Genomic DNA, 68,991 nt, shown 5'->3' with positions numbered 1-68,991 from the left:
CATTTGGGAGGCTGGCCGGCTGGGCGGTCAGGACTGGTCCCCCGCGCCGCCCCCCGGGCTCACTCAGACTCACAGAGACCATGATGTCCCAGGTCACAGAGCGGCCCTGGACGAAGTGGGGGGAAGCAGGCCTTGCTGCCGGCACCCCGGGGAGCGGCCCGGAGCAGGGCAGGAATCCTGAGAAGCCCGTCCGCCCTGCCTGCGGCCGCCTCTTCTCCCCACCTGCAGGCCTCTCTCTGGGAACCTGGGGCCTCGGGGCCGGGCCCCTCCCAGCCCCGCTCTCTGGGAAAGGATGGTCCCTCGGCCCTGAATGGTGCCTCTGTCTCGCCAGACGGCAGACTCATCTCATTGGCACAGATGCGTAGCCAGCCGCAGCCTCGGGCCTAGCAAGCCAGCCTCACCAGAGGGTTTCCTCCAGGGGCGCCCGGGGGATGCTTCTCCCCCAGAGAAAGTGTGCGGGGGTGGCCGCCTGGGCCGGGGTGGGGAGGGCTCAGGGGCTGGAGCCCTCCTGCCTGTGGGTGGCGGCAGAGCCCGGAGGAGCCTAAGAGAGGGACGGGAGTCAGGCAGGACGTCGGGCAGGGGCCAGAGAGCCATGGGCGCATCGCCCGGAAGAACAGGGCCGCCTGAAAGGGCTTCTGTCCCCAGCCATCGCCCCATCTGTGGGCCCCATGCCCGCCACCCTCCCCATTAGTCCTGTCGAGCAAGGCCTCAAAGGCTGCCGGTGAAAATGGCAACGTGTTCCCAGAACCAAGGTGAGTGCCCAGGGCCCAGTCGGTTACCTGGGGTGCCTGTGGCCAGGAGGGCGTCGCCTGGGTGCCCCAGGGAAAGTTCGGGAGAAAGGCCAGGCCTCCTGGCCTCCGAGCCTCCCAGTGAGGGAGGGGCCCCTGCAGCACGTCCGCCCTGGGATGCAGATGCTGAGGGGAGCGGTGGGTGTAACTGCAAAGCCCTCAGAGCAGCTGAGCGACAGATAAGAGTCACTCGTTGTTTCATCATCCCTTGCAGTGAGCCTCACCCCTGTGTGGGGCCCAGGAATGGGAATTCTGAGTTGAATTCTGCAGTGTCTGGGAGGGGGGCCTCTGACCCAGCACCAGGTGGGCGTACAGGGGGTAAAGGAGAAGGGGAGCCAGCAGGCCCCCACCTTGGGTCGCGAGAGCCACGTGGGAAAGAGTCTGAACAATAATTCCCAAGTTATTCAGCCTCAGCAAGGGAGGAAATCCTGACACCTGCTGCAACGTAGATGAATGATAAGGACGAGAAGCTCACGGAGAGAAGCCAGATGCAGAAGGGAAAATATTGTTTGGCTCCACTTACATGCGGCCCTAGAGTCGTCAGAAAGCAGATGGTGGGGGCACAAGGGCTGGGGAGGAGGACGGACAGTCGTGTTTAATGGGGACAGAGTTTCGATTTGGGAAGATGAGAAAATTCTGGAAATTCTGGAGATGATGACGGTTGCACAACAATGTGAATATGCTTAATGCTCCTGAGCTGTGCACTTAAACCTGGTTACAGTGGTAAATTTGTAATGAGTATCTTACTGCAATTAGAAAAAGAAGAAAAGAAAAAATCCAAAAGTAAAGATAAAAAACATATCTGCAGGGGCTTCCCTGGTGGTGCAGTGGTTGAGAGTCCGCCTGCCGATGCAGGGGACACGGGTTCGTGCCCCGGTCCGGGAAGATCCCATATGCCCCGGAGTGGCTGGGCCCGTGAGCCATGGCCGCTGAGCCTGCGCATCCGGAGCCTGTGCTCCGCAACGGGAGAGGCCACACAGTGAGAGGCCCGTGTACCGCAAACAAACAAACAAACAAACAAAACAACAACAACAACAAAAAACATATCTGCAGGCAAGGGCAGATGAGAACAAACATGGGGGTCGGAAGTAGGGGGTCAGGAAATGGCACTTTGAGAGCCTGCTGTGAGCAGGTCTGGGCCCCGTGCCAGCCTGCCTTCCAGGAGGGGCAGTGGTTCTCCCATGGCAGGTGCTGGCTGGGCTGCCTGAGGTCAGTGGCCCTGATAGATAAGGGAAAGGACAGTGATTGCCTTTGGGGTGGAGGACTCATTCGTGCTGTTTGAGTATTTACTTTGGGCTTATGTTAATGTCACAATTTAAAGCATTATTTTTAAATGTGACATTTAAAAAAATTTAATATTAGTTATTAAATAATATTTATATTATTAACTAATATTAAAGGTTAAGATGCTGGGACTTCCCTGGTGGTCCATTGGTTGAAACTTCGCCTTTCAATTCCGGGGGCACAGGTTTGATCACTGGTCAGGGAGCTAAGATACCACGTGCCATGCAGCCAAACAAAAGCAAAAATATAAAACAGAAGCAATATTGTAACAAATTCAATAGAGACTTTAAAAATGGTCCAGGGGCTGCCCTGGTGGCGCAGTGGTTAAGAATCCGCCTGCCAATGCAGGGGACACGGGTTCAGTCCCTGGTCCAGGAAGATCCCACATGCTGAGGAACAACTAAGCCCGTGTGCCACAACTACTGAGCCTGTGTGCCACAACTACTGAAGCCCGAGTGCTCTAGGGTCCGTGAACCACAACTACCGAGACTGCCTGCTGCAACTACTGAAGCCCGCGTGCCTAGAGCCCATGCTCTACAGCAAGAGAAGCCACTGCAGGAGAAGCCTGCACACTGCAACAAAGAGTAGCCCCTGCTCGCTGCAACTAGAGAAAGCCCACGTGCAGCAACGAAGACCCAACACAGCCAAAAAAAAAAAAAGGGTCCACATGAAAAAAAAAAAAAGGGTCAAGATGCGCCATTGCCGCAGGTCAAACATCTTCTTTGTCCCCAAACCTTCAATGAAGGGCGATGTGATTCACTGTGAGCAAGCATGCGTGTGGAGTGAGTGTGTGTGTGTAGGAATGGGAGTGTGTACATGTGTGTGCAAGTGTGCATGTGTGTACCTGTGGTCCTGCAGCACCACTGGCCCAGGCCTGGCCTGGAGGAAAATCGTCCACGGGGCACGGGGGGGTCTCACGCCTGTGAGAGGGGCTCGCTTCCCCTTGCCCGTGGCACTTGGGCCCAGAGCCCCGACCTTCCACGTCCGCACTGCAGAGAGATGGGCCTCGGCCAGGCCCACAGGAGGACTGGCAGGAAGGGCTGCAAGGCCTTGGGTCAAGGCAGCGGAGCACCGCCTGCAGCCCCGGCACAGGTGAGTGCTGAGTAAGGCTGGCTGGGACCTGCGGGCTCAACCCTGGGTGGGGGACGGCAGGGCGGGGCTGCCAGGCGGCTAACTCCAGGTCAAGCCCTAGAAAGCTCCGGGCCTGCGCTGGACTGTGGCCCAGGTCCCCGTGGGTGAGGGGGCAGCCTGTCCACGGGGTGTGGCTGGGCCTGCCATCAGCAGGTGAAACCCAAGGTGTGCAGTCTCCTGGAGGCCCACAGAGGCCCACAGGGTCTTATCAGGACCCTGCCCTGCACCTGCTTCAAGCTGTGTGCCCCCCCGCCCCCCCCCCCCCCCCCCCCCCCCCGCCCCACCGGCCCCCCCCCCCCCCCCCCCCCGCCCAGGAGCCCTGACCCGGGCACAGTGGGCCCTGACCTCCACCTGAGCACAGGAACCTTCTGGAAATGTTCTGATCCATGGTGGAGCTGGGGCCCAGATGAGCGCACTGTTACCTGGGCTCTGAGGGCAGGAAAGCCCTTCCCACAAGAGGGACGTTCGTCCCCACTGCCCCGGGGGCACCGTATATCCAGGGTCACAGAAATAACACGAGTCCCTTTCACGAGGGGTGTTTTGTCCTGCTCCAGGGGCCCTTCTGTTAGGACTCACCTCTCCAGGTCTGAAGACATTTAGGCCAAAAGGCAAAAATGTCCAAGTTGCAAAGACGAGTCATTGATCACAACGTGAGCATCCCATTCAGTCATCAGCCTAAAAGTTGTCTCCCTGGTTTGTAGCCCAGTCGCTGCGTGGTGACAGCCTCCCGCCATCTCCCGGCCACACATTCAAGTGTTTGTTCATCATTTATCCATGCAATGGCCTCCTCTTGGGCACCTGCTGTGTGCTGCCCTGTACCGGCTGCACCACACGGGTCACGCAAAGCCCCTGACCTCACGCAAGGACAGCGCAGTGGGAAAGGCAGACCCCGCGCTCGTGGTTCCACCAACAGGCTTTTAATTAGAGCTCTGGAAGGTGCCACGAAGGAAACCGATGGTCTCAGCTTGTAAGGATGGACCTAACTGTACTGGACCGAACTTGAGTCTGCTCGCCTGACACAGCAAAGCCAGTCTTCTGACACCGGGTTGTGGTGAAGGGAAGCGCAGCGTTTATTGTAGGTGCCAAGCACAGAGCACAGGCCGCTCGCGCTCAAGAGACCCAAACTCCCCAGTGGCTTCCGGGAAGGGGCTTTAGAGGCGACGCTTTTGGGGAGGGCTGCAGGCCGTGCACTTTCTTCTGATTGGTTGGTGGTGAGGTGACAGGGTGGCGGTTCAGGAATCTCAGTCATCAGCCTCTGGGGGCTATAGTGCTTGTGGTCAGCAGTGGCCAGCACCACCCTTCACCTGTTTCTGCAGATCAGCTCAAGGACATGCCTCAGGTTGTTATGCGTATTCCTTGAGGAGGAGCGAGGACTGTGTTGTCACTGAATTATTACCATTACTTCCTTGCTTCACTGCTTCACCTGTGAATCTGCATTCCCTCACTTCTGTAACTAGTGACTGCTTGAATCTGCTCTTTGGAACTCAGGGAAGGCCTAGGAGACTGAAGCCTTTTTCTACAAGCAAGAAACGGGGCATCACGGAGGGGCTTTTGTACCCGGGAGAGCCTCACGGGATCCTGCTCAGTTTCAATCCCCCTTTTCTTTTTTAAATTTATTTATTTTTATGTTTTGGCTGCATTGGGTCTCTGTTGCTGTGCGTGGGCTTTTCTCTAGTTGCGGCGAGCAGGGGCTACTCTTCGTTGCGGTGCTCGGGCTTCTCATTGGGTGGCTTCTCTTGTTGCAGAGCACAGGCTCTAGGCACACGGGCTTCAGTAGTTGTGGCATGTGGGCTTCAGTAGTTGTGGCTCGTGGGCTCTAGAGTGCAGGCTCAGTAGTTGTGGCGCACGGGCTTAGTTGCTCCGCGGCATGTGGGATCTTCCTGGACCAGGGCTCAAACCCGTGTCCCCTGCATTGGCAGGTGGATTCTTAACCACTGCGCCGCCAGGGAAGCCCCACTTTTCTTTTTTTGTTTGTTTGTTTTTTTGGCTGTGCCACGCAGCATGTGAGATCTTACTTCCCTGACCAGGGACTGAACCCATGCCCCCACCTTAGAAGCAAGGAGTCTTAACCACTGGCCTGTCAGGAAAGCCCAATCCCCCTTTTCTTTGATATTCCTCAATCCTGAGGGGAACAGGGACAGGAATGAGGTTTTGGAGAGGATGATTATAAATCCAGCAGAGGAACTCGGTTTGAGGGGGACCTGGCTTCATAGCCTGTAGAAGTGCTAATAATTTGGACTGAACTGTGAGAAATGAGGACCTGGCCAGGCAGCGGAGGAGGGCTCCAGGCAGAGGGAGCAGCCTCGCAGAGGAGGGAGCGAAGGCAGGAAGACGGAGCTCCAGACCTCAGGAGAGCGCAGGTGGGGGCCAGCCGGCAGGGCAGAGTCCGGGGCATCCCGTCCCCGACTGGGGGGCCCCTCCCTCCCAGGGCCCCGTCTCTGTGCTGGGGGGAGCCGCTCCTGTGCGTCACACAGGGAGGCCCCTGACCTGCCCCAGCAAGCCATCCGTGGGGCCTGCAGCGGCCTCTCACTTACCTCATCTCTCTCGATCCCCAAAGGCTCCCTCTAGGCTGCCACGTCTCACGGTTGCACACACAGCCCCTGTCACAGCCAGCAGGTCCCAAGTCCTTGGCGAAAACGTCTGTGGACTGAACGGAGGCGAGGTGGGCTCCGGTTTCACAGACGAGCGCGAGATGTGGGGAGTCAAGGGGGCATCAAGGGGGTTGAGGGGCGCGCGTCTCCAATGGGGCCGGCCCAGGGCCGTGACCTCACGGCCCCCCTCCTCTAGCCCCTTTCACCTGAGCCTCCTGACTCGGGTGCACAAGAGGGGCTGCAATTCCCTTTCGGTTCTCATTGATCAAGGTGGCCATCAATGACCCAATCTGAGGGCATTATTTCTCCGTCTCCCCATTGGCAAGCTTGGAATTCCCCAGAGGTGCCAGATGATGTTTCTGTGAGGCCAAAAAGCAAAAACATCTTCCAGCAGCAGAAACCCCCAAGGCTCTGACTGGTGAGAATAGCTCTCCCACAGTAATTGTCCCTGGGCCGGATGTCCTTCTCCCAGGTCAGGCACCCACTTAGGAGAGGAACTCCTTTCTTATGTAATGTGTGGGTTGTCCTAAAGTGTCACGGTTTCCTGTTGACACCCTTGCGTCACCTCTTGACAAACAAAGGCCACGTGGGTCTGCCCTATGTCAAGTCTGGGGCCCCTGGCCCCATAGCAAAGTGTTCAGTCATCCTGCTAAGGCATTGACGGGGTAACATATTGTTAAAGAGAAAACCAGGCCCCAGAGAGCGTCACCTGTGCTCAAGCCCAGGGCACCTGACCTAACAGCAGGCTCGACCTCCCCAGGAATGTGATCTTAATCCACCAGTCTGGAATTTCTTTAGCACCAATGAGGTCATCTGTCCCAGGGGCCTCTCCATCCCCCGAGGAAGAAGTGTGATAGAGCCTCCACCTTCCTCCAAAGATGACGCCTGGCCTGAAACTAACCTGCTCTTCTTTCACTCACAACTCCTTGCCCCACCCTCCTGCCTAAGAAAACCTTTCGTTTTGTATGCGCCCCCCTCGGAGGCCCTGCTGTTTATCGGCGGCGGTGCTGCCCATCTGTGAATCGCTTCACGAAGCCAGTTAGGAATCTTCAAATTTACTGGGCTGAATTTGGTTTTGTTAACAATATTTACCTTTGAAATTGAACACAACGGTCATGGCTCGTCCATATTCTGAGTATGGGAAGCGCGTTTGACATCAAAACCTGACTGGGACCCCTCAAGTGGCAGCAATTATAATTTGGTTATTTACTGTAGGAGAGAAGTTCAGGAGCACTCACAATGAGTCTTATTTCACTAATCAGAGCCGCATACACGTTTCGTCTCGAACGATTCTAGGAGCCGTACTTTTCACCTACGTCCGAGTTTGCTGTGTGCACGATGTCCCGGGGCTGCGGTCCCCCAGGAGGAGCCCCTGACCTGGGAGGTGCAGCTTCAGGAAGGAAAACCGGCCACCTTTACCAGATATCGGTTGTTGGGGGTTGAATTGTGTCCCCGCAGAAAGAGATGTTGAAGCCCCAGGACTTGTGAATGGGGCCTTATTTGGAAATAAGGTCTTTGCAGAAGCAGGAGAAACTCTGAGAACAGAGAAGAAATTTACCCTTTTGTGGGGAAATTTACATTTATAAGGGAAATCTCCATTTCTAACACATCTCCCCCTCTGTACCCGGAAAAGGAGGACGATTCTAAATCACAGAACTGCTTAACCTTGGAGAAGGCAGCAGACTGAAATCTGCATAACAACCTTACCCTTGTTTACTGTGCTTTTCCTTGTAACCTCCCTTAACTGGCTCCCCTCCCCCCTTCCCCCTCCCCCAACATCTTTGTCTTTATGTAAAGATGGTGTTTAAAATGATGGCTTGGATACCTCCTGGAGTTTACTAAATTTTCCTGGTGTCTCCCATGTATACCTGCGGTATACATGTTAATAAACTTGCATTTGTTTTTCTCCTGTATCTGTCTTTTATTATAGGGAGTCTTAGCTAAGAACTCAAAAGCAAAGAGGGAAAAAGATGTACATGTTCACACACACACACACACACACGAATACGATTTTACAAAAATGGGATCACTATATCAATAATGCATCTTGGATACATTTGATGTTAATAAGTATAATTACATTATTATTTTTATGGCCTGCAGAGTATTCCTGATAAGGAGGAACTGATTACCTGCAAAGTTGTGATCAATAACCTTGCATGTACTTTTTTCTTTCATTCTCTGTTCTTGCATTTATTGCCTCAGGGCAAATTTTTACAAATGTTATTCTTTGATCACAGATAAATTTCGCAGTAGAGCAATAATTGCTAAACTGTCTCAGTTTAGCAATTATTCGGGACCTTCACCTTCGGTTCCTGGACTCACAGGTGGGCTTGGCAGGATGTGTGTGCGTGCACGCCTGTGTCTACAAATTTTCTATCACTTGCACGTTTTGCTGGGGAGAAGTCCATGCCTTTTGTCAGTTTCTCTGAGAGGCCATAACACAGAAGAGCTGTGATTTACTGAGTATCTCTATGTGCCAAGCATGGAGCCAAGCACATACAATTAACCTTCACATGAAGCCTTTATCTCCATTTTACACACGAGGAAACAAAGTCACAGAGCCTCCCTCCTCTTCCAGACATCCTGCAAAACACAGATTCGTCACCACCTGGCTTCCCTTGCCTGCCAGGTAACAGCCCAAGGCCTTTCCAACTGTCTTCCGAGGCCAACCAGCCTCCCCACGTCTCTCCAAAGGCCTTGCACTCCAGATCAGATCCTTGCGGTTCCATGTTGAAGCGACTTCCACTGGAGTAGCGTTTCCAGCAGCACCGCTATCTGGGCTAACGCTAACTTTGGAATAAGTCTTTAATCTTTGACGATCTTCTCTGTTGTCCGCAAAGAGCTCCTTAAATATGGAGCATTACCTGATTTTCAGGGTGTTTGTTCCCCCAGAACGCCGAGAGACGCCTTGTTGGTACTGGTTGGTTTCTCTCCTGACACAGTTAACTCACTGCACTGGCAGACGTTTTAATAAATAAATATTTATTTATTTTTTGGAGGAAGACCAAGCTATTTGTGGCTAGTCTACTATTTAGACTCCAAGTCTCTGTGCTGTCTGCATACCGAGGTTAGCTCCCAATTGCGTTAAGTAGGGACTCATTTAAATGTGAGCTGTCACACGACAGCACTGTCAACGCCGGGAGGGAAAGAAAACCCCGGGGACCGGCTGGCAGGTAGGGTTGCGTGCGGCGGAGCCAGGTGCTTAGGCGCTGCAGGAAATTCCAGCCCCGCCGAGGTCATCTCAGCTTCACCAGGAGTTGCTAACACCCAACACCGCTGTGCCTCCCCTGACCAGGGATTTCTATAACCTACCAAAGGAGGGAACGAAGAATTGACTCCGAATAAAACAGTTTTCTTTTGCTAACTGGTCACGTGCTGGTCACCTGCTAAGAAGTAGGTGCGTAACACAGGGAGGGTTTACACAAGAAACGGCTCCTGAAAATACGGTCTCTGATCTCAAGTGGGAAGAACAAGACCCACGGCCCCCCCCCCGACTCTCCAGGGTCCCAGGCGAAGGGCGGGTCAGCGGCCCACCCCTTGGGCCCCGGGGACACCCGCCAGCCGCGCAGACCCACCGACAGGACCCCACGCGCACCGCCGTTAAGCGCCGGCGACGGGGCCTCGACTGCGCACGCGCGCTGCCCGCTGCGTCCCGGGCCACGCAGAACCTTCGGGAAGGCGGGGGCGGAGGGTGCGGCCGGGGCGGGGCGCATGCGCGGCGTCAGAGCCGGGCGGAAGTGTCGTAGCCGCGCCGCCGCCGCGTGACGCACTTCCTGTTTGTTGTTGGAGAAAGGAGAGAAAGGAAAGCGCGAGGACCGTTGCAGCGCAGCCGCCACCGTCAGCCGCGCCGCAGTGTCGGAGTCGAGGAGCCTCGGTCACCGCTCCGCCGCGCCTTACGCCGCCGGCTCCCGTGTCCTCGGTGAGGGCTGCCAGCGGCCGGGGGGGCGGGCCCGGCGGCCCACCTGACCCGGGCCCTGGCCGCGGCGGGCCGGGGGCCGGGCTTGGTGTGAGACCGGGGTTGGGGGCGCGGGGGCGCGGGGGGCAGGCCGGGGGCCGCGGGGGGCAGGCCGGGGTCCAGCTCGTTCCTCGCGGCCCCCTCCCCCGGGCCCCTCCCCCTGTCCTGGGGGGTCCTCTCCTCCCCGCGTCCTGGAGGCCGCGCGCCGGTTGTTGCGGGCGGGGGCGGCGCTGCCGCGTGGGAGGCTGGGTTTTCACTCGGTTTTAAGGCCCCACATAGACGGCCCTGAAGCCAGGAGGAGGTAAGTGTGCAGGAAGAGTAGAGGTTCGTGGGAGGCCGCGCTGCCTAGCGCGGAGACCGGGAAGCGGGCGGGGGACGCGAGGCCGCGTGTCGGGAACTCCCCGCTGGCTTCTCCGAAGTGTGTCGGAGATGGAAATGAAACGCCTGGCTTTCGGCTTACTTAAAAAGCCAGTTTGCTGGGTTTCGCTTCGGGGTGCACCGCAGTTTATATAGCTGAAGTTTCTGTCAACTTTTGCCCAAGTAAGGAAAGAACTGACGCAAGAAGTGGAAATTGGAAACTTGTGTTGTCTCGCGAAACGTTTTCAGAGCGTGTGGGTCGCTTGTCGGACGCGTACCTCTCCCGGCTACGCGGAAAGGCCACGGCGGTGGTGAAAAGATCTCACCACCACCCGGGGGGCTGCCTGGGAAGGGTGGACTGAGCGGCGCCCTTTGTATTCTCAGCGTTTTTAGTTCCGTTGTGGATTCGCAATAAGACTTTATGGCTAGAATCTTGTAAGGCAGGTAATTGACTTAGTGGAAGAGTTCGGCCGAATGACCGAAAAAGGAAAGAGAAACAAACTCTTAGCATTTGAACTTGTGTGACGCTCGTTCAGGTTTTACTCTTTTTCTTATGGTTAGGCACATAGGAATGTTTTCACGATATCTGAAAGGCATTTTGTACTTCTTTCCTCCGCCCTCTTCCTAGACCACACCCTCCCCGGATTCCATCTGGGAAGTTTAATCCAGACTGTTCCTGATTCCAGAGACCTTAGCTCCTGTGAGTTTAGGAGTTGAGTATTTGTACGGGCTGTAGTGGAAATATGAGTGCCCTTTGTGCATACTATCCAGGGAGCTGTGGAATTTTGGGGGTTATGCAGAGTCATGAGTTTGGGGAGTGAATTGGCTCGGTCTAGGTGTGGATGACTTGACAGGAAGTGGGAGGAGAACAAAAGGGGGATGAGAAGTTGGTTTTTGAGATTTACCTAAGCAGGCTTTGTGTGGTGCTGTGCAAGACTAGGAAGTTGGGAATTTAAGGGCTTTCAAAGACTTTGACATGTGTTCAGCATCCTCTTCAAAGTATCAGTGTTTTACATTTTTCATGACCTCTAAGTGGTAGATTTGGAAAGTATTTCTGGCTGCAGGACAGAGACTCACCTGGAGGGCTGGGGTGGCATGCAATCGCTTTCCTCTTCAAGCAAACCCATTATTTTTTTAGGTGTTAAAACCCAGGGTAGAACCATTTTCCCTGGTGTCAGCTCTGTTTTGGACAATTCCAAACAAATATAATTGTACTCCTCACCAGCAACGACAGTTTTCAGGCTAGCAAACTCAAATACCGAGTTTGGGATGGAATGGTCTGTGCATTTTGTAGTTTTAAAGTGGGCACGGTTATTTTCAGTCCGGCTTTTCAGCATCACAGTGTAATCCTGAGCGTGTCATCTTAGTGACGTTGGTGTTACCTCTTGCTTTCCACTGGGGTGCAGTCTGTATGACTGCGTGTTCAAGGTCAGCTGCTACCTTGGTTAGCGCTTAAAGGATGATTAGATGTCACTTCTGGTGTCTGTTGATAAGGATTGAATGAATGCAGTCAGCCTTTTGATATTTTAAAGAATTTTTAGAAAACTTTTTTTTTTTTTGGCCTTTTCACTTCGTTGGAAATGATCTAGAATTTAGGATGGTGTTCTGTGTTAAAATCTTTTTTGCTTAGAATTTGTCCAGGACACCACCCAGTGGCGAGAGCAGGTTAACTGCAGGCTTATTAGTGAATTAGGATGGGATCAGTGGCAAGATTTAAGAAGTGCTGTAGTTCCTCTTGGGTGAACAGAATTTGAGAGAACTTCAAACTTGAAAAAAGTGAGGTAAACGAAGAAAAGTGAAGTTGGTGAAGGTAAGAATAGTGTATAGAAAGACAGTTTTGAAGCCTCATTGGAGAAAATGGCTTCCTGGATATGTCAGCTAGAAAAAAATTTGAGGCTTTTATTGTAGATTATAATGTGTTTTTCAAACTTTTATATTTTTAGGGAGACATACAAAAAGCAGTTGATTCTTTCTGTTTCAGTATCCTGCTTAAGAAGGAAGTACATTTTGGAGAGTGTGCTTTAGAGTGTGAGCTCGCACCTGTCCATTCTTTGATCAGAGGATAAAACTTTTGTTTCTGAACTGAGTAAATCTTTTTAAAAAATACGTGATTTTTAAGGTGGGGGAAATTTCTGAAAAAAACAATAAAAGTAGTAGAAGGGTTGCAATGTACATCAAAGTAGAAAAGGTTCTAATTTATATTCCTCACCTTATTTCAGAAGTTATGTTATTTAGGCATAGTTTGGTTTTCTCTTAAAATTGTTGTCCTATATAAAATTTGTAAGGACTTAGGCCATTTTAAGTAAAAGGCACCAACCATTGCATATGGCCGTGAGGCAGCAGAACTACTGGCTGTATGTCCTAATACTCCAGGTATTTTAGGGTTCCTAAGCTCACTTGCAAGGATCAGTTGTCCCTGGGATGGTGATTTCCTCGTGCAGCATGTGATTCTATGCACTCTGAAATTTTCATTCTGCCTTTTACCAAGAAAGACATTTAGAGCTTGCCTTGTGCGTGTGATGGCGCACTGGGGCCTTCCTGTGAGGTCCTTTGGGCAGGCCTGGAATTTTAATTGTGTGTGTTTGTGACTGTGGCATTGTCCTGGACCCAGAGTACTCAGAAAATATTGGTTGAATTGGATCCTTTTTCCCGGTTTGTCTGTTCCCTGATTACTCTCTGTGGTTAATAATGGAATCCAGCGTTTAGGAAGGTTGGACAGAAATACAGATAGCATACAAATTCAGTTCATAAGTACCAGGACTGAGTACTTGGCATGTATTATTTTATTTTAATGAAATGAAGTTAGTCATGCCTCCACGTGCCTAATAGGTGATGATTGCCAGTTGAAAGAATGGTCTGGGATCCTGAGTTATAGAGGAAATAACTTCTCTTGTTTGTTTCTTTTTTTTAAATTTATTTTTGGCTGTGTGGGTCTTCGTTGCTGTGCGTGGGCTCTCTCTAGTTGTGGCGAGTGGGGGCTGCTCTTCGTTGCGGTGCGCGGGCTTCTCACTGCGGTGGCTTCTCTTGTTGCGGAGCATGGGCTCTAGGCACGTGGGGTCAGTAGTTGTGGTGCGCAGGCTCAGTAGTTGTGGTGCACGGGCTTAGTTGCTCCGAGGCATGTGGGATCTTCCCGGACCAGGGCTCGAACCCATGTCCCCTGTATCAGCAGGTGGGTTCTTAACCACTGCACCACCAGGGAAGTACCCCCCTTGTTTGTTTCAGGAATGCTTTAAGGCATATTGAGTAAGAATGAACTATAAGTAGATGACTTAAGTTCATGTGATAAGGATTGGTAGTTCACCTCTGTTTGTCCCCCTGCCTCTGTGTGTGCGGGGAATTCATCAGATAATGAAATGACATATAGGAAATGTGGCCACATTTATCATTTATTTTTCTTTAAATTTGCCTCCTTCCATTCCATTAAGCAAGTAGTATTGCAGAAAATTAGTTTCATGACACAACATGAATTCAACATTTAAATGAAGATGTTTACTTTGATTTGTCTTTTTCTAAGTTAGAAGTAATGAGTATTTTGATTTGCTGGTTTTTTAAGCTAAAGACAGGGAATGTCTTCAATGGACAAATTGCATTATGTAAAACCGTGTGCGATATAAATAGCGATCTGTGGGGTGGATAATAATGAAAAGCTTTCTGGAAGGAGGAAGGTTGTTTTTCCCCCTTCAGCTCCATTTTCAATATGGAGTCTCTTGGATTGGGAAGGAATGAAGGAGGATTTTTATTGCAAGCAGAGCAAGGTTTCTTAGATGTTAGGTGGAGAGATAATTTGAGAACAGACTCTTGGGTGGAAAGATGGTTATTTTTAAATTTTTTCAATCTTTTTAAAATACTCGGTTGCGCCAGGTCTTAGTTGCGGCTCGAGGGCTCCTTGGTTGCAGCAGCTGGGCTCCTTGGTTGTGGCGTGCGAACTCTTGGTTGCGGCATGCGTGTGGAATCTAGTTCCTTGACCGGGATCCAACCCGGGCCCCCTGCCTTGGGAGCGCGGAGTCTTCACTGCGCCACCAGGGAAGTCCCTATTTTTAAATCTTGTATTTGGCTGCGCTGTGTGGCATGCAGGAATCTTAGTTCCTCCACCAGGGATCGAGCCCATGCCCCCTGCAGCAGAAGCGTGGAGTCTTAACCACTGGACCACCAGGGAAGTCCCAAGATGGTCCGTTTAGCCCAGGTACACAGCTTATTTGTGTGCATGGGCAGGGTTTGGGACAGAGTAGCCAAAGGTCTCAGGATTACAACAGTCATGTTGGGCACGTATATTCTTTTTTTTTTAATTTTAGAATTTTATTTTATTTATTTTTTTATACAGGGAACATATATTCTTTAAGTGTTGTTAAGAACATGGGGCATGTGTGATGACTTGGAAATTCCCCTATAGATAACTCATTAAAGTCAAAATTTTATAACTTAAAAAAGGGGCCAGTTAAGCTGTTCAAAAAACTTGGGTTCTTAGAGCTGACGCATCGTGGAGCACCTCACACTCCAGATGGATATTTGTGTCTGTCACCTGAGGTGCTTGTTGAAAATCGTCTATGAATATTTCAAGAGGAGGGAAGTAAACGCTTCTGCTGAGCTGTGGCCATTTGAAGTTGACTCTACTCGTCCGTGCTGACATGCTCCACGGGGTGGGCGCCGCCTCTGATTCTTCCTTTTGTTGTAGAAGTGAAAATCCTGTTCGGATTTCTTGGGCTGGCAGAAACGAGGTATTAATGTGGGGCTTTTTAAAAGGTGAAGTGTTGTAAAGAGAACTCTGGAAAAGCGGGGGACGCCTGCATCAGTGAAGCGGGGGACGCCTGTATCAGTAAAGTGGTTAAGGGGTAAGAGACTGTGCAACGACTGCATGTTAGAGATGATGTTTACGAAAACTGTCCAGGCTCTCTCCTTCCAGTGTACCTTGAGATGTTAGCTAGCTACGATATGAAACCGTAATGCTTGGTAAGTACATAGAAGCATTCTTAGTGTCATCATTTATAATTTTATTTTTGGTTTTGATGTACATAGTAGTAGTTCAGGTACAGGCAGACCTCGTTTTACAGCGCTTCTCTTCATTGCACTTCTTAGATACTGCCTTTTTTTTACAAATTGAAGGTGTGTGGCAACCCTGCATCGATCAAGTCTGTTGGTCCCATTTTTCCAACAGCTTTTGCTCACTTTGTATCTCTGGGTCGCATTTTGGTAATTCTCGCAATAGTTTGGATTTTTTCATTATTATGTAATGGCGATCAGTCATCTCTGATGTTACTGTTGTAATTGCCTTGGGGCCCTGAAAACCCCGCCCAGCTAAAACAGCTCGTGTTCTGTCTGCTCCACCAACCAGCCCTTCCCCCATCTCTCTCCCTCTCCTTGGACCTCCCTGTTCCCTGAGACACAACAATGTTGAAATCAGGCCAACTAATAACTCTACAATGGCCTCCAAGCGTTCAAGTGAGGGAAGAGTCGCATGTCTCTCAGTTTAAATCAAAGGCTAGAAATGCTGAAGCTGAGAGAGGAAGGCGTGTGGAAAGCTGACGGGCTGAAGGCTAGGCCTCTTGCTCCAAAACAGCCACGTCGTGAAGGCAAAGGAACGTTCTTGAAGGAGATTAAGGTGCTGCTCCAGTGAGCACACGAATGGTAAGGAAGCAACACAGCCTTATTGCTGTTGAGGAGAAAGTTTCGGTGGTCTGCATAGACGATCAGACCAGCCACGACACTGCCTGAAGCCAAAGCCGAATGCAGGCCAGGCCCTGACTCTCTTCAGGTCTGTGAAGCTGAGACAGGTGAGGAAGCTGCAGAAGAAAAGCTTGAAGCCAGCAGAGGCTGGCTCACGAGGTTTAAGGAAAGAAGCCGTCTCCATAACAGAAAAGTGCAAGGCGAAGCAGCAAGTGCTGACGCAGAAGCCGCAGCAAGTTACCCAGCAGATCCAGCTCAGATCGGTAACGAGAGCGGCTACACGAAACCACGGATTTTCAGTGTAGACAAGAGAGCCTTCTAGTGAAAGATGTCAACTAGGACTTCCACAGTAGACAGAAGTCAATGCGTGGCTTCAAAGCTTCGAAGGACAGGCTGACTCTCTTGTTAGGGGCTAATGCAGCTGGTGACTTTAGTTGAAGCCAGTGCTGATTTACCATCTAAAGATCCTGGGGCCCTTAGCATTGCGCTCAGTCTACTCTGCTCGTGGAACGACAAAGCCTGGTTGACACCATCTGTCGACAGCATGGTATACTGTATATTTTAGGCCCACTGTTGAGACCCACTGCTCAGAAAAAGATTCATTTCAAAAAACTACTGCTCCTTGACAGTGACGCAAGAGCTCTGATGGAGATGTACAGTGAGATTCATGTTGTCTTCATGCTTGCTAACACAGCATCCGTTCCACAGCCCAGGGATCAAGGAATAATTTTGACTTTCAAGCCTTGTTATTTAAGAGATACATTTTGTAAGGCTGTAGCTGCCATAGATTGCGATTCCTCTGATGATCTGGGCAAAGTCAATTGAAAACTCTCTGGAAAGGACTCACCGTTCTAAATGCCATTAAGAACATTTGTGATTCATGGGAAGAGGTCAAAATACCAACATTCACAGGAGTTTGGGAGAAGTTGATTCTTACCTTCACGGATGACTTGGAGGGGTTCAAGACTTCAGTGGAGGAGAAACAGCAGATGTGGTGGAATCAGCAGGAGAACTAGAATTAGAGCCTGAGATGTGACTGAATTGCTGTAATCTAAGGATAAACTTCCACAGAAAGCATTGCTTCTTATGGAGAGCAAAAAAAAGAAGAGGTTTCTTGAGATGGAATCTGCTGCTGGTGAAGATGCTGTGAAGATTGTGGAAATGACAACAAAGGATTTAGAGTAGGACATGAGCTTAGTTGAAAAAGCAGCAGCAGGATTTGCGAGGATTGAGTCCAAGTCTGAAAGAAGTTCTGCTCAGGGTAAAATGCTACCAAACAGCGTTGCATGCTGCAGGGAATCCTTATGAAAGGAGGGGTCGGTTGATGCGGCAAACTTCATGGCTTCGTTTCAAGAAATTGCCACGGCCATGTAGCCATCAGCATGGAGGCAAGATCCTCCACCAGCAGAAAGGTACTGAGAGCTCAGGTGATGCGTAGCATTTTCTTTAGCAATAAAGGTTTTTAAAAAATTAAGGTATGTACATTGTTATTTTCGACATAATACTATTGCACACTTAACAGGTATCATGTAAAGTAACCTTTTATATGCACTGGGAAGCCAGAAAACTGTGTGTGACTCACTTAATTGGCTTTATTGTGGTCTGGAGCTGAACCTACAATATCTCTGAGGTGCCTGTATGTAATTATAAGTATGTGCACATGTCCTGGGGAGGTGCACACTTTTCTACTCAAGTGGTCCGCACGTGAGTTTAGGTACCATGAGACTTAAGTGTGTGTTCTGAAACTCCTAACATTGAAGGCGAATAAATTTATTGGAAGAAGCAGGGTTTGTTTTTGTTTTGTTCTTTTTGTCCGCATTGCGTGGCTTGCAGGGATCTTAGTTCCCTGACCAGGGATTGAACCTGTGCCTTCGACAGTGGAAGTGCGGAGTCTCAACCGCTGCATGGCCAGGGAAGTCCCAAGAGGCAGTTATTTTTGGTTAATGGGTATTAGGCTACTTAGTGGCTTTACTAAAGAGGCAGAGTTAAACTTTTTTGACTTGATTAGGCCTGTTTTGTTGGAAATTGCATAGATTAACAAACTAGTCCTAAGAAACGTTCTTTTTCTTTCTTAATTGAAAATCTAAAGCATTGGTTTCCTTCAGCTTCCTTAACATACAGTAGATTGCGTCAGTGGGAAGTTCAGAACTTTGATAATGGTTGTTCGAAACGAGCATCTTCCCACTCCTCACCCAGATTCCCTTTAAGTCTGAATCGATTTCCCACACTGGTCCTTTCCAGGGTGGGTGCCAGTAGTCACACTGGGGGCTGAGCCCTGGAAATGGGGCTTGTGCGGCTGAGGGGCTGAGTTTCCAGTGCTGTCTAGTTTTAATGACTGTAGGTGTAAGTGACTGTGTTTGGCTTGCGGGTCAGGCAGCTCGGTTTGAGGTGGTGTTTGCCAGCAGCAGTTGCCACCTGCCTGAGGTCCTCGTGGACACTGTGCTTTGAAAAAGGCTCTGTCTGCGTTTCCACGCAGCATTCTGTCACAGAAACTGTGCCTCGTTTTCTGCGGCTGAGGGGGAGATGTGCTGACCCTGGGGTGCGGGGTGTGGAAGCGCGCTGCTCCCTCCATCCAGGGGTGATTGAGAAGGGAGGGCAGGTCGAGTGGTCTCAGTCGCCCGAGGGCCCATGTGTTCTGGTGTCTGCTGTCCCCTGTAGTGCCAGCTGAGCACGGAGATGACAGGGGTGGAGGTGGGTACTGGAAGTGTTTGCAGAGTCCAGGCTCTCTCTCACCCTCCAGCCTTACAGTTTTCTCTGGGGAGCAGGACACCTGGCCAGTCTTAGGGGCTAGGTGACAGCCACTTAAAATATTTAGAAATACTGAATTCTGTAGAGAAATTCCTGATACAAGTGTGTAAGTGGCTTTTTTGTTTTGTATTGTTTTTTTTCGCTTGTGGGATCTTAGTTCGCCGACGAGGGGTTGAACCCAGGCCACCAATGAAAGCATGGAGTGCTAACCACTGGACCGCCAGGGAATTGCCATTAGTGGCTTTTTAGTTTGTGTAAAACTCCGGGGTTAGTCAAAAGTAATTTGAATGCAGTTAACCATTTTGTCAAAACTTAGATTGTTTCTTTTATGCCTGATTATTCTGAAGCAGCAAGAAATGAATTAATCTGCGGCTGACACTGCATGGTGGTGGTTGTGGGATCAGTACTGAAGCCGACTTCTCAGGTTTCCAAGGAGGTATCCTCGGGATAAGGGACCTCATTTGGTCCTCTGTTTCTAGACCTTGGGGTATTGTCACTTTATTGTCTCTAGAGCACGTTTTAATTTGAGTTTGTATTAAAATTTGTTAATCTTATTGGCACTGGTTGAATACTAAAAGGATACTGTTGATAAGGGAGCGTGTCCATAGCGTCCAGTGCTTGAGCCCTGCCCTCGTGGCAGGGCTTGGTGGCGCAGGCTGACTCCATAACCTCTTTCCTGGCCCCACTGTCTCCGTAGCCTCTCCCCAGCACTCTGTCATACTTCCTTAATTGTATGTGCCTAACTTGTTTACAGGTTTGTCTTTTCCTAAACTTGATGACTTGGTCCCAAGAGTATCATGATTGTTTTCAATATTAAATTTACATAGTGAAATTCACTCAGAATTACATCGTTGTTTTTACTGAGCGTGAATGCGTTGATGGTGTAATTGGTATCCCAAAGGGTCGATCATTTGGGACAATGGGCCGCCATATCCAAGGTGGAATTTATGGGCAAAAGCTGTGAACTTCACTTGTCTGAAGAGCCATAGTCGTACAGAGTGAGTAATAGGAGGCAGGACAGTGACTGCAGGCTCAGAAAGACCACGGCTTAGCCAAGTCTATGTTGGTCATTGGGTTCTGGTGTTTCCTAGGGGAGTCAAGAGGGAGGGGGGGCTGCGGTGGTCTTACTTTTTGTTGGTGACGGCTGGAGCGTGTCCTCATTGTCAGTGTTGGGTTCTGGGTACCAAGGAATTGCAGCTCTGGAGCTTGCTCTCGGCCGGGACCAGGGTAGTGTTCTTAGGAGTTAACTGCAAAGAAATGTGAGGCTGTGTTAGCCTAGAGAGTGAAAACTGCATGAAGGTAAAGCCCTTGAATGTTTGAGGACATCTGTGTGGAAGAGAAATTCAAATGCCTTATGTAACCTGAACAAGGACCTAGAGGGACAGTTCCCTGAAGGCTCCACTGTTCAGAAAGAAGAGGTAGTCGTCCAGAGCTAAGGTCTGCGCCCGCAGTCTGTTGGGGCAGAGAGAGTGTGGATTCGTTAGTGTTCATTGTAGTGGGAAGGCTTTATGCGGTGGTTTGAACTCGGTTTCTTAAAAGGTCATTTTTGTTTAACAAGATCGGGTTGATGCTGCTGGGCCAAGTCTGTGCTTTGAGAATCACTGTGTTGGGGGGTTTCAAGATAATAGTGTTTTCAAATTCCGGCATTTCTTCTGCATTTGTCTGCTGGAATTCATCTATAAAAAGAAGGTTGGCTCATCAGCTATTTGGTTTCACGTGTAGTTTGCATAGGAAAGGCAGTGCAATAAATGCTTAATGTTTTTAATTTTATTGCTGTTACGTATGCTTTTAAAAAATTTCTTTATTTTTTTTGGCTCTGCCTTGTGGCTATGCAGGATCTTAGTTCCCTACAGTGGAAGCTCGGAGTCCTAATCACTGGACCCCCAGGGAAGTCCCTGGTATGTGTACTTAAAATGCACAACAGTCGTTCCAGTCATAAGAGAAATAAGTAGTAGGGATTTGATGTACAGTATGAGAAATACAATTAACACTGCTGTGTGTTATGTGAAAGTTAAGAGTAAATCCTAAGAGTTTCCATCACAAGGAAAAATACTTTTCCTGTGTCTTTTATTTTGTATCTATATGAGGTGATAGATGTTCTCTGAACTGATTGTGATAATCGTGTCATGACGTACGTAAGTCACATTGTCATACTGCACACCTTAAACATGCACAGTGCTCTATGTCAGTTATATCTCAATAAAACCGGAGGGAAAAAATGCATGGCAGCCATTCTTTTTGAAACTCAGAATCCCTTCTGATCTGTGGATGTTTCATCAACTTTGCTCCGATGTCATTTTGACATGGTTGCACATATTTTTGACTGACTTTTGAACTTTTTACTTTGAAACTACTGTATATTTACAGAAGAGTTGTGAAGATAGTACAGGAGTTTTCCTGTATACCTCTTACCTAGCTTTCCATAACATAACAAATGTAACCCTGGTGTTTATCAAAACTAAAAAATTATGTGGGTACAGTGCTGTTAACTACAGACTTTATTCACATCTCACCAGTTTCCCCCCAAAGTGCTTTTCTCTCCACAGACACCAGCCCTGGAGCCCAGATGGCACTTAGTTATCACCTATTCTTAGTCACCTCCAAGCTGGCCCAGTTCCACAGTCGTGTTTTTCTTGACCGGGCCTGTGCTTTCTGCTGGCATCTTTACTTTGTTGATTGACAGCATATCCTGGGCTCATCCGGTACCTTTGCTGTCCCAGACCTAGCATTAGCTAGCGCAGTGAAGTGTCATTCCGTGACTCCCCAGGGGAGCCGACCGTGTCCTTTAGAGCTGGTTTGTTTGCTGCTGGACAGTAGGTAGTGTCTGTTGTGATAGCATCTGCATATTTACAGCTCATCTTGGCTGTGAGAAGGAGGCTGCCACAGTATTTCCGAGTAGGGTATCTGGTGCCACTGAAGATCAGGAGAAGTGAAGGGGTTTGAGGTATTTTGCAGGTAAACCAGGCAGAACAGTGGATTAGTTTGTTGTGTGTATGTGGTGGCGTAGCAGTGTCGGTGATGGTGAAGGTTTCCAGCCACGCAGCTTGGGGCAGAATTAATAGGGAAAGGCCAGGTGTGGGAGTGAGGAGGGCCGGGAGTTAAATTTGGTCATGTTCTATTCGGGATGTCTTGTCAGACGTCCAAGTGGCTACGTCAGTAGCCATCTGTCTGTTTGTGTCTGAATGCCAAAGTGAGATCTACGATTGGAGCTAACATCAGGGAATCATTGCTACATAAATGGTATTTAAATAACAGTGTGGATGAAAACACAGGAGTAGGGCGAGAAGGGGGCTTTGAGCCCCCGGCGTTCCCACTGTTTATTCACAGGCTGATTGAGGGGAGCAGGCTGGCAAGAGGTACGCAAACCAGGAGACTCCACAGCCAGAAAGCCCCTGGGTGCTTAGGGCTTTGGGAAGTCAAACAGCGTGAGCCCTGAATGTGCGCGTTGGATGTTAATTGCGGAAGCTTTTCCTTTTGACTGTAAGTCAGAGTCAGCTTCAAGCGGTGGGCTGGCTGGAGCTGGACAGGACTGTAGTGAAGGCAGCGTTTGTGTCCAGAGTTGGCTGCAGACTGGGCGTCTGATGGGCCTCACTCAGTTCATCTGCATTTCCTTCTGAAGTCTCCATTTAGAAAGGGAGAAAATAGCCAGCATCCCAGCGTGGCTTGTGTCCCAGGCGCTGTTAATTGATGACGCTCACGTGCTCCCTCAGTCCCCGTGACGGTCCTGTGGGACAGATGAATCTTCCCGGGGGATGTGTTAGGTGGTTAAGCGGTCACAGCGTTCACCACTTGGCGGGCACGGCCAAGTCGAAGCCCATCTCGCCATGTCTGCGCCGACTGCGTTGAGGTTCTTGCTTTTCGCCACGATTGTCTGCACAGACACTGGCACATTATTGCAAATATAGGACAAATCGATTGGACTTAGGAGAACATGAGCTTTGAACTGGGAGCAGAGATGTCTAAGCAGTGGCATCTGACACACTGGGGGCCTCTGGTCACATGTGGCTCAGGCAAGTGGTTCAACTATTAGGAGAGGGCGGCTCCGTCCTGCGGCTCCTCTCCTTGTCCCGTTGGTGACAGTGGTCTGGTAAGGTTTCCCCGCATTTTTGACACTGCTGGGCACTAAGATGTCCCCATGCAGCAGTAAGTGGAGCTCAAAAGTGAAGATACCCGCAGGAGTTAATTACTAGCCCTTTGCAGTGCAGATGAAGGGGTGCAGATTTTCTGCTGCTTTGCGGGTGTTCTTGCCAGTGTCAGGTTTGTGGTTCCAGGAGACGTGAGGTTGCTGTGCTCCTACGGGCCGTCTCTTCTGGGTAGGAATTTCCAGGCTCACTTTGCCTTGTGCATCTTGCCTGCCCGCCCCAGGAGTTTGAATTGTTTTTTGTCTCTCGAAAGAGTGTACAGTTGATCCCTGAGCAACGTGGGGCTTAGGGGTGCTGACCCCTTGCAGTTGGAAACCTGTGTATGACTCTTCGACTCCCCCAAAGTTAAAGTCTATTGTTGACCAGAAGCCTTACCGATAACAAAGTTGATTGATTGGCATGTACTTTGTATGTTATATGTATTATACCACTGTATTCTTACAGTAAACTAGAGAAAATATTAACAAAGTCATAAAAAAGAGAAATTGCATTCACAGTATTGTATTTATTGATAACATAAGTTTACATCATATTTTTACAAGATGAATTGTCTGTCAGTGTGACAAAAATGAAAAGATAATGTGAAAACAATTCACGTTTGTTTATAGATATGATAATTCGTACATCGCTAATGAAACAGCAGCAGTATGATTGCTTTACGGTAGCCTAGTGTAATCGATAGGATTGCTTCACGATAGCCTAGCCTATACACTAATGAATGAATCATAAAATTTTTATGACATACAGTATTACACTCATTCATAATACAGTATTGGAAACATTGTTACATTTTTAAAAAACCACTTGTGATAAGCTGATACTGGAGGGAGAGACATACTGTGTGGTTATGTAATTCTTTGAAAGCAAAGTTATAGAACAAAAACTAAAATGTTACTAATTTTGGATTAAATATCACTCACCTTATACCTATGTAAGGATGGACTGGTGTGTATCTACATTGTATCTTTTTCATTCGTGGTTTACCTAACTTTTTCTTAATTTTTTCAGTATTTCTAGGCTTCATGGTTCTTCTGAGTTTTTTCAGATTGTTTCAAATCTCCAAAAAATTTACCAATCTTTATTGAAAAAAATCTGCATACAAGTGGACTTGTGTAGCTCAAACCCATGTTATTCAAAGGTCATTTGTAGTTTTTTAAAAAAATTCAATTTTAATAAAATTAACATGCACGATGCACATCTTAAACTTACCCAAGGTTGTATGTCAGTTGTATCTGGATGAAGCTGGAGAAGCAAACCAAATTCAATTTTAGGATATCTTTGATCTTAATTTTCTTATTGTTTTACTAAAGTATTTGAATTAAATGAGTTAATGTTTATAGAATACTTAGAATTTAAACACTTAGAATTATGCCCACTATACCTGTTTTGTTAAATTTAAAAAATTTTAAAGTCCTGTTTTGTGCTTTCTCACAAAGATGCCTGTGCACTCCTCCCTCTCATTGATAAGGTTACATTTTATTTTAAAATTTTTATTTAAAAAAATGAGATATAATTGATTTGAGACATTGATTTCAATCATTTACGTCTTGCAATGGGATTGCCACCTGAGTTAGCTAACACCTCTTACATTATGAAATCAGCATTTTTTTTTTTTTTTTGCGGTGAGAACGTTTAAGATCTAGTCTCTCAGCAACTCTGAATATATGACACAGTATTGTTGGTGGTAGTCACCACGCTGGGCGTTAGATCTCCATAGCGCATTGAAAAATCTCCACACTGGTCAGACGTACACAACGTGGGTTGTAGAGATACTTGTTTCTCCAGCACAGCTCTTTCTGCCTCCCCACCCTGGAATAGTATTTGGTGGTTTTGGAGCTTGGAAGCATTGCAGGTTAATGAAGGTAATGGGATTCCATTCTGCAGTTCCAAGGCTTAAGGCTTCGATTCTCAGGGGTGTTCCCTTTCCTCTCCCTTGCAGTTCAGTGGACAGTTTTTCTCGTCTCCCTTTCTTGCAGTTACAGCCTTTTGAGGAGACTAAATTATGGATTTTCATTGCAGCCATTAGTGCCACAGAAGCAAGTCTCGTCCTGAAAGCACAGCAACAGCCCCGCCCCCTCGGGGTCACCGTTCTTGGTGTAATTAATTCTCTGTTTCTGGCACTTTTAACTGCTTCAGCTCAGCTGGCTCTTCAGAGGTGTTGGTTGGGTTTTTATCTAACATTTCTAGAGATTTTGAGGTAGTAGGAGGGGTTTCTATTTTTGATTCCCCTGTGATATGTTTGAGTTGTTTTTTGCACGCAGTCCCTGGACTGGCATGGAGGGGCCTTTTTCTCTGTGTTCTTCCTGACCCTTGTATGTGGAGTCCTCGGTAAATGTCCAATGAGGGCTGCACAGGCTGACGTGCGCACCTACGTGCTGAGTCATGATGCAACAGATTCTTTTTACCATGGGTTGCTCCCCAGTGTTGAAAAGTAGGAGTATAATACAACGGTGCATCCTGTTTGAGATGGGGATATTTCCCAGTTGTGACATTACTTAACCCCAGCAGAGTGGCCTCAGGGAGGTCGTGATCTCATGTATTTGTTTACAGTCAGAACATTTCATTTGAAAATCTGTTCCTAGAATTTGGGGGAAGGCTATTGAAAGCCTAGCTTCAGTTTGTTTTTTTTTTAAACTACGCTAATGTTTTTTTGTTTGGTTTTGTTTAATATTTATTTATTTAGGCCGTGCCAGGTCCTAGTTGCGGCATGCAGACTGCCAGTTGCGCCATGCAGGATCTAGTTCCCCGACCAGGGATGGAACCCGCGCCCCCTGCATTGGGAGTGTGGAGTCTTACCCGCTGGGCCACCAGGGAAGTCCCCTAGCTTCAGTTTTGAGCACAGCTGCTTGATAGAAGAACTTTGCTTTATTGGGTGAAGTTACTTTGTACCCGTGTGTGGAATAGGCCTGTTTCTTGTAAGTTTTTGGTCACTGGCTTGATGAGGTGACTTAGTCAAATGTAGAGAAGTAAATCCGTTAGACTTCACATCTTAAGAGGGAGCAGATGTGTAGGCTGTGTTCAGTTTGTGGCCCCTGAGCCTCGATCCTCGTAGTGGTGGTGGAAGCAGCAGGGATTCGTCATCCTGCGCTGTGTAGTGATGGGGAGAACGCACCGCAGGTGTCCCCTGAAGGCCTGCTTTTTGGGTGCCCTCTCACTAGGACTGCCAGCAGGGGCACAGTGTGTTTGTTTTCATGTCTGACGGATGGGCATGGGAGGCCAGAGGGGCAGTTACAGGAATAGCCCTGAGTCAGAGCCAGGGGCTGTGGGAGGATGTTGGCTGGTCAGTAGCAAGGGCTGCCCGGCTGTGGAAGGTGTCTGCCGTTCCTGTGTAGCGTCCCCAGGGCAGGGACAGCATGTTTGTCAGGTGGCCGCAGGCTTGTCCAGTGCCTGGCACAGGAGTGCAGGGCGTGAGGAGGGGACCAATGCTCTGGGCTGCTCAACAGGGGCCTGGCAGCTGGTGGCCGGCGGGCCCCGAGGCTGGTGCAGAGTCACCTGTCGGTTTTATTTAGTTGAGACTATTCTTAGCTCATTTCAGAGCGTTTTTTCCTACGTCGGGAAGGGTCTTAGGGTGTGAGCCTTGGAATCGGCTCCCAGATGAGGCCCCGGCCCAACAGGCTGGTGGTTAGTGCCCAGGCAAGGCGACACCCCTCACCCCTGCTCTGTCCGCCCCTGCCCCCAAGATGAGCCCAGCCTTGGCAGTCTTGTCACTGACCGTGGATTTCTGATTGCAGGACTCGTTTCCAGCAGCCGGTTAAAACATGGTGGATTACTATGAAGTTCTAGGCGTGCAGAGACATGCCTCAGCCGAGGATATTAAAAAGGCGTAAGTAATCGCACTTCTGAATGCGTCAGTCTGTGCACTAGTGTGCCGGTCATTTGCAGTGTACCTTTATATCGCCCCTAGAAACGGCACTTCAGGTGGTGTGAGTCTCTGACTGCTGCAGGCTAGTTTGAATTGTAGACAGCATTTAACAAGTTAGCTTTTGCCTCAGACCTAGGCCCACCTTACCACCTGTCATTCAGGGAGAAGAGGGCACTTGGTTTCCTCTGTCACTTTGTCTGGGGACAGTGGATTCCATTTCTGCTGGAATCAGATCAAAAACTTGCTGAGGATGTGAAATCAGCCCAAAGAACTTTGATGCTGGACTTGGAAGTGGAGCTGCCTTGGTGCTCGTAGGGTTGTCGCCATAACATCCTTGGTGTAGTTGCTTAAAGATCCCCGTTGCATGACCCTGTCCTGGTCCACGTTCACGCTTGAGCCTAGCACTACTGTCTGTCCTTGCTGAACCTTTGTGACCAGGGCCTGGCCCACGGGAGGCATCTGAGGCAAGTCTCAGGTCACGGGCAGCTCTCAAGGTAAACTGGGATCGATTTAATTCAGTGTTAACGTACAGCAGAAGGTTGATAGATTTTTTAGCCTAGCTCCAGACTAATGCGTAAGCCTGGAATAATAGGGAATCAGTTTCCGGTTTGTGTTGTAGGAACTAGCTTTTTAAGGCTTAATGAAGTCTATACTACTAGACTCAGTAGGTGTGCAGATGGAAATGAAGGATTTTTGAACCAGGTCGTTCTTTTAAAAATGCTCAACTAATTCAGCAGGTTGACTGCTGTTGGGCATACCTGAAGGTGCTTGCAGAATATCCCTGTGTCAGACCTTGGCCAAGAAACAGTGGGGACCAGGCGGCCAAGGACGTACCTTAGAGCTGTGTCACCAGTGGGCTGTGGGGTTCCTCACACTCGCTCACGGTTACAAGCAAGAACAGTTTGGTACAGTTGGAGGTAATTGTACTGTTCTTAAATAAGTGTAGTATGTGCACAGTACTTACATTAACTGATGGAAAATCATGCCTGTGTTGTGCCAGACACGATCCGAGCACGGAGTCTCGGGGCGACCAAAGCAGTGGGGTGCAGAGGCGCACGCGTGGTGCCCCGTAACTCACTGTGTTACACCTTGAACCTGAAGGAATCTAGCAGTCTTTCACAAGGCGTAGATAACTGAACCTTATTCTGGACGCGCGTACATTTCTTCACTTTCACACGAGCGTGCTAGTGCAAGCCGGTTGTTTTTTCTCTCTTCATCCTTTCGTAGGGTCTGTAGCAGCACTTGAGGGGTTTTGGTCTGCTCCTGCATGGTTAGGTCCACAGTGATTTAATAATAAAGTACTGTTTTATCATTAGATTCCAGCTTTAATCCGATTTTAATAAGTTAAGCTGAGGTTTTTGATTAAAATGCTGAAATTAAACTGAACCACAGCAGCCTTACATTAATAACTTGCCAAGTGTTAGAAGGACTGTTCGGTTCGTATTCTAGTCTTAGATTTTTAAGGAGCACGCCCTCTCCCCGTCTCGTGCCCCCCCCGCCCCGAAATGTGTTTAGCTAATTAGAAAAGAGGATTTTTTTTGTTATTTGGAAAGCATGTACTTGTTAATGTTAATTGGAACCATGGAGCAGACCAACCTTGGTCATGGAATCTTTTAAGAGAATCTTGAATTCAAATCTGAAGTCGTGAAAGATGCTGGAATATTCCACTGTGCTGTGGCCAGTGGCCCACCTTCGCCCACTGATGCGAAAGTAATGGGCTGGTCAGGCGATGGGGACATAGGGATAGGGCCAGTCACGTTGGCTCCTTCCTCAGGGAGCAAGGCCTTTGTCTGCACGTGCTCCATTTTCTCAGCCTTAGCACCATGAGTGCATGCTGCCCATACTTTGGTCCTCACACATTTTAAAAACTTTTTTTATCTCTAGATGTGGGTTTGTATTATGCTGTCGATTTTAGAACCTTTTTTTTTCATTCTGGCAGAAAGGGAGATGTTACAATAGAGACTAAGGTTAATCTCGCTAGTTTGTAGCTGTCATTTTTTTGCTTAGTTATGTTTGAAAGTCCACTGGCTTTCTGGACATTGGATTGATCAGGACCCTTTTACTCCTTTTAAGATATAGGAAACTGGCACTGAAGTGGCATCCAGATAAAAATCCTGAGAATAAAGAAGAAGCGGAGAGAAAATTCAAACAAGTAGCCGAGGCGTATGAGGTGCTATCGGATGGTGAGTAGCCCAGCGTGGGGTGCGCCCTCCCCAGGGCCTGCGGACGGAGGGGTGGCTGAGTGAGCTGTGGGACAATGAGAAGGGTCTTTCTTGTGCACACTTGACATTCCTGTTCCTGGCAGCCACCTGGTAGGTTAGCCGTGAGTGCTGTGGGCACCCTGGCCTCTAGACTTCTCCTAGGGTGGCTCTTTTAAAGCAGTCCTGACCCCTGGTCTGGGGACTGACGGGACAGGTCAGGTCGCGGGAATCTGTCTGGGTCACTGTGGGTGCGGTGGAGGCCACCTGTGTAGTTGGTGTCGTGACCTCTCATCCCCGTTGCCCTACTGAACACCCTGTGTGAATGTGCTGGCTTCCGCTTGAAAGGATCTCCTGCGTGTCAGGAAATCAGGCATCGCGCGTACAGCTGAGGTTCAGGCTTCGCAGCTTGTAGGTTTCCCTCCCCAGGTCTAGAGCTTAGGTATTGAATGGAACTGAAAGTCAGATCTGCTGGCTTAGTTTCAGGGGTCATGCGGAAGGTAGCTGTCAGCCAGATAGATTCCCTGGCTTCTTGGTAAGAGAAGCGTTGTGTGTGGGCCGTGTGATAGGGAGAAGACTGGAGAACTGCTGACACCACCTTGCCAGGAAGCAGTACAGGAGAGCCTGGTATGAGTCGAGGCGGAGACTGTAAAAGATGAGAGGTGGACTCACCGGCCACAGGGAGTGGACCCTTTGCTCCAAGTGTCACTACATGTAGCCAGGTTCACTGTTAAAAGAGAGTTCTGATTTTAGAACCAGCTCCATGTGACCGTCACCCATGTTGACAGCTGACCATCTCATCCCGTGGTGACACCCGTGTTGACACGGGACCATCTTGCTTATGTCCTAACAGCCCCTCCCACTTTATTTTGAAGGAAGGCCTAGTCGTCTTATTTCACAAGTTGCTTTTGTCCTTGTTGTCCTTGTCATTGTCCTGGTATTCGTGTGCTGATTCAGCACTCCCAGATCTGCGGATTTCACGGACCAGGGACACTAGAAAAATGGAGGACTAAAGTCAAGCTTGATTTCTGGTAGAAAGAGAACCTTTAAACTCCCATAAAGATGCTGCTTTTTTGTTTTTTTTGGAGAGGGGGAGTGTATTTTTCACGTTCTCTTATTCAGCCTTCAGTCCCAGGAGTTACCTTCACAGATAGACAGTAACTGTTCTTACAAGTCTCTGATGACCAAAAACGGGCTGTAAATGCTTTGCTTCTACACTTGTTTCCCCATAAACTCCTGTTATTTTACCACACGATTTTGTAGAACATGAGATTTTAGGGGAACACACATTGTGTATCAAAAGAACCTGTACGTCTGAGCAGGGCTGCATCGTAGTTGTCTTTATTCTAGAACACAAATGATAAGATGACCAGGGATAGTAGACCATCATCAAGGCTTGGGTGGGCTCTTGCCTTAGACCAGGGTGATCAAGCTGTAGGCTTTGGGTTGGCTCTTACTCTGGCTGTTACTTAGTTCGTCTCCTTTCTGACCTCACCAAGTCCCTGTCCTGTTCCTCTTTGTGCCACAGATCTTATCCCCCAGTTGGACTTTGTAGTAAGAAGGTACATGTCTAGGGTTGGAATCGTTTTGCAACTTTATGGTGGGGTTTTGATGTAGTATTCGTGGGCGCAGTGAGCAGTAGAGTGAAATAAATGTTTTAAACTTCACAGTACTTAAAAACATTTCGAGTTGTTTTTAAGGGAGAGAAGCACTTAGATGTTCCCTCTTTTGCCTTTTCATCTACAGTAAGGGAGGCCTAGCTCTTTAAAATTGATCGTGGAAATTGAGAACCACAGCGGGTCTTTGGGTTTACAACTTTGGAAACACTTTATTGAATTTTGAGGGCAAAGAACAACTTGGTCTTTACTGACTTGTCTTTTTAAATTTATAGCTAAAAAACGGGACATCTATGACAAATACGGCAAAGAAGGATTAAACGGTGGTGGTGGAGGTATGTGTGTACACGTTGGTCTTTCTCTTGGCCTTGTAGTGACAAGAGGAGATGGTCTGACGGCAAAGGGTCTTATGGGGGTTCAGTGTGTTATTCCTCTTGGACACTCATGTTTCAGTCAATACAGATGCAGCCTGGAGGGTGGGCTGGATGGGGGAAGGGAGGAGAAATTGATAACACGGAAAAAGCCTATTAAAAATCTCGTTATACTAGGAAGTGTATATTGGTGTACATTTTGTAGATAGGAAGTACTGTAAAACCTCACGTCATGAGTTTGTACCCTGAGAGCAGTACCTGGTATGTCAAAATAGCCTCAGGGTTTAAAAAAACAGATTCTTTCACCAAAGTAACTGCCTCTGGTGGTGAGGCCTAGACGTGTGTATTTTTGATGAAAAGTTCCTGCAGTGATCTGCTGTCCTGCCGGCTCCACAGTGAGCATTTAGACATTCACGCTCCAAACTGACCGTACACACGTATGAGTGAACGTTTATGTGCTTGGCTTACATGAAGTTTCACAACAAAGAATAAAAATAGTGTAATACTGTGTGCTGATGACACATTTAGAGATGGTGAGACAGCCCTCGGGTGCTGTGTGCAGCTCAGGAACGCTGACGTCCAAGCACATTTCCCAGCTCTGGGCTCAGGTGGTTGTGATCTCGGTAGGCCTTGAGAGAGCCTCAGGTTTATGAAACATTTTCCTTTTTTAGATCATGATTTATACTGAAATATAATGTTCTGTAGACAAGTGATTGTGTGTCAGCTGCGAGCAGGAATCCGTAACAGAGCTGTGCTTGCTTCTGTAGGTGGAAGTCATTTCGACGGTCCGTTTCAGTTTGGCTTCACATTCCGAAACCCAGAGGATGTCTTCAGGGAATTCTTTGGTGGAAGGGACCCGTTTTCATTCGACTTCTTCGGTAAGTTCATCATCTGCGTCATTGGTTACATGATGTGTCCGTGACTCACGAAGACAGACATACCCGTTCTGTTTAATCACAGTTGTAGCTTGTCCTTAAACTTGCTGTCTGAGCGGTGCAGGAGTTTAACTAAACCCCTTTTCCTTCTCCCTTCAGAACACTTTTCTGAATTTTACACCTTGCGTCTTTACATAATAAAGGCTTTAATGTACTCATTTCCTTGGCTGTGTTTGGCTCTGCTGAACTACCTCTGCAGTGGGAAGGATGTGGACACTGGGGGCTCAGAAATGCTGTTCCTGGTCGGACAATGAATTCTGTGTGAATTTGCTGTGTAATAGTCTGGTTAAAAACACTAAGTATCGAGGCAGGTATTGTTCAGAAGACATTTGATCTATAAACGTGTTTTTGTTTTTCTAATTGTGGTGTTAGGACTATTGAGTTTGCAGTTTTTGAAAAGAAAGGACACCTCTAGAGCAAGGCATCACAGATGTTCGTCTTTGAGAGAATAGCTTTGCCAAAGGAGACCGTCCTGCTCTAGCTGCTGTTTCATTGTAGGAGAGGGTTTCCCATCCGCTGCACCTCTTGGTCCTGGTGCCCGACTAGAGGCACAGGGTCGGGAGCTCATGTTAGGGTCTGGTGTCGGGAACGTCTGGTGTGCTGAGCGACTCGAGAGGTCAGGGTTCATTCAGCGTGTGCTGCTGAGGCCACTGTTGTCTTTGGCTCCTGGAGGGGGAGACATACCCTGTGTTTGCTCCCTTCATTGCCTGGAGCCTGGTTGAGAAGACTGAACGCCACTTGCAGCCCCTCAGGAGGGAGACAAGAACAGCAGTTCTGTCTGCAGCTAACACGGGAACCAGTGGATCCTGCCCGTTGCAGGCACGAAGAGGAGTAAGGCGCTACCGTGTCTGGTAGGTGTTGGGCCTTTTACATGGCGCAGTCCTTCAGTTTATTTCAGATGGGGATTCAGAGAGACTGTCCTTATTTATTTATTTTAACATCTTTATTGGAGTAAATTGCTTTACAACGGTGTGTTAGTTTCTGCGTTTCCTTATTTTTTACTGTTGTATGGCTTTACTTTTTAAGAAAGTAGCTTATGGAGGAAAGGTGTGTATGTATAGTAGCGTATATTAGCGTTTTCACGGACAAATGTAACAACAAAAGCTAAGCAGGGGAGTGTTCCAATGGGATGGGGGAGGAGACTGTCATCTTTTTTGAAGACTTTATTTTTTGCATTAATTACTGCTACCATAAGCAGAAATATGTATTGGGAAGGCTCCCTATAGATATGATACGAAACATAATTATGTCCTTTATTAATTTTCCCTTATATTGGTAAGATATCTTACTGTAAGAAAAACACAGTTTTAATGATCTTTGCCGTCTTAAAATTACCTTGTGTCTCTTTACAACCTTTAGCGAGCTCCAGATGTGTTATTTTGGGGGAGCAGGGCAGTGCTGGGTGAAATTGGCCCGGTCTCTGCCACCTCGAGCTGTGATGGGGGTGGCAGAGAAGGCAGAGCAGGCTGCCCTTGCCAAAGGGCTGTGGCGGCGGCTCACACACGCTGCTTCATCACTTCCAGGGCTTCTCAAGGGAAGAGGCCCTTAGTGCTTGAACAGTAGCCAGGTTTTGTTTTCCTTGGGAGAAAAATCTGACAGGCCAGGCTTTCTCATGGAAAATGATTTTCCTTGAGCCGCTCTTTCTAGAGTGAGGAAGTAGAGATGCTAACCAGACGTGGGTGAGTTAAGTAGCATGTGGTTTTCACCCATCGTGAGTACTGATCTTCACACCTTCTAAATTGAGATTCGTGTATAGAAGGAAATCTTTATGTGCGTATGTAATTCGCTTAGAAGAGTTACAGATTGCAGGACGTACGGTGGAAATTTCTTCCATTGGATTCAGAGTCCAGTTTAGGAGAGACCTAGTCTTCCTGTAGCTCTAGACTCTCGGGCCCTCTGTTTGAGATACTGCGTTGCTCACGTTGTAGCACTAGGCGTTTCCCATATGTTTCTCATGATTAGTGTGGCAGCGATAACTTGTCCAGTCCATTCTTGTAGGTGTTCTAGGTGACTTCCATTTTTAGGCTCTCAGAGTTTACAGACAGGAAGAGAATCTGCGCCACGGCTACTGCATGTATGAAGTAACAGTGCGGCCCGATGGCGGTATGTTCAGTGCAGATCCGAGTGAACGTAGGGTTGGGGGTTTTCTGCTTTAGCAGTGATTTAGTGGGTGTTTCTCAGTATCCAGATCAACTGGGTTATAACGTCCATTTATAGTGGGTGTGTTAGTTTTTCATCTTAATTTTTCACACGACCAACTTTTTTCCGCTCCCGTTTTCCAAAACAAAGAGAGTAGCTCAAAACCTGTTAAAAGACATTCTGAGCGTCGCTTTGCGTTTATCAGAGTATAAAACACTCTGACTTCAGACTCCCCAGATGAAAGGGGAGGAGACTTGAAGAACCAGAGCGGGTGGGAAGGATTGAGGCCTGAGGGGTGCTGCACAGACTGCCACGCTGCAAGGAATGTTATGTGGTGGGAAGAGGATGTGGGCCTGCAGGCCTGCAGATAGACGCAAGCCTCCTTGACAGACGCCTTCCCAGAGAGGGAGGGGAAACCATTTCTAAGACACTGAAGACTGGCTCTGCAGTGGGGGTGCAGGCCGACCTTTCAAGGCTGACTTTCCCGCATGTAGAGCATGCACAAAACTAGCCTTAGGAGCGTGTGAATTGGAAGAAATTAATCAGCAAGGATTATACTAATGTGAATCAGGACGATCCCTTCATTTGTTTATTATTGAAGGTTGCCGTTACTTGGTAGAATGATGTTCTAAGATAGAAAAGCTTTGACCATTACAGGCCTAGCAGGAAATGCTGTCTGGGAGGCCTTTCTCCTGACTCGTACCCTCTGGTTGGATAGCCAAAACCAGGCTCTGAAACCGAAAGCCTCTTCCCGAGCGAGAGTGAGTTCTCTTCGCTTGTGTCCCATCCATGTGGGCACGGGTCCTGCGTGGGCACCCGGCCGAGGAGGGGGCGTGGGTGCAGCACAGGCAGGCGGGGCTGCAGAGGGAGGGGCGCAGCCAGGCATGGGGGGTCGTGAGCCGGTCGTTTTGTTCTCCTCCAGGGTCGCGGAGGCAGCTGGCGAGGAGCTGGAGCCTGGGGAGGAGGTGGTGGTGGAGGCCAGTGAGGCCCTGGGGGCGGTAGCCAGCGAGGTGACGAGGAGCCTGGTGGGGTGGGGTGGGGCTGGGCGGGCTGGGCTCCCCAGCAAGGGCCTGGAGGTCACCTCCAGTGAGGATGGGCCCCCGGGGGCCTGAGGGGTGTGAGGACGAGGGCCTGAGGGGTGTGAGGACGCGGGCCCGAGCTCGAGGCCCTGCTCCTGCCCCGGTGGGCTGTGCGGTGAGCAGCAGCCTGACTCCCTGCCCACAGTGTGTCTGGAATAAAGACTTCCTGCTGCTAGTGCCTAACGGTCCTTGGGCAGCTCCCCGCGGCCGTTGTGGAGGTGAGTGGAGACGCACAGGGGCCTGGGACGCCCTGCAGACCACCCTCCACGGGGAAGCTGTGTCACAGCCCGAGGCAGCACCTGTGCTAGTGTCCAAGCTGCGGGAACAGCAGACCCCGAGGTTGGAGCCTGAGACAGGGTGCGCCTGGCTGGGTCCCTCCCCAGGCCTCTTCCAGCTTCTGGTGGCCTCAGATGGTCCTTTCTGTGTCTTCACATTGTGTTCCCTCTGCGTGTCCAAATGTCCCTTTTTATAGGGACACTAGTGACATGGGATCAGGGCCACCCGAGAGAGCTTGTAACTGGATCATCTGCAGAAGCCCTACTTCCCACATGAGGTCACGGGTTAGGAAGGCCGCATGGATGGGGGCCCCGTTGACGGTATAACGTGTGAAGACTTGTCCTGCGGTTTAGGAGCAGCACATTTTGAGAGGGGAAGCCTTTGAAGTCAGGCGCGCCGAGAGGAGCTGGACGTGGGAGAGCGCAGCTGCGGCGGTGGGAGAGGCCCTTGGGAGAGGCAGGGCCCGGGTGGTGACCCCCCGGGTGGGCCTGAGACCTGGTGGCCAGCGTGCCCCCGTCCCGTGCACCCAGGCTCCACCTGCACGGACCTGCACGCGTGGAATTGGAAAGGCAGCAAGGAGTAAGGCTTCAGGTCCACACCAGCAGCGTGTGAAGTTTCCTGCTAAAGGAGTTAAAAGAAAAACACTTTGCACGAGACTTAAAACGACTACGAAGCCCCTGGTCCCCCACGCTGGGGGAGGGGTGCTGTGGCCAGGAGGACAGGAGGGTGGCTCTGTCCGTGTTTGGGAAGACTTCTGTCGGAACGGGCAGCAGGCGTTCGAAGATAGTTGGGCGAGGGTGGGTGCCGTGCCGGTGGGCCTCGTGTTCCTCTGAGCCAGACCCCAGCCCATCCCCAGCGGGAGGGGAAAGGGTTTCCTGAAAAGGTCATGCTCGGTGGTTTTCTGGGCCACAAGAGCAGCAGCCCTGAGGTTTGGATCATCTCCCCCAGGGAAGCCAGCACCTGCCACGAGTTGATTTTGAGGGTTTAATGGAGCTCCCGGTGCCACCCAGGGCAGAGCTCCCCGAGTCCGTGTAGGGCTTGCTCACCTTCTCTTCCTCCTGGAGTTGTGCTCCCCCGGCCTCAGGTGCAGGGCGAGGGCAGAGTGCTGGGCGGGTGGCTCCCTAGTGGTTTGTGAGGGGGCGCGTGGCACCAAGAGAGAGGAGGGACCCTGGCGAGACGGGCCACACACTGACCCTCACAGACTCCTTCTGTGAGGGACAGAGAGTCTTAGGGAGCCCCAGACCTCCGCTGGCGTCTGAAATAGGATGGTTTGGGTCCAGTGTGTGTATTTGGGATCCTTGGTTTGGACAGATTTTTGTAATCATGAGAAAATACAGTACTCCTACGAGACCTGTGATGAAACTAGAAATTGCATTTTGTAACACAGTAGTTGCGTGCAGAATTGAGAGTATGCTGTTCGCCTGGCATACATTTATTACCTGCTTACTGTTCAGTGCCAGGCACCGCCCAGATGCTGGTTCAGCCCCGGAGACGTGTCCCAAACCCATCCTCCCCAGGGTTCCGATCTCGTATCACGCTGTGGCTGTGTTTCTGATTTGTTCCCGTTTCTGTTTCAGATTCTTTTCAAATACGTTATTTTCTACTTCTGAATATGTGAGAAGAAAACATTTTAAAACTTGGAGTTGTCGTGAAAGGAGTGTTTTGGTTTTTATTTGTGGTGTTGGGATTAGCTGGGAGATTATCACGTTGAGATCTGTCTGCTCCCCTCGGCCTTTGAATTCCAAGTGTTTCCCCTTTCCTAAGGGTTGCTGTAGTTGAGCTTTGAAACTAGTACAGTGTGATTTTCCTTTGTTTGAAATGCCCAGGATGCTTTTTCGAGTTTGTGGTGTTATCCTTTTTTGTGCAGTTTTTTGTGTGTGCCTGGGAGCTTGATGGTGTGCGGCTGTAGGGGAGGGACCGGCTGCTGCCCTAAGTCACCAGCGCAGGCCTCTCCCTCGCTTGGGTTTTGTGTTCACTGAAATGTTTCCGTTGGGACAGAGGAAGAGTGCTCGGAATCATGGCACTTGGCTTTGCGTCTGTTGGCGTTTGGTGTGGATTTCAGTATTTGCCTTGAGTTGGTTTCAGCCAACCATTGTGGTGTGGTTACTGTTCTGTCAGATACTGAATTTTGGTAAAATTTAAGAAAACGTGTGTCTTTAAACGTCTTTGCACTTAGTTTTTTCCTTAAGTCTTCCTCTGTGTATGTATGCGTGTAAACATTTGTCCCGTTTTGCGCTTAATTTTTCACAGCATTCAGTGCAGTGTACTTTTTGTCGTAAGTTTGACATCGTTACTTAGGGTGTTGATCAGTTTAGTGTTTTGCAAATATCACCTTCACGGATTGCATTCAGTACTTCTGAGAGAAGAGCAGGATCTTACCAAGTTGTAGAGGTGTGTTTGATCCAGGATGCCTGAGACACTGAAAAGACAGAGTTAAATCATAGGGTAGGCATGTGCCTGTTTCCTGTAATACTTGTATCTCACAGCACAGCATTGTTACGGGATAAAGACCTGGCTAAAGACCCTTCTAAAATGACCAAGGTTACAGAATTTAGGAAGTCTTTTAGAAATGTATGTAGGTTGTCCAGAGAGACAGATCCAACAGGGTGTGTATCTCTCTCTCTCTCTGAAGAAATTTAGTGTAAGGAATTGGCTCATTTGATTATGAAGATGGACACTTTGAAAATCTGCAGAGCTGATGTCCCGGTTTGACTCCATCAGGCTAGAAGTGCCGTCAGTGTTCCGGTTCAGAAGCCATCAGGCAGCAGAATTCTCTTGTGTTCGGTGGGGGAGAGGGGGGAGGGTTGGCCTTTTGGTCTATTCAGCCCTTTAGCTGATGGGATGGGGCCTGCCCACATTGGGGAGGCCAGTCTGCTCTCCTCAGCCTACTGATGTGAACGGTCATCTCACCCGAGAACACCCTCGGAGACGCACCCAATAGCTGGTGCTGTGGCCCCTTCAAGGTGACACACAGAAGCTGTCCACTCCCTCCCAACTCGGCACCCACACTCGTTATCTCCTTAAACCATGCTTGATCTCCAAATAGAGACAATAGCAAGATGATAATCGTGCCTAACGCGATGGCTGTCCTGCATGTAATCGAGAATGCGCTAACCTTTCTCCCAAATAGGAGGTAAGGTCCTTGAACTTACCTTTCTCCTTGTTGTCCCACTGTGATGCAAAGCCTGCATTTGATGTGATGTGATGTGATAAGGGGGTAAAAGAGGCAAGAAGATAAAGCTGTGCTTAGCGTTTATGAATAACATGTATGCACAAAGTATTCATAAAGAAATAAGGAGGAAATACACTCGGCACTTGCAACCCTTGTTTCTGTAACAGGGCCTGTGGTCGTAGCTGCTGTTTGTAACTACCTCCTTCTTCCACCTGGTCCATATTCCCTTTGCCCACCAGGCACCTTGGCTGGCTGTGTGGTTCTGTATCCCTGGGGGAGTGAAAGTAAAAAAGTACTTGGTAGAATATTTGGTTATGTTGACATGTCTTATTAAAACTTATAGTAAATGCAGTATTTGCCCCTTTTAACCTCAAAAATAATAATATAACACAGACTCAACGTAAGAAATTGGAAAACATAAATGAGATTAAAAGGAGGGAGGGGGAATCAACCTTTGTCTTACCACCAATTGAAAGTCCACATTTTTCAGATATTATAGTTGGGATATGTGTGTGTGTGTGTGTGTGTGTATATATATGTATGTTCTCTTCTGCCTTTTTCTAAAGCGTAAGCTTGATGACCATTCAAATACTTGCATTTAACATGCTCTCCATTCATTTACTCTTTTGGAAAATTAGGTAAGTTTCAGTTTTCACTATAAATGCTTTGGACTCCTTTAGTATAGTAAGTTATTTCCATGTTTGATGAGTTGATTTCCCTGAAGTAGAATTGAATTGCTGGATTGAAGGGTCTTTAAAAATGGTATTTAGCTTGGGGGCTGAAGATCGTGAAAGCTCGTGGTCCATACTCCCCAAACCAGCAGCAGCCAGTGATGGGAGGCTCTTAAGAAGGATTTGCCTGATCTCACAGTGGCACCTGTTAACAGCACATCACTATAATCATGACATTTTTTTTTAATGTGTTTTTTGGTGTCACCATGACTGTTACAAATGAGACTTTTCATTTTTAGGGTTAACTGTAATATCTGAAATTACACGTTAAAATACGGTGACTACTTGAATTGTAGAAAGTCATATTTAGGCTGTATAATAGAAAAATATGCAAGATAAAAGATTTTAAAAATAAAAATACAAAAGTACAAGAAAATGTAATTGAAAAGCTAGCTGGCCTTCTTACAACATACTACTCAACCATCTTTTGAAGTAGCTTCTGAAGAAGGTGATTTTCTAATTATGAAAGGCTTAATTTAGCTTCATGTGAACAAATTAAAACCGTTTGTTCAGTGGTGGTATCACATGGACACTGGTTTAAGTTGGTCTCAAAAGCCTTGTGAACAACCTTTAAAGATTTAGTTGCTGTATGAACCTTAAATTGTAACATAACTAATTGTTATGGCAGTAATAAAAGGAACATTGCAGAAGGACGCAAACAACGTGATTCAGTGTAAACTAAAACTTTAGAGCATGTGCAGAAGAGCACATCGTTTAGGAACTCATATATGGATAGTGAAAATCTAAAGCTGGTCCTGTAGGTTCTTCTTAACGGCTACTGCTGGAAAGAGAAAACTACTGCGCTGTGAGTTTAAACTGTACTTGTTATATTACGCTTGTGTGTCTTAACGTGGGTGGTTGTAACATAAGAATGTTAATTATCTGCCATCTTGTAGCTCGGATCCATAGAGAATGTGTCACTGCAGGTGTGTAGGCCACGATAATAAGGTAAAAAGGTGACTTAGTAAATAGAACGCTTGTATTTTATTTGAACAGGATGAAGTCTCTGAAGAAATTTACAGAATGTCTCCAGCTCTAGATAAAGTTTATGGTCCATTTTTCTACTTACACTTCTAAATATGGTAATAATGGGACTGTAAGCCCTGTTCACAAGGTAGCTGGTAAATGAATTTCTTAAAGTTGTGTTTGAAAACAGTGGCGTTTACTGTGGAACGTGGGAATTAAGCGCAAGACCAGCAGGCCCTGGAGCTTTCTTGTTCACAGCAGAGGCCCTTGCCCAGTGCTGCGTGGGGCTCGGGCCCCCTTTGGGGCGGTGGACCTGGTCTCTGTGCACATGTTCACTCCTTCTCCCTCTAGCATTCCTTCTTTCTCGTCTCTCAACAGGCCACCAGTGACCAGGTTTTCTAAATGTTTGCTTCTTCAGGCCTGTTTTCGTGTACTTTGCATAGCTCTCTTATTTAAGAGAGACCTTGTAGGTTTTTATTTTTTTTTTTGCTTTTTAAAATTTTTTATTTATTTTTGGGTCTTGGTTGCTGAGCACAGGCTTTCTGTAGCTGCGGCGAGCGGGGGCTGCTCTTGTTGCAGAGCACGGGCTCTAGGCGCGTGCGGCCATGTCGTTTTGCCACCCCTTTCCTCGCCCCCATTCTGAGTATTGCTTAAGCTGCCTTGGCCTTGCCTGGCCCTTGGTCATTCCTCAGGGTCTGTGAGCAACAGCGCACGTAACCTCTCGCACATCCTTTCAGGTCGCTGCCAGTTACCCTGGGGGTGTGGCGCGCTGCTCAGGTCGCATTTGTCTGTAAACACGAGTGCGCCGCGAATCTCAGTTTCTACTTGGTTTTGTGCTCACTGTGTGTTTATTTTTCTGTTTACTTTTATTTCTTTCATTTCACTACTCAAATGCATTAACTTCCTGCGTTGGTCACTCTTGCCTTGTCTTAAAAATATGCCGTGCTGATTCTGTAGTTTGTGTGTCATGGGTTGCTTTTCTCTTTCCCCAGTGTGCATTTCTAGCTTACTCATCCATCAGGAGTCCTTGTTTTCATTTCTTAAAGAATTCCTGTTTCCTCGAAAAAAGAGTATAGCGCTGATTAATTTCATAGAACCTCAGTGAATTTTTTAAAAGCTTGTATAATTCATGTTTTCAGTAGGTGCTCACTGATTGATAATAACAACCAAAAAAAGCCCCTAAAGTGTCCAGGCTAATCTTATTTTTATTTTCAGGAGCATTTTGATATCTCCAGTAGTAATATGATGCCTATTCACGTTAGTAATTTTCTATTAAAGTATAATGTAGTGTGTGCCAGTTAACATTTATTCAGATTTGACTTCAGCTTTTCCTTCCTAAATTTTTGTTGAGAAAAGTCAAAGGGATTCCTTAGCGCTTGGCTCAGAGTCACCGGCTGTTCAATTTTGCCTCACTCTGCTACAGCGTTCTCTTGCGTTATACGTAAATACGGTAGAAAAATCCATTTTTGTTTTTATTCCTGAATGACTTTGGAGAAGGCAACCCAGACTCCATGCAGTACGACTGCTTAGGTGTGAAATCCTAACCTTTTAAATGGCATCAGCTGGGACAGTGTCTACCAGAACTTTCAGTAAAAAGCTATGTTAAAACAGCTCTCTGTCCAAGTCGGTAGTGCAGATTGATGGCCTTGAGTTTTATATTTATAGTGTTGTGTTTTTTTGTTTGTTTGTTGTAAATCCCTGATGTATTCTAGCTTTAGTTGCGTTAAACAAGTAAGTAAAACTGCTGGTTAGATGGACTTCTGGCTGCTCTGCAGATACGCTACATTGTTGTAATGTCTTGGTAAGTTTTTTGTTCCTAATGGAACAGTGTATCATAAGGCATTAACCCTTATTGAAGCTCTCCTGTGAAAAAGCAAAATTGAATCAAGATTTCACAAAGCACTTTTGTTTGTTTTTAGAAGACCCGTTTGAGGACTTCTTTGGGAATCGAAGGGGCCCCCGCGGAAGCCGGAACCGAGGCACGGGGTCGTTTTTCTCCACTTTCGGTGGATTTCCCTCTTTTGGAGGGGGATTTTCTTCTTTTGATACAGGTACTAAACGTGTGATCAGACATCAGTGCCGTGCTCTTCTAGTTCGGGCACTTTGCAGTAGGTGTATAATGCCTTTTGGTAGAACAGCTTAGCAGATTTGCCAGTATTTTTTATGTGTACAAGGCTGTGCTTAGTAACCTACATTTTTTTCCTAATCTTCCCAAGAATGTTATACTTGAAAACCTACTTCTGATCTTAACTGTTAAAGGTGGCCAGCATTTAATGAAATTTCTGGTTAAAAGGAGTAAGGTGTTTTGAGATAAATAACTGAAATAACCCACTTAGACAATCTCACTAAATCCTTTTTTATCTAACCTCAACAGTTAAAAAAAATTCCAGTATCTTAGGCGAGTCCAGGTTGATGGGGTCAGGAGGTGGGGCTTTAATGCGGTCTCTGTGTGACCAGAGCCAAGCTGAGTCCCCAGGTGAGGCGTGGTCACTTGTGTTCGCGCTGCCGCACAGAGCTCAGCTGTTGATGTACAGGCCGTCCGCCAGCTGCAGTCATGTGCACACGGCCTGATGCAACCCTGTGTTTCACCTGAAGAATTGTAATCTTAGCTTTTCTTTGAAGCTCACCCAGTTCCTCTTAACAGAGGAGCTGCTGTGTTTCTGGTGCTCATTTTTGTGTAAACGCTCTGTGGTGAGAACTGGCTGTGCTCCTCGTACAGGCCACCCCACACAATGCACCTGCGAGGGCTCTTCTCAAATGCCGCTGGACTTGACTACACAGGGCACGTGTCGGTGCACTTCTATCCAGCAGATCCTTTCGTTAGATGCCATGTAGTGTGCTCAAGTGTGAGGGAGAGTAAAATAGAGCTGGTTAAAAACAGTACTTCATTTAAGAAATGTGTGTGGGACGCAGTCCTTACCTTTAAGGAGCCTCAGGAAGAGTTGTTAGGGAGTGTGCAACGTGTGCTGTGATGGGGGCCTTTTGGAGTGGGACAGGTAGGTAAGTTCTTTGAACAAGCAAGCAGTCTCGACATCGAAGTTGGCTTGCTTTGGTGTGGCTGTGGAAGTCAGTGTCCGTAGTCGATCACCATGTAATTGAGAATTAGTCTGTGAACTGCAGACCCGTGCTTTTCCAGATAATTCTTGGTGGTATTCTTTCTAAAATTGTTTCAGCTTTTTAATAATTCAGATTTTTATTCCCTGTGGTCACAATTACAAGGGGCAAGTCAGAAGCAAGTTGGCTTTGCCCATCTGTGGCGGGAACTTCGCCCCATTCCTGTGAGATGCATGGCTCCAAGTTGCTCCCCTTCAGTAGGGTGAAGTGCAGGGAAGCCCAGCAGAGCCCTTTGGAAAGTGGGGGGTTCCTCCTGCCCTGTAGCTCTGATGGAAGTGTGTGCATTAAATCAGCAGTGGACATACCAGTCTCTAATCTTTCTTTCCTGTTTTCCTACAGGATTCACTTCCTTTGGTTCACTAGGTCATGGGGGCCTCACTTCATTCTCTTCCACGGCATTTGGTGGCAGTGGGATGGGCAACTACAAATCTATATCAACTTCTACTAAAGTGGTTAATGGCAGAAAAATCACTACAAAGAGGTACAGTGATCTTCTCTAGTTCATATTTCTAACAAGTAGGTGTGGTGTTTCATTGGTGCCACATTTTCTTTGCACACCCTCCAGTGTGTGACATACGGGTTGTATGTTAAGTCTGTCTGGTACCATGAGAATCTTAATCTCCGATTTAGAGCTTTTCCTTCTGAATTTTTGCTCAGTGTTATATATTAGACATCACCCTTACTTAGAGCCATGTTCACGGGTAATAGTGTGTTGGATGGTAAAATGGAACCATTCATAGTGAAACCGGGACCGTTCTGACTGCTAGTGCCTGTGCCGTGTTCAGTGTCAGATTTTAAGAAACGTCTGTCCTCAGCAGGTTGGCTTCAGCCACAAAATTAGTAATTGCACGTATATCTGTGGTAAGTCCTGTAAAAATATGCATTTATATTCACATACGTGTTTACATATTTGATAACAAGATTGTAAAATGCCTCTCATTCCCCCCCCAGGATTGTCGAGAATGGTCAAGAGAGAGTGGAAGTCGAAGAAGACGGCCAGCTGAAGTCCTTGACGATAAATGGTAAGGAGCAGCTGCTGCGCTTGGATAACAAGTAGCTCGCCGCACGTGCGCAGCAGAGCGTCCCCTCTGGCGCGCGCCACGGGAGGATTGGCAGGAACGTTTTTTTGAAGATTTCACATGAACTCGACTCTCAGTGTAACTGTACTTAATCTAAAGTATTTATACACAGCTCATCGGAGCCCTACTTGTCATAGACTTTTGAGTTTATTGTTGGGACCACATGATAGGACCATTTTTTTTTGTCTTTAAAATTGTTGTAAATCTCTGTATGCACTTTGCTTTTTTATTAAACGTAATCCAAGGTGGCCGTGACTCTTCCGTACACTAACACCAGCACGCACCTGCTTTTCCATTGTGTTTGAAACGTGAGCCAAGTAGTGTCAGCTGCTGTGAAGTTAACGTCGCCAGGGCGCATCTTCCACAGAGTAATTTCAAGTTTTTTGAGTATTTAGTAGTGAAAGATATTAATGAATTAATGGTAATACATTTCTGGTTTAATATAAATTGAGGATGTTTTCTAGTTGTGCATGAATGCTGGCAACTTAGTAAGTTTTGACAATTGTCTAAATATGTAACGTGTTAAGCTTAGGTTTAAAAAGTTAAGCTGGTAAACTGGGTCTTTGTCATTTGCTTAAAAAAAAAAAGAAAATAAATGCAAATGTGTTTGGTGCATTCTTTCCTGAGTGGGGCGAGGCCTCCTGCGTGTGTGTGTGTGACTTTGTGCCTGGGCTGCCAGAGTCCTTTCATTCCTGCTGTGTCCGGTCACTAAGGCCGATGCTGGACTTCAGTTACGTGTGTTCTTTGGTGTATTTGGAGTGCATATGAAAATTTTCCTATCAGTGTTGAATAATGATTAGCAATTTATTGAACATTTCTTTGGTGAGGGAGGAAACGGCTGTCCAGTTTTCCATTCTTCAGAATATGTTGCAGTTTTCTAGGTTATGTTCGATGCCAGCTCGTTTAAAGATAATATGCATAGTAAAGTCATGGAACAATACAGGTGTGGGCACAGGTAAAGGTATTTCTTTTGGTTTTCAATCAGTATAATCTGTCACGATAACCATTGATAACTGGAATTCCAGCCAGAGGAATATTAAATAAGAGTTTGATTGTATTTATACTACCCCACTCGAGTTTGTTTTGGGACTAAGCAGTGTGAGACTGCTAGAAGAAGGTGTTAAAAAAGACATTGCAAACTTGAATGTAAGTATTGGAAGACAGCTGGACCCAGGAAGACAAGGAAAGGGGCTTCCGTGTGCCCCGCCGTCTTAGCTCACGGAGCCTGTGGAGAAGGTGTAGGCACACCACACGCTGGGAAACCACATTGTAGAATCTCCTTTCACAAACTAAAACCCTAGTACCAGAAAGTCTGCTTTCGTTGTTGCTGTCAGGATAGGTGGTTTCTCTGTTACTAAGTGAGAAGCTCACAGGAACGGCTGCCAGTTCCCTGACTTGGAGATTATATTTCTCATTGGTGGGTGGAACGAACCATTCGGTAGAACAGGCTCGATGGCCCCCTCAGGACACCAGGCAAATGAAGAGAAGTCTCGTCCAGCCCACAGTTGTTGGTGTCCAGGAAGCGTTTTATTGGAACCTTGGCTTTACACGTCTGAGTGTGCTGGGATGGTCGGGTTTAGTGCAGCCCCGGCTGTGAGCAAGTCCCTCCACTTGAGGGCGCAGGTGGAAGATGAACCTCTTCTGGGGACATGTTTTGAGGGGAGCGTCACAGTCACACGTTCACCATTCCCACTTTGAAAATTGCCGTTATTCTGCACGTCTGGTGATAGGAATGTTAATTAAATAGGAAAGAGAACTTGTTGTCGGGTCTTGTTTGCTGAGTATTTGGAAGCAGTCAGGTTCGTTCCCGCAGCCTTGGGTCCAGTGTGCTGTGAAACAGCTGTGAACGGTTAGGTGAGTGTTGCTGCAGCACTGATAGTGACACCACGTAAGGAGCGGCTTGGGACAAGAGCATTTAATTCACATTACAGGTCTGGTCACTTGTTAGTCCCTGTGCTTTCCGATTAAAAAACCGAAAGTCTTCCTGTAGCCCTGAATGCCTTTGCAGCGGAGCCCACCATCTGGGAGAGCCTGCCGCGGGGCTGTCACATCATGTGTGCGCTCGTCTCCTCCATGCTCGGGGGGTTATCGTAACAGTCGCTCAGGATGGAGGTCTTCTGTTCAGCTCCCCGGAGCACAGTCTTGAGGGGGCAGCAGTGTGCTGTGCTTTTCTCACTTACGCTTTGTTTTCTCGTTCGCTGCGGTTTGCACCTCCGTTGCTTTGATGTAGTTCATTGATGGCCAGTTGCCTCATTCCTGCCTTTTCGGTTCAGGTTCCAAAGGTTCCAGGTTTGCTCTTAGCAGCCCAGGTACTGCTGCTTTGTGATACAGATGATACCACTGGTCACACCTGCCCCGGTAGCTCATCTTTCTTCCTCTTGAGGGTCCACAAAGGGCACATTGTAGAAGTTTGCAGAGGTAGCTTTAGACTTCCCTGAAGTTACTCTCGTAACCTGTGTATCTGGCCTGCTGGAGTCTTCAGTACAGATGTGGGGAAGCTCCAGGGACATTATTTGTGGGCAGCATCTTTCCAGTCAGTTTTCACTTTGTTTGTTGTCTACTAAAGCCGCACCGTTCCTGCTTGATTACCCACTAGCTGTCCTCAGCCTCTTCAGGGACTGCTCTGGTTTCTCCTTTCAGCACTACATAATCACATGAAAATATTTTTATTTTTAGAGAATCCAACAGTAATTCGTAATTCATTTAATTGTCTCTGCTACTGCTTCTCAGTGGTTAGCCATCAGCAAGTTTAGTAATGGGATAATTATTACTATTTCAGGAGGCTGTCAAGCCCAGAATTGTGGAGTGAATTTGAGCACTTGATATGGTGTGGTCAAGTGGAGGTTGCCCTGTACGACCCAGTGGCCTTTTTTTTTTTTTTAATGAGGTACGAGATTCTGCCTCCTTTTGAGTTATTTTCGAGGTGATTGGTACTTTCAGAGTGGGTGGTTTAATGCTGCAAGTCTAGAAACATCTGCTTAAATAATCAGATTCTTCCTCAGTCACCGTTTCTTGCGTCCTTAAAGTCAGTCTAAGGCTTCTGCCTTTAGAGCTGGTCACGGGTGACTTGTCTCAGCACCTCTGAATCTGCTGTTCCTTGCAGTTCTGTTCTAATTAGATGGAGACTTGGTACTGAGTATGACTGGTGGTTAAAATGGGGTAAGACAACTTTTGTTCTTTCTTTTTTTTGGTGACTAAATTAGTTATTTCATCTTGCTACTTGAAAAGGTCAGAGGAGGGAAGGTTACAACAGCTGTTTCTCTGTCAATCAGAAATCTAGGAATCATGGTGATCATGGATTTCCAAAGACTAGCCCTGGCTGGGACTTTGGAGAGAGTCTTGTTTACTAGCAGTGGAATTGGGCGTCGGAAGACCCGGCGCTCGCCCTTTGCTTAGGTGCATCTCTGCTCCTGGCTTCGTGCGCTCTGTAAGTTGTTCTTACCAAACTACATACAAAGGCATTAACTGAGGTTTTGGACCCGGGTGAGTTCTGCACTTTGTGGAGAGCCATGACTATTTCTCCTTTTCCCTCTGGCCCCAGCATTCAGGGAACAAAGACTCCTCTTCTGCAGTCCAACCTCCATAGGAATACAGACCCCACGAGGGCAGGCTTTGCCCATTTTCTTGCTGCTTCTCCCTAGCCCGTGGTGCTGGAAGCATTCCCTAAGTATCTGTTGTATAAATCATCCCATGGCACTCATTTCCACTGTGCCCCTGGAATGCTGCCTGTGAGCCTGGGAGCACCGTGTCTCCCAGTCCGAGAGTGCCGAGTAGCCACTAGGTCTGGTTTGGGAGGACGGGGGGGGTGCATCTTGGTTCATGACACTTCTTTGTTCTTTGGACCACTGAATAGTCCATGGTGGTGGAGTTTCACAGTCTAGTAACTATAGCAGCTTATTACTTGTCCTTTTCTATCCCAGTAGGATTGATTTGCTTCTTGAAAGGAACACAGAACACAGCAGCATCGTGCTGTTCTCCCCACCCCTTCCCTCGTCCTGTCCTGGTCCCCAGAGGCATTCAAGGCATCGGTAGGACATCACGAGAACAGGACTTTCTTACCTGGAGCACGTCCCAGGGCTGTAGGACCCAGAGCTGGGCCTGCTGTAGCAGAAGCAGCGTTGCATCCTTCCTCCCGTCGTCTCGTAGGGAAGACCACATTTCCTTAGCGTGTGATGCGGGGAGTTCCCTGCCCTTGCGGAGCTCCACTCAGCTGGACGGCAGCGCGAGCCTGCGGGCAGGGTGTGGACGTGCCTGAGAGTACTGCAGGCGGTGAAGCCGGGAGGGGGAGGTGGCCTCTTTAAGGCCTTCCTGGAAGTAGTGGTCAGACTTCGGTCCTTCCGGGGGCCGTCCCAACGTTCTGGTGGCCATCCCTCCACCCCAGGTAGGTGCAGCGGGCAGGCACAGTGTGACCACGGTCTTAAGAGACTAATACTAGGCTTGTTCCCCTAATTCTTTTTCAATAATCGAGATTTATTGGTTTTGAGGATCAGTACACAGGACATTCCAGTTTGCACACAGTTCTTGATGTGTGTACCAAAAATCTAAAAAGTCATGTAGATATTTTTCTTCTTGAAACAGTAATTCCAGCGACTTGCCAGCTTAAGTTCTGGAGGTAGCATTTCCTTAAGAGGATGTCAGGTACCAGTATCTTCAAATGTGGACAAAGCTGTTACACCCCGAGTTCCACTGTTGCACAGTTTACTGTCATACACACTGTACCTACATACATACATATGTTAGCCGACTCACTAGGGAACCTGGTTGGACGGCCACCAGCACAGGTGTCTGAGGGCGCTGAGCTCTGACTGGGACGGCCAGCATCAGGCAGAAGCCAGCGGGGAATAGGAGTCATTTACGGTATTCAAGACGCGTGAACTGTATGAGTGGGTTTATATCCAGTTGCCGCGTGATGTGCCGTGTACTACAGCGTGTGAAGACCACCCCCAGCATCTTCAGAGTGTTAGCTGACACCCGTTCAGAAACCACTCTTTTCTGGTTGTACCAAAAAAATACCGCCAAATGATTTCCCCTCTTTGAGTCGTTTATACTTGAAAATGGGATGATGTGGGATTTCTTCCTAATTAAAAATGTTTCTGGAGCTCCTAAAAAAAATCTTGCATTTACCAAAGAGGTGATAAATACACCCCTGTGATTGCACAAGGGGGAAGATGGGGACCACCCACGGGGCGCGGCTGTGCCCCTCCCAGCGCGAGGCAGCCAGACGCCCGAGCTTCCTGGTGAGCCCCTTCATCCACTGGGCTTTACACCTCCCTCTCACTCTGGTTTGCATTTGCTTCCAGGGAAGAGTTACCCTTTCCTGCTGCCGTCTTTCCACTTTGGGGGAACATTTTCCCCTCTGCCGCCCCTCAGTCAGCGGCAGTGAGGAGGTGCCCGGAGCCTGCACCCAGCTGGGCTGCACTTGCTGCTGTCGGCCCCAAGCCGAGGCCGAGGGCTCTCACCTGACACACCGGCGTGCTGGAGGTGACGCCAGGCCTCTGGTAGCACGGGCTCCAGGACCGGGCAGGCGGGCAGGCGAGGCGGTCTCCGCGCGTGACGCCTGTGCTTCCCCGTGCCGCGGGCCGCCCGAGGGGACCGTGCGCAGTCGACCCGTGCTCGCGTGTTGGAGGAGCGTGGCGGAAGGGTCCTGTGGAGGCCCGGTGCTGGCTGCTGGCCGCCCTGCTGGGCAGGGTCTGGGTTCCAGCTGCTTCTGGAACGGCTGTGGTCCCGTGCGCCTGGCTGGGGCAGCCGCCCAGCCCGAGGTCTGTGCCTGGGGCTGTTGGCGCCCGTCGCACCTCTGGCCTGAGAGTCTCGTGCAGCCTGGGGAGCGTCGGCGCTCCTTTGTTCCCGTGACTGTTGAGGTGTTGGCGTGCGTGCGTGTCCTTGGAGGAGGAGTTCTGTTGAATCGGGTGCCTAGAAGAAGTTGAATAGTCGGGTGGAGAAATGTGGGCATTTAAAGCTGGAAGCCATAAATTGCTTTCCACAGAGAGTATGTGCCTACCAACGTACTTGTCAATACTGGCTGATAACAGTTGTTAAACTTCAAATTTCCGGTTAAATTTCTGGTTACTGTATGAGGTGGAGCCTCTTGGTTGTTGGCGGCATCCCTGTTTTTCTGCAGTTGTTCCCTGATTTCACAGGCCCCTGTTACATCATTGTTTTATGAGTCCTTTGCTTGCTCTGTTAAAGTGATTTTCCTTTTCAGTTGTCATGTTTTCATTTGACATACTGTGTGTTTTTTTGGGGTGGCCTTTTGTTTAATGTCCTACATGTTCCACAACTAAAAAATTTTCATTTTTAAATTTTTTTAAATTTTTTTGTGGTACTTGGGCCTCTCACTGTTGTGGCCTCTCCCGTTGAGGAGCACAGGCTCCAGACGCGCAGGCTCAGTGGCCATGGCTCACGGGCCCAGCTGCTCCGCGGCATGTGGGATCTTCCCGGACCGGGGCACGAACCCGTGTCCCCTGCATCGGCAGGCGGACTCTCAACCACTGCGCCACCAGGGAAGCCCAAAAATTTTCATATTTTTTTATGTAGTTTCACTTGTATGTCTGTTTGCTTCTTTAATTTACTTGGAACGTTTGTATGTGTTAAAAACACCCAACTTTCTCCCAGATTTCTTGCCAGTGTTAATACCTACTATATCTCATTCAACACACAACTGTTCAGGACTTGTTCTTGTTCTCTTGTCCTTTGGGTCTTCTTTTCGGCCCGGGTTGCACTTTGTCATGTGGTGTCCGCTGGTGGAGTGCTTTGATGAAACAACTGCGAGTTCACGGCACATGGCCGCTTAGTCTACGTAATACGGTTTTTTAGTAAGTCTTTAACGGATGTCAGTATCGAGAAGAAGCTAGAATCACTCGAGATTTTTATGTGGATTAAACTGTGTCTTTAGGAAAATAAGATTTTGTGAATATAAGACCCTACCAAAATTAGAACGTTTATTCTTTTTGATGATTTATTTCAGTTATTGTTTATTACGACAGCCTTCGGTCATTTTTTTATTTTTGGCTGCGTTGGGTCTCCGTTGCGGTGCACGGGCTCCTCATTGCGGCGGCTTCTCTCGCTGCCAAGTACGGGCCCTAGGCGCTGGGCTTCGGTAGTTGTGGCGCGCGGGCTTAGTTGCTCTGCGGCATGTGGGATCTTCCCAGACCAGGGCTCGAACCCGTGTCCTCTGCATCGGCAGGCGGATTCCTAACCAGTGAGCTACCAGGGAAGCCCCTTCGGTCATCTTGATGGAAGTCGTGCTTCAGCCGCACGGTCCAGTCCCTGCAGCCTGAGTGAGGACTGAGCAGGAAAGCCTGGTGGCTCGCGCCTCAGGGCGGGCCTGTGTCCCGCGGGTGCTCAGGGCATCAGAGCATTACTTTGTCCTTTACGGAGCGGGTGGTAGGAGTGCCCCCGACAGCACACAGCCCTCGCCCCTGCTTCCTCTCTGTAGGTCCTGATCCTTACCCTGCTGCTCTCGGGGCCTTTTTCAGCCAAGCGGGCACGTGGCCCCAGAGACGGTGGTCTCTGCCGGAGGAGTGTGGGCTTGGGGCTCAGCGAGCGCGGCCTGCTGGGTTCCTTCTCCCTCTGCTGCTTCCCCTTGTGCCGGGGGCTCGGCGGCTCCTGGGCAGAGTGACGTGCCGGGGTCGGGAGGCCGGGGGCAGAGGCTGGCTCTGCTTCTGCCTCCCTGGGTGGGTTTCCATGTCGTGATTGTTCTCGAAGCGTACAACCCCCGGGGGTGTGTGGTGGTGAGATCCGAGCTCCAGGCGCTGTTGGCCAGAGCTGTGACACCCCTACTTTCCGGGTGAGTGTGGGGCCCCATCCGCCCGAGCCCGGCCGGCCACGCCCTCCATCCCGGGGTGCTGTGATGCCTCAGGAACTCCCCATCCGAGGAGCAGGTTGCTGAACTGCCTGCCCCGCAGCTGTCTCCACAGACGTTAAACGAGTAAAGGGAGAGGCGGGCGCATGCGGGGCTGGCGGATGCCTCAGAGCAGGTTAAGGGGCTCCACCCTCTGTGACGTTACCATGAAGGACGCTCGCAGCCGTGGTGCTGGGGGGAGGCCAACCCCACCAGCCCCTGACGGGAGCTTTCGACCCTTGGTGTGGATTCTGTGCAGGACTTAAGTTCAGAGGGGCTCGGACAGGAGAGTTCCTGCTGTTGTCTCCTTGACCTTTACCCTCGGTCCGTGATCCTGCCGTGTCCGCACAGCCGCAGCCAGCACCACCGCCCACCTCCTGCCAGAGCCTGGGCCCCTCCTGACTGGGTCCCCCTTCGCGTGACCGCCTTCTCGGTCCGTCTGATGGTCTGTCTGACGCGTCGCCACCGTGTCGCCTGCCCGCAGTCTGGCAGTGAGAATTAAGTCGCTCCCTGCTTAGAATCGCCTGCGAGGTGCTGGCGACTTGGCTGTGTGCCCGCTCTTCCTGCGTCCTGTCCCATCCTTGACGCCTGCCCTGCCGCATCCGCGTCACATCGTGGTCTGTGCGGCCTCCCGAGGCTTCCCCGCGAGCCTCTGTGCCTGGCTTGCTTCCCCATCCTGGGAGCGGCGCCTGCTCTTCCTCGTCTCTGCCCCTGCTTTTGTCTCCGCGTCCTCCGCCTTGTTGTGTCATGGTTTTCTGTTTGCGTGTGTCCAGCACTGAGTCCCTGAGAGCGAGGCAGCATCACGTGTGTCAGGCACTTATCAGACCCTAAATATTTGAATCCTCTCTTGGGCCAGTGATGCATTTTTGGATGTCTGAGTCATCTACATTGGTGTCAGTGGTATGCATGATAGGAAGGAGTATGGGATTAACCCCTGCCCCGACCCCTCAGAGAAAGGAAACAGCAGCCACAGCCGCGGCCTGCTGGATTGTACGTATTTGGAAACAAGGGGTTCTGTTTTTATATAAGGAAGTTTGCTTTCATTTGCGTGTTATCAGCCAGATTCCTGCTGCGCATTGGGACTCCATTTGGGGAAAGAAGCGGAGCACGTGGGTTGGTGGTTGTGCCCGAGGGACGGCGGCTGGAACACCCCTGCATAGTTCCTCGGTGACTTCAGGGAGCTTTGCCACAGGGGCACGGGTAGGTTGCGCTTTGTTTTGCAATTTTATCTAACTTGGTGCTACAAGGCAGGATGTTTTCTGTTTCCCAAATGAAAAGGATGCTTGAATTGTATCCCACGTAAACTTTAGTTAAATTCATGTGCGTTAATAACTAATTTCTGCAGAGGAAAAAGTTAGCAGAAATTATGCCAAAACAGTAAATTCTGTTTGGGTTGTAAGAGTGGATGTGACTTACTTATTTTTCTTCAAGTCATGTGTTTCGCCTTTATATAGTAAATTGCTGAAACAATTAGTGAATTTTCCGTAGAAGAGGACTCTTTCAGCAGTTACAGAAACGTATGGAAACGTTGGAAGAGGCTGTAGAAAGAAGCCCAGAATGTGGTTGGCTTTCAGCAAGCGTGATGTTGGGAGTGGGGGGTGGGATGGGAGTGGCGGTCATCTCTTCTTGGCGTCAGCTCTTGGAAGTTTAGGTTGTACCAAGAGGCCCCACGTGGATCTTTGACGGCGGGTGTGGGTGGCCTGCGTGGGGGCCTTCTCTTCTCAGGAGGGGGGCGCGTCCTCCTGTCCTTAGCAGGTGCTGGACGTCGCTGTCACCTCCTCTGACGGACTCAAAGCGTCTGCCGTGTGGCGGCATTTTGTGTCCCATGACCCTTGGTGGGCAGCGCCCTTCTTTTGGAGAAGGTTTTTGTTCAGAGAAGAGCCAACCCTGGGACGCCCACTCCACCATCCACATGGGGCCGGGGGGCGGTCTGGAGGCACGAGGGGTCCTGTGAGTGCTAAGACCACCCCTGCCCCTCCCTGAAAGTGGTTGCCGCCGATGCTGAGTTCAGCAGCTGAGCATCGCAGAGCCCGAGGCTCCTTCTTTAAAGTGGAGGAGCACTGGCTGCAGGCGTTTTCTTGGGCGGGTGGTGGAGGCACCTGGGCTGTCGTCTGGGTGTCAGAGGGATCCTGTCTTTAGGGAAGAGTGTCTCGCTGAGGAGCGCCTCTGTGCGCCTCCCGGGCAGCGTCCAGCATCTGGGAACCTTCCTCTCCGCTTCGGGAACCACAGGCTCAGGAGTTGTTTTGGCGACGGGGCTTGGGGCAGCGGTGTCTCCTCACGCAGCTGGACTCACAGCCCATCCTCTGAACCTGGAATGGAGCTGGGCCAGTGGCGTGAGTCCCTCCCTCCTGCCGTCTGAAATCAGGGCCCCACGTGCTTAGCCAGGGCGGCTGGGCCTCAGAGGACGGATCTCCGCATCCAGGACCCCCTTGCCCGAGGCCCGGCCTCCCTGCCACACCCTCGAGGCCCGAGGTGTCTCTGCTGCTTCAGCGGTTATGTCCCATAGCCAAGGGTGCCTTGCTGGGGGCTGGGGAGGAAGGGGGTCTGAGGGCAGAGCGTGGCACAGTCCGGCTCAGTCCTCCCCACGCCCACACCTGCAGGGGAGGGAGATCCCGGGCTCTGCTCTGCCTTCAGGGAGAGGCCTGGTTAGTCCCCTGTCACGGGTCACGTGGTCCAGCCCCCTGGGCCTCCCCGACTCAGGGGACGGACGAAGCCCTTGGAGCTGGGGCGGGTCTTGTGGGAGGACTCGGGGCGTGAGGGACGCTGTGAGAACGAGGAGCCCCAGGCGGCACGACGGGGAAGCCCTGGAACAGACTGGGACGCACTGGAGCCGTCAGAGCGGATGCGGGAGAGGCCGCCAGCAAGGCCTCTGTGGAGCCCTCACCCAGGCGTCGGCGTCTGCCTCTGGAGCTCCGGCGCTGCTTTTCCCGGGGCCTCTCACGTCCCCTTGAGACGCCTGCCCTCCGGGGGAGGGGCTCCCCCTCCACCCAGGTGCTGGGCCGGGCACTGGCGTCCCTGGCCCCGTCTGCCCTGAAGGCGGAGCCACCTCTGCCCTTGAACAGGCCCGGGGGCGTCTCCGGTGCCCAGCTTCGGGGTGCACACGACAGCCGCTGGGGGCCGTTTCCAGACCTCTGCCATCTGCGTCCTGGAGCAGCTAGGGCAGCTCCTGGGGCGAGCCGGGCTGCGGCGCGGGGAGACGCGGTAGAGGCCTGTGTCGGTTCTGAGACGTCAGCTGGGCCCGGGGACAACGGCGCTGGGTCGGGGCAGGACGGCCTCCTTCCCTGCCCTCCAGGGCTGCCCGCTCTCCTTCGCCCGCTGCACGTCTGCCGAGCCTCCTGTGCCCCTCGGCTTCTCGTCTCCTGCTCAGGAGCCGTGGGACACAGCGGGCCGCACAGGTCCACTCACCCCCGCTGTGTGCAGTGAGGCCAGGTCCCTGCAGGGCAGGCACCGTCGTGAACACGTGACGTTCACGTGACGTGGCAGGAGTTGGCTGTGCTGATGGCCTTATTCAGAGCGGCAGCAGCAGCGGGCCGTCTTCTCGGACCAGGGGGTCCCGTGTCGCCCGCAGCTGGTTGCGCTTGTGGGTGTGGTGACCGCCCCTTCTGTCCGTCTGTCAGTGCCTGCTGGTATTGTGTGTGTAGTGCAGTGGGTTCAGAATGAGCGCTTGAGTGAACACAAGGGATTCCTTCCAGAAGGTGTCCAGCGGAGACGCTCAGATAAGCTTCTCAACAGCCACCTTTCTTCTTTTCCCCAAATCCTTTTCCTGGCACTTGAGAAATGGAGGAGGTTTATGGGGGCCTTGTGGGGTCTGTGGCTTGACCACCCTGCTCCAGACCCAGGGCCTCTGGGGCTCGTGATGTTGGAGGGCGGGCCTGGGCCACAGAGGTGACGGTGTAGGTGACGGTGTCCACCAGGGCCGGCTCGTGCGACAGTGAGGCAGGCACCCAGCTGTGTGTCCGTCGCAGCTTCTGAAGGGCTCGCCTCGGAGCCTAAGCCCGAGAGTCCGGCTCTCAGCTGTGGGCCCTGCATCCATCCCTGGACAATCCCTGGTCCAGAGACGGTGCGGCTGGGCCCTCAGGGAGGGGGCTTCACAGAGGTGAGGCCGGAAGTGGGAGGGCGCCAGTATTTGCCCGGGGCGGCTGCCGGGGGAGGGGGTCCCCAGGACCCAAGAGTGTCCTCACCTTCACCCACAGCGGGTCCCGGTCTTCGGGGAGGTCACCAGACCCTGAAGGCCTGGAGTGTATACTGTGCTGTGCACTGGGAGTTGTTCCGGAACGCCAGGAGGAACGTCTTAGTGACCGTTTCGTCCTCTGACCAGACGGCAGACACGGAGCGTGCCCAGCGGCCCTGAGAGCTGGGGTGGCGGGGGCCTGGGGACGGGCTGGTGTGTGCAGCCGGGGCCCCGGGGTGACAGCACGGCTGAGGGGGCACGCTGGGCGGATGCGGGTCCTACGGGAGCCACCCGGCCTGTGCGCTGGCGCCGCTGAAGACCGTCAGGGAGCAGGGCAGGTGGCCGTGCCCTGCGCGGGACGCAGCCGGCGCTGTCCGTTCACCGGGCCTCCCGCGCCCGCCTGGCAGGTAAGTGTCGTCCGTGCCCACGGCCGTGCGGTCCTGCAGGTGGGGTTTCCCTGGGCGGAATGGGGCAGGGGGAGCACCACCTCTTCTGAGCGGCCGACAGGGACCCTGTGGGTTTGAACTGACCTGAGGTGAGTAACATAGCGGCGGGCCGGCCCCCGGGGTGCCCTTACCTCCTGGGATGTCCACCCCTACCACGTCTAGGCCCGTCGCAGTCACACAGCCACTCAGAGTGAACACGCTGATGTGTGTTGTCCAGCACCTGGGATGCTCAGGCTACACCTGTGGGCAACGTGTCATCCTTAAGGTCTCATCAAAGCCACCGGGCGTGGTTGCGTGGTTGCGCCTGGAGCCGGGGAGGGGCCGGCTGCTCACCCTGGAGGCCTCCCCAGGTGGAGACAAGCTGAGCCTGTGGCTGGGCTGCTGGGTGCCGAGCTCCCTGACCCTGACGCAGGGGCCGCGAGCCTGCAAGACCCTGCGGCCATGCTGGGGCTGCCCACGCTGCCCCACCTGCCGCGTCCAGTGCGGATTCTGAAATCAAGTCGCCGTGGTGGTGTTCTATTAGCCGCGGCTCCGTGGGGCCCCCTCCCCTGGGAGGGCTTCGTGGATGGGGGAGTCATACCTGTGTCTGGACCCCGCAGAGCCCCCGGGGGGTGGAATGGCCCTGAGTGCCCCCAGCCCTGGCCCTGCCCTGGGACCCTCGCTCGCACACGTTCCTCCTTCAGACAGGCGTGTTCTGGGAGCGCTCTGCTCTCGAGTAAAGCCTGCGTCCAGTCGGTGCTTGATGATCCCCCTCGGCGGGCACAGGGGCGCCCCTGCTCGAGGGACGGGGAGCAGATGTGACGGCCGCGCCCGGGGCCTGCTTCCTAAGCTCAGCGGTCCGTTTGACTCTGAGAAGCCGCCGTGACGGTGGCCATAGGTCCCCAGGGGACTGCTAGGGGTGGCATCTGGTGTGACGGTGGTCAAGGCCACGTGCGCCGACCGCCAGGTGCGCTCTCTGAGCGCTGGCCGCACAAGCGGCTCGCACACGTCTCTTGGAGGGAGGGGATGTGCTGTTGGGAAAGACGATGAGCCCGGGGCACCCTGCCGAGGAGCAGTACTGGGAATGTCAGAGGCCCTGCAGGGCGAGGAGAGCCTTAAAATGCACGCCCGGGGTCACCATACTTCTTTGCGGTGTCAGAGGAGGTATCCTCTGCGGAGCGGGGGCGCTGTGAGCGCGGGGTGGGGGGGCTGGCGTGGGTGACTGGGGGTGGGGTGAGCTGATGTGGTGAGAGGGAGTGTGGTGAGCGTGGGTGTGGTGAGCTCGGGTGCGGTGAGCGGGGGTGCTGTGAGCTCGGGTGCGAGCGTGGGTGTGGTGAGCTCGGATGCCGTGAGCGGGGTGCTGTGAGCTCGGGTGCGGTGTGCGGGGTGTGCTGAGTGGGGGTGCTGTGAGCTCGGGTGCGGTGAGCCGGGTGCGGTGAGCTCGGGTGTGGTGAGAGCGGGTCGGGGCCAGTACTTGAGCTCAGGTGTCTGGAGGAGAGGGAGGGGAGGCCCCACGCCTGTACCCAGCACTGAACTTGGCGCTCAGGGTCGTGTAAATGGTGCGGAAATGATTGTAATCGCGCACCCCCATGAGAGAGCAGGTCTTCGTTACAGGGAGCATCTCTGCAGGCCTGTCGTCCTCCGCGTTGGCGGGGTTTGGGGGGCGGGGGGGGCCCAGCAGCGATGGAGGGAGGGTCTGCCTGGGGAAGAGCTCGAGTGGGCGAGCACCTCGGGTCACACTGGCTGTCACCTGCTTGGGGCTCAGCGGTGTGCGCCCTGGACGTCGTCGTTTGGGTGATGGGCCTACCCACCCTCCAGGGGGCAGGGTTGTTGAGGCACAGGAAGGCTACCGTCTGGTGTCACTGCTCCCATCAGACGGGTTGTGTCCTGCCTGTATTGTTACCAGGTTTCTGACAGCCTTTCCCTTAAGCCCTGCCAACCCGCCGTGTGACTGCTGGTCAGAAACCCCCCAGAGAATGAAATTTGAAGTTATTCGGTAACTATTATCATTCGTTTTTAATTTTATTGCTAGTTTCCACCTAATGTGCAAAACTTCTGTTTTTGGAAAGACCGAGAGAAACACGATGTGGAGAGCAATGAGCAATGTTCTTGGCTGTGTGTCTGGTGAAGGGGACCGTGCGTGCGGGTCCCCGGCCCAGAGCTCGCAGCCGCCCTGTGGCACGAGCGGGCGGGAAGCAGGGTGGCCGCAGGGCTGTGCAGGTCCTGGCATCACAGCTGCCTGAGAGAGAGACCAATGGCTGGCCCGGAGCCCACTCCTCCGGGGTGACACCCTTGTGCCGATTCTGAGGGTGAAATTTGTCATGGGGGCCCCGTCCTCCTCCCTCCTGAAGGTCGAGTGTGCTTTCAGGATTCGCTGCCGACCCCCTGGGGGCCGGGTGGGGAGCTGCCGCTGTCACTGGATTTCCACGCTCCTTTGGTTTCCTCTGTTCTCTCTGGGAAGATCCGGTTGAGGCACCAGGACCTCCCGCTGTGCGGCTCATGCCCGTCTCCGTCCTGTGCTTTCAGGTGTGGCCGACGAGGACGCCTTCGCAGAGGAGTGCCGGCGACGAGGCCAGCACGCGCTGCCCGGCCAGCCCGCCAGCACCAGTGCCCGCCCTCTGAAGTCCCAGCGGCCGGCCTCTGTGCCCAAACACGCGCCCCACCCCCCGGGTGAGGGCGAGGACCACCGGGCCGGCAGCAGCTGGGAGCCCCCGGCCGCGTTCCCCGCAGGTGTGCACGGGGTGTCCGCCGCGGAGCCTCCCCGCGGGGCTGCCTCCCGGCCTTCCCGGGGCCCCCGAGGACCGAGATGGCACCTGTGTTGCTGCGTCCTGGCCTGACGGACGGGCAGGCGGGTGGGGGGAGGCCGCGTGGAGCCCACATTAAAGCGGGGTGCCGGTCTCCCACCACGGCATGCAGTGTGTTGTTGTGGGCAGCAGCTGAGCCCCTTTGTGTAACTTCCAACTTCATACTGGGAGTCTGATCCCGCAGAGCGGCCCGCCCAGCCTCTCCTGGGGGCCCTGCGGCTGCAGCCATGGCTCCCTGCCTTGCTGTTGAGTTACAGGCAGAACCTGACACCCGCCCCCAGGGGTCCTGTGGTCAGGTGGATGGGTGCTGACCCACCCTTACCCCAGGGGAGGTTTCCCACCTCTGGATGCAGTGAGGCTTCGTGACCCCCTTTCTCCAGACCCTGCTCTGCCCTCTTCCAGCTTCTTGACCTGTAATTTCTTAGCCCAGATGGGTCTTCGAAGTGTGTTCCCTGTAGAAAGTTCTGGATTACTTCTGACGGCATGGCTGTGCATGCAGGCTGACCCCGGCTGAGTCTAAAGGCCGATGTAAATCTGGTTTGAGTTACTCATCAGTTTGAAGCGTTTGTGCCCGTCTTGGCTCTCAGCCCTGGAAGTCGCCAGATTGACCACTGCAGGTTATGTGGAGGAAGAGGTGGATCCTTCCTTGGTCCCTTGTTTCAGGGTGACGTCTCTGTGTACGTCGTGAGGTTAGTTCTGTGAACCTAGGGCAAGAAAGCATCGTCTGCACAGGGAACTGGAAGGATGAGGTCTATCCCTTTCTTCTCCCAGAACTTTCTGTTGGGAGCTCTGTCCCTTCAGTCCCCTTCTGGTCCTTTTCATGTGGAGCAGGGTGTGTGTGTGTGTGTCCTGAGGAGGACAGGGGATTTGTCCCATCCACCCCCCGGAAGGCGGGTGTCCTGGGTTCTGAGCCAGGGTGCAGAGCCCCGCGGGACTGCGCGGACCTGGCCACCGGCTGCCAGGGAGCAGTGCCACCCGAGGCAGATGGGCCATTTGGGAACGTTAGCCTCTTCCTGGGTAACTGAAAGAAAAATAGAGGTGATTGGAAGGGCCGTGTGGATTCAGAAAAACTTGTTCTGCCTCGAATGGGTGTGTGGCTGTTCTCCCCAGATTTACCGTCACCTCCTGGTCCTGGCCGCTCGTTGGCTGGACTTGGCGAGGGGCAGGGTTGTAGATGCAGTTTCCCTGAACAAATACGATTTGAACAGGGACTTCACGGGCTGTCCCTTTGGTTGGAAGGTTACCATAAACCTGGGTGTCTAAACTGGGTGCGAACATCCCAGTTCCCAGGAGTGAGGCGCGTGGGCTCAGGCCTGCCCGGAGGAGCCTTGTTGAGACACCTAGCTGGCTTCCTGAACGGGAAGTGGACCTGGGGTCACAGTGAGGCCCGTGCTGCCTCTCAGCGCCAGAGACCAGGGCTGTGGACGGAAGGAGAGTAGCCACTGCTGGGGAATCAGCAGAAAAGAATTCTTCTTTGTGAAGTCTTGTGCTTTGTCAGTTTTTACCATCAGGTCCCTCCCAGGTGTCGCCTCCAGGTGGGGAAACTGTTGACTTATGAACCCCGCACATGCTCACACACGAGGACGAGCAGTGGTCTTGTGCGTTTGCCGAACGCTTCCTGCCCGTGTTCCACAGCGATGTCGGGCGGCCAGGGCTCGGCCCGGCAGGTGCTGGGCGCTGCGGAGCACACCTCTTTTTTGTGTGTGGTTTGTTTCCTTCTTTCACATCAAGCTACGAGGCCTTCAAAAGAGTGTCAGAGTGAATCACCAAAGAATTAAAGATACGCTTTTTACATGACTAGAGTGAGCTCGTTTGACTTCTTATCGAGAGACGATAGAGCTGCTCCGGAGGAAGACTCCAAAACTGGGACAGTGGAAAGGCTGCTGGGGTAACAGGGCAAAGCTAGGTGCCCGGTGGGTCAGGGCCTCCAGGGAGCAGAGTGATGGGCCCCCGTCCTGCCCCGCCACGCCTGCCCCTCCAGCGGGCGCTCTCCGCGTGGGCTGGAGGCTCCCGCGGCCACTGCCTGCCAGGCTTTCACATTGCGGGCAGCTTTCTTAGAAGCGTGTGGTGAAGGGCTTGGTTCCCTACACAGTGTCCGGTGCCCCCAGTTGGTGCTTCAGCCATGTGAGCGATCGCCGGGCTAGGTGCCCCCGGGGCTGGCGGGGTGGGCAGTGGCCTGGCGGGTTCTGAGGATTTGAGGCTAAAAACGAGCTCTCACTTGTGACGCGCCCAGGCCGCAGAACATGGGCTTCGTTGCTCCTGGGAGCGTCTCCCGTGTTGATGGTGCGGCCCGTGTGGGTCAGGGTCCGGGTGCGGCTGGGGGAGCCTTGGCCCCTCTGCGGGGGGAGTTCTGTGTTCAGCCCGACGGTGCCTTCTTGCCGGCATTCACTGTGGTGGTAACCTGCTGTGAGACGGGGTGACCGCCCCGGCTTTATTTCAGAGGACGCATCGCACGCCTCTCGGAGCCCGTAAATTAGACGGCGAGATGTGGATAAAGGATCAGTGTTTTTCATTTATGGATTCCACACACGCTGGAGGTCTATCGAGAATGTGCAACTGTGAAAAAGGAAAAATTATTCAAAGTGAAAAAGAAATTCACGAATGAAAGGATAACATCGATCCTTTAACTTCCCAGCTCTGCCCGGTGTGTGCCCGGGGGCCCCTTCTGGCTTAGGAGGTTCATGAGTGGAGACGGGGCCGGGGCCTGAGTATGAGGCAGGAGAGGGTCCCGGCGCCCCCGTGGCCCCCTCGGTCGGTCGTCGTGGTCGAGTGTGAAAGGGACAGCTGAGAGGAGCAACTTCTGGCCGGAGCAGCCTGGTCACAGGGACGGGGCTGCCGTGTGCTCGCAGTGGGTTAGCGGGTGTTTCTTTTCCTTCCTTTTGGCTTATTGTGCAGGTAGCTGAGTCAGGCAGGAGGACGCTGGGCGTGAGGACCTCCAGGGCCCCTGCCACGACCCCCGTGTCAGGGCCACTTCCGTACAGCACGTGACCCGGATGGCTGTGCTGCTGGGAGAGCAGGCAGGACACAGGCCGCAGAGCCCTGGGGGCCGCGCCAGCCTCCACCCTCTGCGAGCGGATTCCCGGGGCGTTTGAGTCGGTGGTGAGGCCGGGAGGCCCCGGCAGCCTCGTTCTGCTGGAGGCATGTGTGTGTCCTCAGCTTCCCCCCCACCCCACAGCGGGCATCGTGATCAGGTCCCGGTCGGCTGTCGGCGCCCACCTAACTGACCCCGGGCCCGGGCCACCCAGGGGTGGTGCTGTGTGGACACATGCGTGTTGTGAACAGACTGGGTCTGGGTTCCGTCTGGAGAGAGACCGTGTTCTAAAATGGCACCTGCCTCAATTTAAAATCTCGAGGATGCTTTTATGTGCTCTTCTCAGCAGGCTTAGGGGCCCACGTGCATGAGGTCGCAGGCCTGCCGTGACCCTGGCCTGGTTCTAGGCTGACGGTTCAGAACGATCCTTTGTTACCAAATTCAGCATCCCGCTCCGCCCACATCTGTGTGGACTAACGCAGCGCAAGGTCCTGAGCTGTGTTTGCAGAAATAACCTGGAGCTCTTCTGGCTCTTTGGACAAAATCTCAGGAGGGTGAGCAGGTCACACCCGCCTCTTTCTCCCCTGGCTTCGGGCAAGCACACAGCACAGGGGAAAAGGTTGGCGTGGGGCATTGGTTGAGCCCCGGACCCTGTAACAGCTAGGCTTCTCCCTGCAGAGGGGGCCCCCGGGGAGGCCCATCCCCCGAGGCGGAGCCTGCCCTGCCTTGTCTCCAGGTGACCTGGGGCTGGGTCATGGGGACAGATGATGGGCGGGCCCGCGGGGCTGGGATGCTGGTTGGATCATGTTAGAGCTTTACATCCGCCAAGTTTGAAGTCCGTCCATGTTTTTGTTGAGCCTTAGATACGGAGCAGGTAGGAGTGAGGACACATAACTTTATCGCGAGGTTGGTTGGTTTTAACCGGGGGGATATCTAGAGACACGTTTGCCACTTGGTGGGGCCGCAGCTGCTCCTCTGCAGTGTTTCACACGCCTGTTTCCTTAGGATTCAAAGAAGGTGGCAAGAGGAAGAAGCAGAAGCAGAGAGAGGAGTTGAAGAAGAAGAAGTCGACCAAGGGCCGCCCGTAGACGGGCCGCAGTGGAGCAGCGGGCGGCCAGCCGAGGGGCTGCACACACGCGCTAGGTGCCGTACCTGCTTCTCCACCGCCCCGAGACCACACCTGCTCGGCGCTGGGGACGCTGGGGGCACACCGGTCAGGGCCCGGGGGGCGGGAGCATGGAGCCGCCGCACCGTCCCTGCTTCTCCAGCTCTGCGGCCGAGGCCACCCCTGCTTGCCTGGTGCGCACCTGCGGGGATGCTTGCAGCTTTGGCCGTGTGGCGCTCCCGACGGCGCGTGCATGCTCGCGACACGGCCTTCGCTCCTCCGCTGAGTGTATGAACCTAGACTCAAGCACAGGGCGACGTAAAGGTGACTTCTGACCCCGGGTGACCTTCTCTTCAGTTTCGGGGGAGCCAGACCTTCACTGTGACCTGGCCGCTCGAGGTGTGGAGCCCCCTCACGGTTATGGTTTGACTTCTAATCTTCTCGAATAGCCCGTCTTTCCTTGGATCCGTAGTTGTTTGGGCAGGGACACAGGAGTCTACAAAGTTCTGTTCAGTAGTAGCACCTCTGGCTTTTAGGTTAGGCTCAGGCTGGGGGGAAGCAGACGAGCCCCTCCCACATGCAGCTCGTGAGGTACTGAGCACGGGCGCTGAGCCGGGTACGGGCTCCAGCACCGGCTCCTTCAGAAGAATCGCTTCCCTTGGGCCGGGGTCTCCCAGCTTCCCGCAGCGACTCCTCCGCAGGATCGAGGCCCCCAGCCCCCTCCCCGCCTGCCGTCAGGGCCCCTCCTCTCACTCCCGCACCCGCCCGAGTCCCCTTTCCCTTTGCCCCCGGGCACCGAGGGCATCGTGAAAAGCTTGGATGGGGTTCTCAAACGCCAGCAGCTTTCACCCAGCAGTGTTGGGAGCCCGGGCACTGGGGGCATAGCTTTCATGGCCGAGCCGCGGGCTTGGGCGCCGGGAGCGAGTGTGGCGCGTGTGATTCTCGGGTGACTGTGCAGTTTGCTCCGTGTGCCTGCTTGTGGTGGAAGGGGGTGCGGACTCTGGTGTTGGATGCTTAGTGTGGACAATGTAACCATGAAAGCGTAACGGATTTTAAGTGCTACCCACGTAAATAAACTGTAAGCGTTATTGACTGACACTTGCCATCGTTTATAAACATCAGTTATTAGTAATTAAAAAGAAAAGCAGTTCTTCTCTGTCATTTCAGTTATGAGAGATCAAGTGATATTCTGGGGGCAAAAGTCGATTCTGAGATGCATTACCGTAGGGTGGAAATGTTGTCTTAAAGATGACGGTGCCACTGAATGTACGATGTATGAAACCAGCGGCCTTGCTGACACCATGGGAAGCACGGAGATGAGCCGGGCATTCCTCCAGACTCTGTCTTGGGCGAGGACAGTGTTCGCGTCCCGGGGCCGTGAAAGGAGGCTCCCTCCTAGACCTCGGAGCCTCTCCGAGTGGCGACCACCACGCACGACGCCCTGACATGGTTCAGCTGCTCTCAGCCCAGCTTCCCTGCTGTGGGGACCCAGGGGGAGGGCTGGCCCGACGCGAGGAAGGTTTCAGGTCCTCAAGGCCGGTCCCCCAGGATAGGACAGACACAGTGTCCGTGCCATGGGGCGGAGCCCCGGCGGTCATCAAGCTGCTGGGGACCGTCTTCACACAACCCTGCCCTGCAGGCCGCTCCTGAGTGAAGAGGGGAGGCCCCTGGAGGGGAGGCCCACAGGTGGGTCCCGCTTCGGAGGAGAGGGGAGAGGGGGCAGAGCCACACCAGCCCAGGGGTGGGCACGGAGCTTGTGGGGCCGGGCCACCTCTTCCCCCGTGCTAGGAGGGTTAAGGGCTGCAAAGCTCACGGAAGAAACGATCAATTTGAAATGCATACACTTTCATAGGACATGGCGTGTCCCGTCCCCAATCTGATGTGGGGCAGCATTGAACCAGGAAAATGCTGTGGAAACATCCACAGGGAAACTCTTTCAAACTCCCGTTTGGAGCCTTCAAAAAGTGGGGCGTATGACATCAGTAATCACGCCTGATTCTTTTTTCTTTCACTTTTGCCAAAATGAGGTTTTATTTTGAAGGTCATTTGACAGTAGGGAGACCCAGGATTCACCGGGCTCGGAATCCAGGTCACGTCTCTGCTCACGCCGGTGGTGCTGGTCACCCCTGGTTGCTTCCGCGGAGCTTCTGCACCAGAAACTGCCCCTCCCCCGGCGCCGGCCCCTCCCTCCTTCACCATCTGAGTCTAACACCCAGAGGCCGTCCTTTCGGGTCGTTTGCTCTGCAGTTGCCCACCTGGAGGACCCCTCCGGGCACACCCCTGTCTGCCGCGCCCTCTGGTCCTCACAGGTGTCCTGGGAACCTGAGGATGGCCTGGGGCCCGAGTGGACGAGGACCGCTGGGGCTGTGGCTCTGCCCCTGCCACCCCGCCCCCTCCATCCGGCACGGAGCAGCCGGGCAGCTTCGAACACCACACCGGAGGTGACGAGTGCGCATGAGAGGCAGCGTGCCCCCCTCCTCGCGGACAGAAGAGCGGACGGCACCGCTGAGCTGACGGAGGCCCGGCCGCGGGACGCGGGTGCCCGGGGTCGGGAGGGGCCGGGAAGGGCAGCCCCGCGGACGGCCCTGGCTCCAGGTGGGCAGGAGGGAAGGGCGGCTGCAGAGCTGCGTCTGCCCAGGAGGGCGGGTGGAGGCCCACTTGGTCCTGCGGGTGGATGGGCCTTTCCCCCGCCTGGTGCGCAGAGATGAGACCGGGTTCCGGAGAGTGCGGTGTGTTCTTGTCATCGCGCTGCCCCCTGGGGGCCCTCCCTTACCCGCGGCTGCTGCCTCGGCCCAAGGACGGTCCACCCGCCCTCAGCACCCTGCCACCTCACGGAAGAGCCCGGCTCGCTCGGGCCCCTGCAGAGCCCACTGTGCTGGCCGGGCCCGGGACCTGGGGACAGCCCCCCCGGGATTGCGGGCTGTCCAGCGGAGGTGGCCGGTGTTCTCAGCCGGGTGACTGCTGTGAGCTTCGGGGATGCCGCAGACGTGTCACCCCAGGTTGAGAGCAGGGGCCCGTGTCCCACGCAGAGGTCTGGGCTGCCGGCCCCCGCACAGAGGCCTTTTGCCCACACAGAGAGGGGCTGTCCCTTGGGACTCTTCCCCCACCCCCGGGAGCCGCTCCCGCTTGGGTTGAAGCCTGGAGCATGCAGAAGATGCTCGGGACCCGCTGGCCTCCCCCTCACGAGGCCCCGGCCTTGGCCGACAGCTGGAGACCACGACAGCCCTGCCTTTATCGCGGAGGCGGCGGAGAGGGGGGCGGCCTGGCCCGGGGACCCTCCCCGGCCACCAGCGTCCAGCCCCGTGCTTGGCAGGGAGGCTGCTGAGTACGTGTATTTTGAAGAAGTGAAGGGGTGAAGAGGCTGAGGAGGGGGCGCCGGGCTCCCGGCCTTTGGAGGAGCAAAGTCACGGGAGGCTGCCGTGGCCCCGTTACCGCCTGTCCACAGCTGTGCCGTGAGCTGCCTAAGAGGCCATGTTTTTTAGTGCTGGTGAAATGCAGAGAACATGAAACGGACCATTTAAACCATTTTTCATTGCACAGCTCAGGGGCGTTCAGCACAGTCGCACTGTTCTGCCAGTATCACCACCACCATTTCCAGCACTTGATCTAATCTTCCCAAACTGTCCCCGGGAAACATGACTCCTGTCCCCGCCCCCCCATCCTTCTTCCTGTCTCTGGTTCGGTGGCTCCAGGACCTCGTGTGAGTGGGGTCACACGGGGTTTGTCCTCCTGTGACTGGCGTGTCTCGCCCAGCGTCCACGTTGCCGTGGGCGTCAGATTTCTCTGCTGAATCACATTCCGTGGTGGGTGACCACGGTCCCCGGAGGGGCGGACACTTGGGTCGCTGCCGCTGTGCTGCGTCCGGCCTGCGTCCTGATGTATGAGCAGCAGAGGGTCCGACCCTTCGGGGAACGTCCCATCCTCTGGCGAGGCGTGTGCTGTGTCAGCTCCCGCCCCGCACGGTGCGTGGCAGGGCTCTTCTGTTGTCTGGGGGTCGGGAGGCAGCAGGGGTGGACGGGCCCGTGGCGCGTCTCGGGTACCAGGCGAGCCCCAGGCTTGGCAGGAGCCCCAGACACAGGGCTCCTGACCGGGCGCAGCCGGCGGAGCCTTCGCTGCCGCTGGGGCTCGGGGCCTGCCCGGTGCCCGCTGCCTGCGCTCCGCTCCTCAGGCCGCCGCCTCCCAGTTTCGGGCGGTCCTCCACGGCAGGCCCCCAACTTCCTGCCCACCTGGAGCTGCTGATCAAGGCCGGGCAGGAAGGGCGTCCCGGGCCCGCAGCCAGGCGGCTTTGGGTGGACGTGTGGCACCAGGCCCCTTCCTGGGCCTGCCTCCCTGCCCCCTGCAGCTCGCGGGCCCCGTTGCCACTGACCACCCTCGGAGGCCCCCCTGGGTTTTCCGTTCACTCTTGCCCGTGCCTGGGCCACCTGGGCACCTCCTCACACCTGCCGCATCCACCTGGCTCTCAGCTGAGTCTGCCTGGGGTGGGGGTGATGGGAGTGGACACCAAAGGCGCCCCAGTGTTGGGTGGCTGCAGGACAGGCCCTGGGGTGGGTGTTAAGGTCTCACCAGGCATGGTTACCGCCCGGGGCCGAGGCCCCCAGCCCAACTAGAGACCCACTCTTGGTAGAGGCCACGTGAGGGCAGAGGGGTAGTCCGGCTTGGCACCTGCACCAGGCCGCTGCCTCGGACCCCGCTGCCGGGCGGGCGCCCAGCTTCTCAGGTTGAGCCCGACGCCGTGAATATTTGTCAGAAAATGGCTCAGTGTTTGTTTCATCCGAATTCCCGACTTCTTCCCCAGGAAGCCGTGGAGTCGGTGTGGATGGCTGGCGGGTGCCGGGGGCTGGGTCTGGAGGAGATGCCGGCGCCGCGTGCCTCCCCGCCTGGCGCTGCCCCCGCCGCTGCGGCTCCCCAACGCGGGGCGGCGGACGCGGCTCGTCAGGGCCTGTTGGCAGCCGCTGCGTCAGCGCATTCCTTGCCTCTGTCTCTGGGGTTTTCATAGGTTTCGCTTGATCAACAGCATTCATTCTTAGTGGACAAACAGAATTCAGTTTTGTGGCTTAGAAATTATTGTGTCTCTGGCCAAGTAGCCGTTTAAACAGTGACTGGGTGGCCCTGGGAGACCAGGACGATGAATCTGCCCGTTCCTGAGAAAGCCGACGTCGTGCGTGGGTGTCGGCCAGGCGGCTGGGTCTGGAGTGAAGGCAGGCCTGGCAGAAATCCTGGCAGGAGAGGGCGGGGCTGCGGGAAGCGGCGAGCCCCTCAGTCCACCGGCCAGGCCTCCGAAACACTGCCCGTCCCTGGGCCGGCACTCCCCAGGCCGCTGCCTCTTTCCTTGTTCTCCCTTGAACCCAGGTCGGGGTCCAGGGCTGGCACTGCGATGCCCCCGGGATGGGACACCCAGGTGCTCTGGACTGCTGGTC

The 68,991-nt window shown here is 52.0% G+C and overlaps 1 protein-coding gene and 2 long non-coding RNA genes across 7 annotated transcripts in view; 2 read left to right on the top strand and 1 right to left on the bottom strand.

Annotated features, from left to right (window-relative positions):
• Positions 1-6,228, bottom strand: part of LOC113617877 (uncharacterized) — an 8,188-nt gene extending 1,960 nt beyond the window's left edge. Inside the window, exons 1-3 of one of the 4 annotated variants that reach the window (XR_003431799.1) lie at positions 6,001-6,228; positions 5,738-5,850; positions 1-956 (exon numbers count right to left, since the gene is read on the bottom strand). The exon at positions 1-956 is cut by the window's left edge and continues 1,143 nt beyond it. This is a non-coding gene — a long non-coding RNA (uncharacterized LOC113617877). Of the gene's footprint in view, positions 957-5,737 lie in introns of all 4 variants that reach the window. The other 3 variants (XR_003431798.1, XR_003431796.1, XR_003431797.1) reach the window with 3 other exon arrangements.
• Positions 6,229-6,541: 313 nt separating this feature from the next.
• LOC113617878 (uncharacterized) lies at positions 6,542-7,705 on the top strand. The gene is made up of 2 exons (XR_003431800.1): positions 6,542-6,975; positions 7,091-7,705. It is a non-coding gene; the product is annotated as an uncharacterized LOC113617878 (long non-coding RNA).
• Positions 7,706-9,563: 1,858 nt separating this feature from the next.
• DNAJB6 (DnaJ heat shock protein family (Hsp40) member B6) lies at positions 9,564-64,713 on the top strand. Of its 2 annotated transcripts, XM_027101367.1 has the most exons (10): positions 9,564-9,716; positions 26,392-26,483; positions 28,596-28,705; positions 30,612-30,671; positions 31,475-31,585; positions 41,925-42,056; positions 43,459-43,600; positions 44,071-44,141; positions 59,161-59,364; positions 63,475-64,713. In XM_027101367.1, exons 2-10 carry the CDS (start codon positions 26,419-26,421, stop codon positions 63,555-63,557), a joined length of 978 nt encoding a protein of 325 aa, XP_026957168.1. In that variant the 5' UTR covers positions 9,564-9,716; positions 26,392-26,418; the 3' UTR covers positions 63,558-64,713. The 2 variants fall into 2 exon arrangements, with proteins under 2 accessions (XP_026957168.1, XP_026957169.1); XM_027101368.1 differs by lacking the exons at positions 41,925-42,056; positions 43,459-43,600; positions 44,071-44,141.
• Positions 64,714-68,991: the final 4,278 nt, after the last annotated feature.

This window comes from Aethalodelphis obliquidens, unplaced genomic scaffold (genome assembly GCF_003676395.1).
Source record: "Aethalodelphis obliquidens isolate GAN/ISIS:26980383/991018 unplaced genomic scaffold, ASM367639v1 scaffold5, whole genome shotgun sequence".
Lineage (NCBI taxonomy): Eukaryota > Metazoa > Chordata > Mammalia > Artiodactyla > Delphinidae > Aethalodelphis > Aethalodelphis obliquidens.
The sequence above is the reverse complement of the archived record's forward strand: the minus strand, read 5'-3'. Positions and strand labels throughout refer to the sequence as shown.

What these genes read in the sequence shown, in the direction of transcription:
- DNAJB6 (XM_027101367.1), top strand. Translation starts at nt 26,419, where the DNA reads ATGGTGGATTACTATGAAGTTCTAGGCGTGCAGAGACATGCCTCAGCC. An exon ending in GCCGAGGATATTAAAAAGGC is followed by an intron (nt 26,484 to 28,595) that starts GTAAGTAATCGC and finishes ACTCCTTTTAAG; the next exon opens with ATATAGGAAACTGGCACTGA. An exon ending in GTATGAGGTGCTATCGGATG is followed by an intron (nt 28,706 to 30,611) that starts GTGAGTAGCCCA and finishes TTAAATTTATAG; the next exon opens with CTAAAAAACGGGACATCTAT.